This window comes from Ictalurus punctatus, chromosome 25 (genome assembly GCF_001660625.3).
Source record: "Ictalurus punctatus breed USDA103 chromosome 25, Coco_2.0, whole genome shotgun sequence".
NCBI lineage: Eukaryota > Metazoa > Chordata > Actinopteri > Siluriformes > Ictaluridae > Ictalurus > Ictalurus punctatus.
The window spans coordinates 1889915-1961478 of record NC_030440.2 but is presented as its reverse complement, the minus strand read 5'-3'; the positions used below and the strand labels follow the sequence as shown (position 1 = coordinate 1961478).

At 42.9% G+C, this 71564-nt stretch overlaps 3 protein-coding genes, 1 long non-coding RNA gene and 4 other non-coding genes across 10 annotated transcripts; 7 read left to right on the top strand and 1 right to left on the bottom strand.

Moving 5' to 3' along the window:
• Positions 1–19277: 19277 nt before the first annotated feature.
• rnaseh1 (ribonuclease H1) lies at positions 19278–24670 on the bottom strand. Of its 3 annotated transcripts, none has more exons than XM_017456638.3 (9): positions 24359–24664; positions 24159–24263; positions 23960–24069; positions 22866–23012; positions 22648–22747; positions 22425–22479; positions 21133–21217; positions 20863–20987; positions 19278–19525 (listed from the first exon to the last, which is right to left on the bottom strand). In XM_017456638.3, the coding sequence occupies exons 2-9, from the start codon at positions 24224–24226 to the stop codon at positions 19439–19441; spliced, it is 777 nt and encodes a 258-aa protein (XP_017312127.1). In that variant the 5' UTR covers positions 24227–24263; positions 24359–24664; the 3' UTR covers positions 19278–19438. The 3 variants fall into 3 exon arrangements, with proteins under 3 accessions (XP_017312127.1, XP_017312128.1, XP_017312126.1); XM_017456639.3 differs by having other exon boundaries at positions 24440–24664; XM_017456637.3 differs by having other exon boundaries at positions 24159–24670.
• LOC128629134 (uncharacterized) lies at positions 24288–27198 on the top strand. Its single transcript, XR_008393425.1, has 3 exons — positions 24288–24426; positions 26340–26468; positions 26840–27198. It is a non-coding gene; the product is annotated as an uncharacterized LOC128629134 (long non-coding RNA).
• A 677-nt stretch (positions 27199–27875) lies between these two features.
• rps7 (ribosomal protein S7) lies at positions 27876–33126 on the top strand. The gene is made up of 7 exons (NM_001200143.2): positions 27876–27888; positions 28527–28610; positions 28693–28764; positions 29946–30089; positions 30646–30710; positions 32398–32548; positions 33015–33126. Exons 2-7 carry the CDS (start codon positions 28536–28538, stop codon positions 33090–33092), a joined length of 585 nt encoding a protein of 194 aa, NP_001187072.1. The 5' UTR covers positions 27876–27888; positions 28527–28535; the 3' UTR covers positions 33093–33126.
• Positions 29628–29848, top strand: LOC124626331 (small nucleolar RNA SNORA73 family). The gene has a single exon (XR_006981090.1). It is a non-coding gene; the product is annotated as a small nucleolar RNA SNORA73 family (small nucleolar RNA).
• On the top strand, positions 30358–30578 carry LOC124626330 (small nucleolar RNA SNORA73 family). The gene has a single exon (XR_006981089.1). It is a non-coding gene; the product is annotated as a small nucleolar RNA SNORA73 family (small nucleolar RNA).
• LOC124626329 (small nucleolar RNA SNORA73 family) lies at positions 30820–31040 on the top strand. The gene has a single exon (XR_006981088.1). It is a non-coding gene; the product is annotated as a small nucleolar RNA SNORA73 family (small nucleolar RNA).
• LOC124626328 (small nucleolar RNA SNORA73 family) lies at positions 32577–32797 on the top strand. The gene has a single exon (XR_006981087.1). It is a non-coding gene; the product is annotated as a small nucleolar RNA SNORA73 family (small nucleolar RNA).
• Positions 33127–35401: 2275 nt separating the features above from the next.
• Positions 35402–41495, top strand: allc (allantoicase). The gene is made up of 11 exons (XM_017456208.3): positions 35402–36503; positions 36637–36687; positions 36811–36898; positions 37223–37342; positions 39353–39438; positions 39520–39652; positions 39834–39989; positions 40250–40323; positions 40687–40795; positions 40892–41019; positions 41197–41495. The coding sequence occupies exons 1-11, from the start codon at positions 36273–36275 to the stop codon at positions 41365–41367; spliced, it is 1347 nt and encodes a 448-aa protein (XP_017311697.1). The 5' UTR covers positions 35402–36272; the 3' UTR covers positions 41368–41495.
• Positions 41496–71564: the final 30069 nt, after the last annotated feature.

Genomic DNA, 71564 nt, shown 5'->3' with positions numbered 1-71564 from the left:
ACCCCGCTCTGCTACAGAGGATTTATGCGGTGGATGCTTTACATATGAGAAAATAACCAACAGCTCCCATACTGCAGAATCCTGCTGATTTTTCCCGCTCCTGTGGCTCCTGTGTTTGATCTGCTCCTGATAAAGCATCACCTGTGGCACTACTGTAATTTTTTTTTTCCCACTGATTCGCCTCGGGCTCTGTTATCGGCGGCTCAGACCGGGAGCTTTTAAGTGTCGCAGAGCTGATTGTCACCCGGGCTCGTTAAATTCGTTAATTTTATTGAAGGCTGTCACGTTTGCATAGGGGAAGAGGAGCAGTAAATTATTCATCATCCCTTGAAATGCAAACGACAGCTGAGGCAAGGGAGTCGTGCTATGTAGGTCACTTCCTTTCCTAACAACCCCCCCCACCACCACCCCATTCATCCCCCCACCAATCCCCCCCAAAAAAAACCACCAGTCAGAGACAGAGGGAGAGAGAGAGAGAGAGAGAGAGAGAGAGTTAACTGCTGCAGAACCAATTGCAGTTAAGCCTGCTGAAACCCCAAAGATTGCAACAAACTCTCACACACCGCAATCTACTGCAAATAGAGATCATCCTCAGGTCTAATTGTAGCTCCAGGAACAACTTCTCATTAGCTCTAACTACACTCTTACATTTTGTGGGCTGAAAGCTGCACTGGTTTCTATCACAAAGCTATTTCATGCTCAATTCTGATTGGTTAGAAGGTGTTGATGAATTTTCTTTAACAGCAGCTCTGACAAAATGGATATTAAACGCACTCCTTCTAATACATTATCATTTCTATGGTAACTACATGGGCGCACGGTGGCTTAGTGGTTAGCACGTTCGCCTCACACCTCCAGGGGTCGGGCCTCCACCGTGACCCTATGTGGGCGGAGTTTGCATGTTCTCCCCGTGCTGCGGGGGTTTCCTCCGGGTACTCCGGTTTCCTCCCCCGGTCCAAAGACACGCATGGTAGGTTGATTGGCGTGTCCAAAGTGTCCGTAGTGTATGAATGGGTGTGTGAGTGTGTATGTGATTGTGCCCTGCGATGGATAGGCACCCTGTCCAGGGTGTACCCCGCCTTGTGCCCCATGCTCCCTGGGATAGACTCCAGGTTCCCCGTGACCCTGAAAAGCATAAAGCGGTATAGAAGATGGATGGATGGATGGATGGTAACTACTTAGACAGAGACTTGTACCGTATAATAGCCATTCCACATTAATGAATTTAAAAGCTATGTGCGAGGATTTACCGTATATGGTGGATGAGGACATGTTTATTTAGTGTCAGCGCTTTGTAACACTCACAGGTACATTCCACACTCCTATCACTAACCACATTTCCTTTTTAATTTCACTGCAGTGACTGAATTCAAAAAGTTCCTACAACCTTACCATACGTTCATACATACAGCGACTGGAGACCATTCATTTTCAGTGAGAGCTAGCGACTTCTGGCGACCTGAGTGACAGCAACCATTGGTGACTAGACGTGGGCGTGTCCAGCGAAAGTTGAGAAAAGTTCAACTTTAGGCAAATTTGGTGAAGCGACTTGCTGCAGCGACTACCAATGGGAGCGAAGACAGTAGAGCTCATGTGAGTCGTGATCCGCCATGCTGTCTGCGAGTCCAAATTTTGTTTCATGGACCCAGAGAGTCTGGCACTCACGCTTTTCGCCGCTGATAGATGACCGCAAAGGCAAAGAGCTCACACTGCTTCTCCTTCATCTCGTAGGATATGATGCACACTGGTGAATTTTATATCCAAACGCTTTTTCCCTCCAGAATGTTTTATTTTAGCAGCAGGAAAATGCGAATGCTAGTTGCAACACACACTGGTAAATGTTACTATGGCAACCAGTAGTAGAAACGCTCACTGGTGACTTCATAAAACAATGACTGGCGACTGAACGTGTGAGCGTACCTTAAGTCATGAAAATAACTAAATGATTATGCTTTATGATGAATAACTAAATAAAAAACTCTTATGATATTATTATGACACTATAGTTAGTTGCTATATGACTGAAAGACTCCCCAAAAGGGTTTTTAGACTGGTGACCTTCAGACCCTGACCTCGTGAACTAGCATGAGCATGTTTCTGATCGGGACTACAAAGCACTTCTGTAAGTCACTCTGGATAAGCGCGTCTGCCAAATATCATAAATATAAACAGAAAACTGTAGAATGAGACATTCTCGTTCAGGTGAAGGAACAACCAAAGAATGGAAGAAGTCTTTTCCAAGACTGAAACGTAGCCACACATCCCGCGATAAATTACACAGATATTAATACTGCAGGATTTCCTTTCAAAGTTTGTGAGTTTCATATGTGTTCGCTAAAGGAATGACATAAAGGAAATCCATAACAGACCACAAAAACACATCAGTATCAATAAATTGATAAATAAACACAGTCTGAATTTCCAGACAGACAGACAGACAGACAGATAGATAGATCGATAGACAGATCAATAGATAGATAGACAGATAGTTGATAGATAGATAGGCAGATAGTTAGACCCAACAGACAGATAGACAGACAGATAGACAAATAGATAGACAGATAGATAGATAGATAGATAGATAGATAGTTCGATAGATAAGCAGATAGTTAGACAGACCGACAGATAGACAGATAGATAGTTAGACAAACAGACAGACAGACAGATAGATAGATAGATAGATAGATAGATAGGCAGACAGTTATACAAACAGACAGATAGACAGATAGATAGGTAGATAGATAGACAGAACGATAGATAGATAGGCAGATAGTTCGACAGATAGACAGACAGACAGATAGATAGATAGATAGATAGATAGATAGATAGATAGATAGATAGGCAGATAGTTAGACAAACAGACAGATAGACAGGTAGATAGATAGACAGATAGATAGATAGGCAGATAGTTAGACAGACAGACAGATAGATAGATAGATTGATAGATAGATAGTTAGACATACAGACAGATAGATAGATAGATAGACAGATAGATTGATCGATAGGCAGATAGAGAGATAGATAGACAGACAGATCGATAGATAGACAGATAGGCAGATAGTTATACACACAGACAGATAGATGGATAGATAGATAGATAGATAGATAGATAGATAGATAGATAGAAGAAGCCTATATTTGCCATTTATACATTACAGCACAGTGAAATTCTTTTCTTTGCTTACCCCAGCATGTCAGGAAGTTGGGGTCAGAGTGCAGACTCAGCTATGATACAGCGCCCCCTGGAGCAGAGAGGGTTAAGGGCCTTGCTCAAGGGCAAAACAGTGGCAGAGTGGCAGTGCTGGGGCCTCCGACCTTCTGATCAGTAACCCAGAGCCTTATCCGTTGAGCCACCACTACCCTTTAATAGATTGATAGATATATGGACAGACAGATAGACAGACAGACAGACAGATAGGTAGGTAGGTAGATTGACTGATTTCAGGAACAGGACTGGGGAAGCCTCCTACACCGTATTTACCCTTCTTTACCTTGTGGAATCCCTGAGCTTTATTAGATTTGAGGCTTTCATATTGTTGTCAAGTTATTAAAGGTCATCCAATGACCTAAAATCTCCATCCATCCCACCATCTCAGTCTCTCCATTTCCCTGTCTGAGTCTCTCAGTATGACTAAGTTTTGCTCTTATTTCCCTTTTCATTATGATTCAAAGTCAGTGCGCTTTTTAGTCTGCTGTGCTGGTGGGGGGCGTCTGTACTCTCTGTGGGAACAGGCAGCCATTTTGGCTGCATACAGCGAACCTGATGGCGTAAATACGGCTGCCATCAATCAATCCCTGGAGCCCTGCAGCGACACCATCCCTAATCTCTCCCTCACTCTTGCATTCACTCTCTGAGTACCATTTAAAGGCACATGGCTCTGAAACAAAGCACCAGTGACCTAAATGACAGTGATCAGAAAGTCTGTACACCTATAATAGAGCTAGCATGAATTATTCAGCAAAATATGAATAACTTCTTCACCGGTCAGGGTGAACCATTTATTCACAATGGACAGGTTCTGCAGTATAACCCGTACGGGTTATACGGGTCTCGGCATGCTTCTTTTTTTTTTTTTTTTTTTTAATTTCTACACTTAACCAGCGATGATTACGTAGATCATGATTTTGATATAACCGTGAGAGATGGGAAAATAATGGAAGGAGGAGATGGGGAACACATGGCTTGCAGTATGATCCAATGTTCTCTGGAATAAGTGAAACCGCCAGTTTAGATGAGGAAACAGCTGTGAGTCTGTAGGTAGCTTAATCAAAATGAGCATGCAAACCAAGTGTTCAGACAGTACCTGTCAGAGTAGTGCTGTTTCTCACATCGTGCACACTATCACTGTCACGACTCTCACGCTACACTGTCCTTAAACTTTGCCTATTTGGGATGTAAGTGCTTTACACGAATACTGATTTTAGGTGCAGTGACGGGGATTGTGAGGGTGTTTGTTAGAACTCTACTTTATAACAAAGACCTCGTAATTTGCTGCTTATGTGAGATTGAAACTTGTATTAAGAAGTCCTCACCACTGGGTTTGTGTACTAAAAAAAAGAGAGTACCAAATAGGCAAATATTTGTGATACGTTTCAATAAATACCTTAACCTAGTAGGTGCAAGGTCAGGTTTTACATCAATACTCTAAAGAATATTGGAGGGATTTATTTAAAGAACAGGGATCTATCAGAGTCTGATAGTTTGTGGAAGTGTATCATGGCACGAACAAAGGAGATTTCTCAGGAAAAGAGTTGTTGACGCTCATCAGGCTGGAAAAGGTCACAAAACCATCTCTAATGAGTTTGGACTCCACCGATCTACAGACAGACATATTGTGTACAAAAGGAGGAGATTCAAGATCATCGTTTTCCTCCACAGGAGTGAAGACCATCAAAGATCACTCCAAGAGCAAGACGTGTAATAGTCTGCGAGGTCATAAAGGAACCCAGGGTAACTTCTAAGCAACTAAAGGCCTCTCTCTAATTGGCTAATGGTAATGTTCATGAGTCCACCATCAGGAGAACACTGAACAACGATGGTGTGCATGGCAGGGCTGCAAGGAGAAAGCCACTGCACTTCAAAAAGAACACTGCTGCCCATCTAAAGTATACTAAAGGTCACGTGGAGAAGCCAGAAGGCTAATGGAAATAGGTTTTGTGGACGGATGAAAAGCTTTGGTTGTTGTCGTGTTCATGTGTTGCTCCTCATAGCCTGCATGTTTTTGCCTTGCTTCCATTGTTTCCATTTATGGTTCTTATTCTCACAGTTTTGGTTGTTTGTTTTGCGCTTCATACAATAAAAATCCGCACTTGCTTCTGCCACCTCTGCACATACCTGACAGTATAATCGAAACCCTTGCACTGTACTTAAATTTTGGAAGCTCTGGCTAGACAAACACATTCAAAAGATAAACCTCATCAGTAAATTTCACATTCCCTACCACCGGAATTCTTTTAAACCTGAATACTTAGCACAGACTGCACCAGGATCTGGAGAAAAATTAGTTCTGTGCTATTTTAAACAGGACAAGAATTACACTCAACATGTCTAACCGCACTCCAGATTTGAGGATGAGGTTTAACATGCAACAATGTTTAAATGGTACTGAGTTTGTCATGACAAGCATCATGACTGAAGAATTGTGGGTATACATCAGTAGGGAAAATTACATGTACTATCTGGAATTACAGCTCAACACAAAATGGGTTTTCCAAATGACAAAGGTCTTAATATTCCTGAAATGGCATGAGCGCTGATGTGACAAGCAGCTTAGCTGTAAATGGAAATGATTTATGCTAGGTCTTCATTAGTTTGGGTGGTGTGGTTAGAGATTAAGAATTGTCTCTTGATTTTTTACATTTAACTGAAGATTCATCTTCATTGATTCGCAGAAATGTCTGGCATATTTAATAATCAATAAAGTATGTTTAAAACAGCAAAAAACTTTTTTTATTTTTTTTTATTTATTTATTTATTTTAAACATGCTGTTCCAACTTGTCCAACAGTGAATACTGCAGGAATGTCTGGTCCACTTGGGGGTGCACGGTGGCTTAGTGGTTAGCACGTTCACCTCACACGTCCAGGGTCGGAGGTTTGATTCCCACCACGCATGTTCTCCCCGTGCTCCGGTTTCCTCCCCCAGTCCAAAGACATGCATGGGAGGTTGATTGGCGTGTCTAAAGTGTCCGTAGTGTATGAATGGGTGTGTGAGTGTGTATGTGATTGTGCACCCTGTCCAGGGTGTACCCTGCCTTGTGCCCCATGCTCCCTGGGATAGACTCCAGGTTCCCCGTGACCCTGAAAAGGATAAAGCGGTATAAAAGATGGATGGGTCCACTTGGGCTACTCATGGTCCTAGGGGTTCATTGTCACATTTCCACCCCAAACGCTGCTAGATATAATATTTTGAAACACACGCAGTGACACAGAAAGCCTGTGGATGGTTTATTGACCATTTTTGAACGGCGTGTGAGCGGAAAGGAGGCCAGCTGAAACTTAAGAAGTGAGGTGAGCAGACAGGAGCTGAATGCTAATTGAAATGAAAAAGGTCAGAGCTGAAAGGCATAACCCATCCCCACAGCACCTCCCTTTGCTGGCTGGAGCTGTGGAGGTTCTCATCATCTACTATTACGACTCCCTGACAGCGGTGAATTTCTCCATACTGGAAATCAATACAGGTGGAATGTAAAAAGAGGTCTTCAACGATCTTTAGCATTCCAGACTCGTCTGACTGAAAGATATTGTTACCTCTTACACGCAAGTTATCAATCTATAAACCCACAAATTTGATCATATGACCACATAAGGTGAGGGGTGTTATTACTTCTAGAGAGAGATAGAGAGAGAGAGAGATCTAAAAGGGAAATCTAAATTAGTGGCAATTATGTGCAGCGTTTAACTCCTCAACAAAAGTACTTTGTTTTTATTTTGCTCTCTACTGGTGTAGAGGCAAGTGACAGGGTACACAGCAATACTAGATGTGCATGTCGGGGAGTGTGCTCATGAAGATGAGATCGTGATTGAAGGTAAAGATGTATGCATATATAAGATGTAGGCATGTGCACTACTGTATACAATACCATTGTATTCCCTTTCCATTGGTGGGAAAATCATTCTAATGGCAGCACCCTATCCACTCCACACACCTCAGTGACACTCCAGCTGAAATGCCGCAGTGCCCTTAGCTGGCAGTGCCACTCAACTCCCTCTTGGCTTCCATGCTAGGCTGACTTCAGACTGGGAATGTTGCCAAGCCGCCACTGCTTGAGAGAGATGGAGAGAGAGAGAGAGAGAAAAAAAATGAGGTAAAGATTGCATTTGACCATAACATTTGGTTAAATCGGTCTTAACATAAAGAATACAGCTTCCCATACATGCATATATACACGCATTACTGGTAACATTAAGAGCTAGAGAAATGGGAGTAGGAATATGAAGACGGATAGAGACCACAGGAATAAAAAGGACAGAAGGGAAAGAATGAATGCAAAGAAGCTAGTGGGAGAGAGAGAGCGAGAGAGAGAGAGAGAGAGATGAAAATCAATAGCTAGGTTCCATGCAGGGCAGGCTGCTGTGGACTGTGTTGTCAAGGTGACAGAGGAGCTGTGGGGCTTGGTGGCATTGGCTGATAAATGGGCGGCAGGTGAATGACCTCATGCTACCAACACTGCTCCACACACTCCACACACTGCACTCAACCTCCAGTCATTCCCAATAATACAGGACTCTGAGCTTTGTTTACTCTATACACTATAGCTTTACTATGGCACTTCATGGTAACTATGGTTAACAAACTCTGAACTACAGAAGGGAAATAAATATTTGTTATTTAATACACTTCCCATGCATATATCCATTTCAAATTTCTTTTGACATTGGACTTACTACAAAAAAATATGTACAGTATGTGTAAGAGGGCAGACAGTGTTAGCCTTCACTCTTCCCAGTTCCTAGCTGTTGTGTGATAGCAGAGAGCTTCCTATTGGGTGCTAATTGGCAAATGACCTAATTGGGAAAAAATGGAGTAAAACTCTACCAAACTAAAAGTTTGGCCACGCTGTTCATAAAAGGGGTTTCTTTTGTTTTTCTACTATTCATGCTCTACTACTATTTCCATCTGTTACTATTTCGAATATTTACATTAACATTATGAAATAGCATGTTATAGAGTTATACAAAGAGCATATAAGGTGTTGACCAAAACTACAGATATTTAAAATTCTTAACCGTGTTCCTGTGACGATCTCCCCTCGAGCTAGCGCTGCGGTATTGCAGTGTGCTCGGAAAACCGAAGCGCAAGCTTCTTATGCGAGCCCGGTGCGCGAGCTCTTAGCGATCGCACGCTTTTGTGTCTTCAGTGACATTGACTTTGTTTACTTTGGACACGTGCTTTTGTTATTTTTTATGTCCTGTCTCCACCCCTGTTTTGTCATCGGTTGTTTCCCGAATGTGTGTAATCATTGTTTTCAGCTGTCCTGTGTTTCACTCCTGATTACGTTTGTCATTTAAACCCCTCCTGTCTCTTTGCACATCGCGTAGTATTGAGTGTATTCTTGTTACCTAGCGGTTGTTCCTTGTTTCTCGTTTTGATTCATGGTTGTTGACTTTGTTTCTCATTCTGGATTCTAGCCTTGCCCAGGGTATGCCTCGTTGTAGATCGCCTGACCCATCGCCTGTTTTGACCACGCTCTTGTATCATGATTTGGATTTGTCGCTCGCAAATAAACGTCTTTAACTGCACTTGCATCCGTCCCCACTGCCATTATGTAGAATACGTGACCATTCCTGAATTGCATGCTCTTGGTATGTCCTCAATCTGCTTCACAAAAACACCTAGGAGACAGGGCTCCTGGCTGTTGCCATTTCTACGCCTTCAAGGAGTTCTCAGGGACAACATTATAAAACAACATTTGAGGAAAAAGTTACAGGGCCACAGCAAAGACCTTCAACATCCCTGTCAGTACAACTGGTTAGATAATATGTAAGTACAGGGCATCTGCAGGTATCAGCAGTTCACATTTAATGCTTTTTAATTCCATATTCAAATATGGTGTATGGCATCTGTCACGATTTCCCCTCGAGCCAGCGCTGTAGCATGCAGCATGCTCGGAGACCTGAAGCGTGAGCTGATGTGCGAGCTCTCAGTGAACGCATGTTTTTAGGTCTTTAGTGACATTGACTTTGTTTACTTTCTACTTGTGCTTTTGTTATGGTCCTGTCCCCGCCTCTGTCTTGTCATTGGTTGTTTCCCATAGGTGTGCTATCATTGTTTTCAGCTGTCTTGTGTTTCACCCCTGATTACGTTTGTCATTTAAAACCCTCGTGTCTCTTTGTACCTTGCGTAGTATTGCGTGTGATCTCCTTACTAACCGGTGGTTTCTTGTTTCTCGTTTTTGATTCGTGTTTATTGACCTTGTTTCTAGCCTTGCCCGGTTTATGCCTGTTTGTAGATCGCCTGACCCATTGCCTGTTATTTCGAACACGTTACCGTCTCATGATTCGTATTTCTCTGCCTCAAATAAAAGTCTTTAACTCCACTTGCATCCGTCCTCGCCTTCAGAACGTTTAATACGTGACAGTATCAAATTTAAGACCCGGACGTCACTTCAATCAGCTACAGTGTTCGTGCATATACGTCCATTTCTGGGTTTAAGTAAACTATAGCAGGGTAAACTTCTATAGAGGGATATGGGAGCCTGTAGCAAACCATGCATTACCATTTACTCCAACAGTGAAAGGAAAAAAGCGCCAGCATTTCCTTTCCATGACTCCAAGAGCGGGGGGAAAATACAGCGAGAAGGATTACGGCAATCAGAACAGAAAAAGATGTCAAATTTACCATCACTCCTTCAGCAGCTGTATTAGAAACCGCCTCGCAGCAGTGTTTACAAGGTTTTTTGTTTTTTTTTGTAATTTAATGCCAGGGTAATATAACAAGTAGTCTTATAAATATACATACATTTTTGTAAAGAAGAAAATATAAAAAACCTTTGCTATTTTGTAATATTACTATTGCAGTGAATAATACTTAATAATAATAATAAGAAGAAGAAGAATGACTTTTTAATTGGGGTAGAAATAGTACTAACACAGTAGTAATATATTTCTGACTTAATTCACTTTCATGTGTTAGAGCTTGTGGCTTTTATTTTGGCGGAAAACGGCAGGAAGACGTCTGTGTAGTTGGGAACAGTTTTTTAAATTGACTTCTCATCACCAATCAGGTGAAATGCTGTAAACCTCTGCCCACAAAAATGTTTGAGATTACGCTAACGTAAAGCCAGAGAGAATCTGGTGCGTGTCGTGTCTAAATGCAGGTTAAAAGCGACTCAGACTAACAGCACAGACAGAGATGAAGTCGGTGTGGAGCGAACCGCTCTAAAACACTGATGAGCCACACACACACTCTTGAGAGAAACACGGTCACACGGGTTTACCGTCTCTAACGGCGACGAAATAAGATCTACATCTGCTTTACGGTGTCGGTTCTGTTGCATTATTAAGACCTTTGAAACGCAGATTTAAGACATTTTAATGCTAATTAAAGACTTATTTTTTTACATTAAGGACTTTAAGACGTTTAACGACTTTTTAAGGATCTGCGGACACCTTGAGGTAAGAAGGTTACGGTTATGGAACGACAGCTGATGGTGCTCCAGACAGGCACAACACAAAAGCTCTCACGACACACTCTCAGAATAATGATAAGGAAGGTGAGTGAGAAGCCTACAGTCACTCGAATCGAAAAGAGTTGCAGGAAGACCTGAAAGCTAAAAAAGAAACAGAGAGATAGACACAGAACGACACCACACCCACACCCACACCCACGTGAAGTATGGAGATGGGAGCATCACGATAGGGGGCTGCTTCTCTGCAAACAGGACTGGGGGAATACGCACCATCAACGCAGACGTGAATGGAACGGGGTACCAGGAATCTGGGGAGATGATGATTCGTTTCAGTACAGCCAAAATATCTCTAGAAGGCCTTGATGGTGTAGCCAATCTCCTGACTTGACTCTCAATGAGAATGAATGGAGGATTGTGAAATTGTGAGGCCATCAGATGGACCCTTGTAACCTTGGGGAATTGAAGATGATTTGCCAAGACGAAAGGGCCAAAAACTGAATCACAGTGCTGCAAGAAGCTAATTACTTCATCCTGTAGACGTCTCAAAGCTGTCTTTACCAACAGCAGCTTTGCAACAAAGCACTAATGTTTAAAATTTGGAGTAATTTCCACCCCCCACTTACTGTAGACTTCATGTAGACACTGTGCATGCAGCACTCTCATGGCAATAGGTGATAGAGAAAGAAATGCTGTGCTTCACCCATGGGCTCTGCAAGCTGCCAAGCTCAGCAGATGGCACAGGCTCAGTGTAGAGAGATGTGTCTCATGAATCCACCCTACTTTCTTCTCTCTCTCATGATTAAGCGGTGGTGGGCACCGTGGCTCCCGTGGCCATGCAGGCACCGTCGAGCAATCTCTCAGGTGGGTTGGGGATGGGGGGGATGGGTGAAGCAGGATTTTCAGTGTAACCAAAATCTGGAGTTTAGCCCTCACTAGGTCAGACTCTGCACACATGCACACACACACAGTGTGTATTCACAGAAGCATGATGTATGCTAGTGTGAATGGGGATGATGCACAAAGGCACAGTTCATTCTAATAGTCCCACTAGGTGTTCTTTAGGGGCTGCTGGTGAATTTGTCTCTGCCGTGCTCCTCGACTGCTCCATTTTGTATTTAGCCTTGCTGTTGTGCTTTGTGCTGTGTGTATATGTGTGTGTGTGTGTGTGTGTGTGAACATTCAGAGGGCATCTGCAGTTCCAGAAGGCCATGCTCCAACGAGACAGAAAATGTGGCACAACAAACCTTCGCCTGGTCTGACTCATCTCACAAAATGAGAGAGAGAGAGAGAGAGAGAGAGGGAGAGAGAGAGGGGGGAACGTCAGCACTATGATGCAGTCAGATGTGGGCTGAAAGCAGTCTCTCCCTTTCTCTCTGCCTGTCTCTTGTACTTTTCCTCCTTGTCTCACCCTCTGCATCCTTCTGAGACACCCAGTCAACAAAAAAAAAGGGACAATCCTTCATTCCTTATAAGCTTAAATCAACTGCGGACACCCATTTGATCTCCACTTCAAATATTCAATAATGTACACAACATGTACATGCATCCATTTGGGCTGATGCCGTCAGGCGAGGATCTCCTGGGAGGCTAATTAAATTGAAGGCAGCCCCTGCTGTTTGCTGATGAGATGCAGTGTTCTCCGGCTACTCTCTATGCCTGCATCCTCAAAGCCAGCTTGTGTTATGGAAGCAGAGCCTTCATAGATGTCTTGTCACTGTGACGCTTTATTGTTTTCTGGGGAGGAACAGAGGAGAGAAAGAAAAATAGAGAGAGGCATTTGATGGATGAGTCAGTACAAATACCGGGAAATTCCCCAGACAGAAGACAGGGGGCACCGTAGAGCTGTTCATATTGGCCTCTATGAGATTCGACGACTCGACCTACCCGTTAAGATCGTCTTCTGTCTTCTTTCTTTCCTCGGTCCATCTTTTCGACATTTCTCAGGAGATATTCCTCTTTTTCAATAGCGGCTTCCGATCGCGGCATCAATTGTAAGCATTCATAAAATCCAGTCCTTCATCCTTGTTGTACTTGGAGTGAAGGTCTTTTATCATTTTGCAGCCTCCTTCATCTTCATACACCTTGCTTTCCTTTTTCAGTTCTATTCTCTGCAGTCCTCTTCATCCTTTTTACACTGTCTCGATCGTTGGTTCATATCGGGGACCGCCGCCCTCCGGTAACACACGTTCACATGTGGATTAGATTGTAGCAATTAAGAGTTTCTTTTCGAAAGCCTGACAAGTGCCAGGGGATGAACATTAACACACTTTAACACTTTAACGCAACCCAGCAGTATTTTTGCTAACAAAATCGAATTGCTTCAAACCCAAGCGCCATGGAGAGACGAAATCTCACGCTGCCTTTTCTGCCTCGATCAGAGTCGAGGCAGTCGAGTGTTGGGTCTCTGCCAGCATGAACAATTGCAGCTATTTTTTGGTTCAAAGGTTTACACAGGCTGCCTCCTCTTCTCTCTTTATTATTATGATCAGCTTCATTGCACATCTTAGTGAAGACAATGAATAGGAGGATCTCACACACACACACACGAATGAGAGGCAGCGCTCCAGTCCATGTGCCCTGCCAGACAAACCAGCACATATATGTGTGCTGCTGATCCAGAGACAGAGGCCTCTCTCATCAGGTAATGATATCTCACGCCTGGTTAGAGCGCTGCCGCATAATTAGAAGTGTGGGAGCTGATGGATGGTTGAGTTGTACGGAGTGGTGGAGAGCAGAGCTGCCCAGCTGACCTTGTCATCATTACGGATAGAAGGGTCGGCCAGAGCAACCACAGCTCCAGTAAGCAGCTGCTTCCTTTAATGGCACCATTTGTTCTTCACCTTGTCCTGACTTGCTCTCCCTAGATTCACGGTCAAGGGCAACTGAGAGGCTGCCAAGCTGACTGGTGATCTCTGCACAGGATAACGACGTGTACTAGCCAGACTGTAGTCGAGCATGGTTTTTTATTATTTTTTTACTGACCTCACCTTTCTCTCTATTCACCTTCTTTCAGTCCCGCTCATAAAAACATGCCGTTATAAATGATTATTGAGCTGCCAGTGAAATCCCTTATGGGCAATTTCAATTGTCAATTTTTTTTACAATTTGTAATAATAAAAAAAAAGTGTTGCATCTATTTGAAATGCATTCATCCAGCTTCAGTAACCGGAGGAATGGTGGCTTTGTGGTTAGCACGTTTGGTTCAATTCCCGCCTCCGCCCCGCATGCGCAGAGTATGCATGTTCTCCCATTGCTTTGGTATTACTCCAGTTTCCTCCCCCAGTCCAAAGACATGCGTTGTAGGCTGATTGGCATTTCTAAATTGTCCGTAGTGTGTGAATGTGTGTGACTGTGCCCTGTGATGGGTTGGCACCCCGTCCAGGGTGTCCCCTACATTGTGCCCCGAGTCCCCTGGGATAGGCTGCAGGCTCCCCATGACCCTGTGTAGGATAAATGGTACAGAAAATGAATGGATGGATATGCAGTAACTACTTTATCCTGGTCAGGGTTAAGGTGGATGTTGCGCCTATCCATCCATCCATCTTCTATACCGCTTTATCCTTTTCAGGGTCACGGGGACCCTGGAGCCTATCCCAGGGAGCATCGGGGTATACCCCACAAGGTGGGGTACACCCTGGACAGGGTGCCAATCCATCGCAGGGTACAATCACATACACACTCACACACTATGGACACTTTAGACACGCCAATCAGCCTACCATACATGTCTTTGGACTGGGGGAGGAAACCGGAGTACCCGGAGGAAACCCCCGCAGCACGGGGAGAACATCCAAACTCCGCACACACAGGGGCACGGTGGGAATCGAACCCCCGACCCTGGACGTGTGAGGCGAACGTGCTCCCTTTCACTAAGGAAATATCAAATGGTAAACGCTTTAAACGCTGCAATAGATCACGGTTCGTGTCCATTCAGCGGCGGTCAATTAAATTCATGCTTTGCATGCATCTAGCATCAAATCTTTACTTACGATATCAGATTACATTACGTCCTAGCTAGCTAGCAAACGTGAGCACCAAACCAACAAGCTAGTTACATTAACACATGATCTGATCAAATGATTTGGTCACGATGGCGACGAAATAACTCGATCGCTAAACCGGGGCAATACGAATGAAATTTACATCGAATCGATTGCGACTTGACCTCAGTAAAGCTGGCTCAGGGTACGATACTGACCCTAAGTGAGGACGCAAAACTTGCACATGGAAGAAAGGGAGAAAAAGACGGATAGAAAATCGATACGACAGACAGGCTGACCCGTCTGACCGTTTACCAGAGCTCTAACATTATCAGCTGATCACGCCTGATGTGTTTTCACATCACCGACATTTGTCGTATACGGTACTGTTCGAATATGCGAAACATATCTCAACGTCTTCACCGGTGGCTCTGTTACGCTGCAGGAGGTTGTTTGTTGCCATGATTTAGGTCTAGACGTCCTCTTAGAGAGAAGGGTCACGCCAAATCTTCCCAAGGTTGTTCTGAATGATCACCTTTATTACGTGATAAAACATTTCCGTCCTGACGGCAGCGGGTCCCTTCCGGCATGACAATGTTCCCTTCCACAGGAATCGGGAGCTCGTCGCCTGGCGTTACGAGTATGAACGTGGCGTAAATCATACGGTATGGCTTTTACACTCACGAGACGTCGACCCAACTGAAGACCTTTGTGAGATTTTATAGTGATGTGTCAGACAGTGATCTCGAGCACCATTTCCAGTTCCAGAGACTTCCAGAGGTGCACTGAAGTTCGTCAACAGATTAATAGACAGTAAAACTGATTGACCCTTTACAATTTATTCCAGACCAGCAATGTGGTTCCTACAGGATGTCAGGATTAGTGCCACAATACAAAATACGGTATTTTATTTTGATCATTTGTGCCAGTTGCAGTATTTTATTTCAGTACACACACACCATCCATTTAATAGGAAGACCTGTACACTTCATGTGGCAGCAGGACAACGCATAAAATCACACGGATACAGGTCAAGAGCTTCAGGTAATGCTCACATCAAACGCTAGAATGGAAAAAAAAAGAAGAAAAAAAAAACGTCATCCCAGTGACTTTGACCAAGGCATGGTCGGTGGTGCCAGATGGACTTGTTTGAGTATTTCCGAAACTAATGATCCCCTGGGAATTTTTACGCACAACAGTCCACGTCTGAGTTTACACAGAACTTAGCGAGAAATCTTATGTTTCCAGAGTCCAAAGTACTTCAAAGAGAGTAAAATTTGAATAATTTTGAAGTGGATGCAGCAGGTTTCGACTGAGCGGTGGTTGATGAGCTAATCACAAAGCGCGTGAGGCGGCCTGGAAGCCACACGGCACTTCATATTCTTCCAAGCTCTCCCTCTTAAGCGGAAGAGCATCACCTGGCCATCTGCGCTATTCAGGTCAAGGACACCACGCTTCCATTGCACGCATACTCCAACTTCATACAGGCTCACATTTACAGAAATATCTTTCACAGCTGAGACAAGTCGAGATTTCTACTGTTTTGGGACCTGTATAGACATTATGCTGGCAAAACTGTGTGGACACTTGACCGTCACACCCGTATATATAGTCCTTCCCCAAATTATTGCCACAAAGTTGAGATCACCATCGCATAGGATGGATTTGTATGCCGTAGCGTTACGATTTCCCTTTAGTGGAACTCCAGCACGACGTGCGCTCCATGAACAAACTTGCCAAAGTTGGAATGGAGGAACTCGAGTGACCTGCGTAGAGCCATGACCTCAAATCCACTGAACACCTTTGGGATGAACCGCAACACCTCCGTGCCTCTGACCTCACTAATGTTATTGTAGCTAAATGGGCAAATCCACACAGTCGCGCTCCAAACTCTAACCTCATAAAACCTTCCTAGAAGGCAGAAAATGAGGAGCTCGACCTGGAATGGCATTTCAAAATGGACACACGGACGTGACGGTCAGGTGTCCACGATGTGTGGCGGTGTAGTGTACCAGAACAAATGAAACAGTCTGGGAAATAAGATACTGCAGTTTAATCTTTTTAAACAACACACTTTGTTGGGCTAGATATGGAAGCGTGGCTCGGGGAACGAAGGGCGATTGGGGAGCAGCAGAATGCTGCAGCGTTGCTGTTAACCTTGCTGTGTAACAGTACTATGTGCAAGTCAGGCAGGATGGAACCTGACCCCTGACGGAACAGGCCCAGAGTACAGACTGAGTGGACAGAGATGGATGACAGGAAGTCTTAGAATGAAATAGTAGCTCAACCTCTTTCATGTTTCACTCAGAGATGCTGAAGGGCCACGGAGATTGCTTCCTCCCAGATCTGTTCCCACCAAGCTCTCTGCCTGCTCTTCGGCACGACTTCAGAATCCTCCTAAGTGTCTGTATTACCGCTCTCTCCATTCAAGAAGCTTCTCCACAGCTCATCAGAGTTGGTTCACACACCACTCGGGTTATCGATTCCTCCAGCTTCACAGACTCCCCAAACTTCCATTTCTACATTAGCGCAACCAAAACAACAAACCAGCCAGCCTTCCTAACAGAACCTTCTCCTCTCTTTTTCACTAGAGATATCAAACAGTCAGGCTAAGTTCTGAGGCGGGAGTTACTTATGCTGATGTTGCTCCAGACAGCTGTCATGGAAACAGATGTCTGCTCGGTTATGATGTGCCAATGTGTTTGATTGTGACTCCCTGTGCCTGCACAGCACGGTGCCACCATTGATGTTACGGCGAAAAGAAGGCCTCGCACTGGATTCATTATCGGAAATTCCCCTACACTTTCTGCTCCCAGGTTGGAGGAGACGAGTCAGCTGTGAGGCGCTGTTTGAAGAGCGGCGAGACCAGATGCGCGCTAATGACAGTGTGTTTGCCGCCCCTCCTCCACTCCCTTCATCCTCGACGAATTAACACCGTGTCTGACTATCAAACAGAGAAAGGTGGAGGGATCTATGATTCAGAACATGCCCTCTTTGGAAGCTGTTTGCGTGCGTGCACGTGTCGTGCCAGAATGGGCCATGCACTAGTCTGTAAAAAAGGGAGTTGAGCTTGAAGTGCTCTGCTGCAGTTCTAACTGAAGTTCTTGGCTTTCAGCTCCATCAAACAGACTGCAGCACTGTATACTAATGTCATCTGGGTGTGTTCCACACAATGGAGCTCTGTGTAAAACGAAAAAGCTCGACTGACAACTACTAGCTGTGTGAGGTGATACACACTCAACACCCTGCTAGCGATATGAATCCACAGTCTCGCCCAGAGGTATCGCCTTCATATCCCAGCGTCAACGATACACGTCTCCACGGGCCTCCAGAGGAGCCGAGATGCTGCAGTGGAGATCAGAGCAGAGCATGCTGGGAGCTATGTTGGGATTCACACCTGCCTTCGTCTCATGAAGGAGAATATGTTCTCAATCCCAGTCTTTGCTGCGGGGCTTATCAGAATTTTAACATGTAGCATCGCTGTCTAGACACAGGCTTACTGCAGAGAGCTGCACTCATCCAGCCAGACTGGAAACAAATACCCGATGCTCAGAGGACACCATCGCACTGCTGAACGTGTACCCGAGAGGCCATGCTTCCCCGGGTAAATCAACCCGACCTTCACACTGCTTAGATCCCGCCCTATAGATTGTACGTCTTGGATTTAGTCATCAAACGTGTACAAGTCCAAATATGCATCGGTGTAACATTAATAAACTAAAATTCCTGTACTTAACATATGTTCCCTACAAAAAGCGTGCTATTGGTGAAAGCTAGTAATGCTCAGTGGAAGTTATTAAACAATGCAGATATCGTTTAAAACGTCTCTCGAGTATTTGCATGTCTTTTCACTATTCTATAAACAGATTATAGCTCCAGTCTTGGCGATCCACAGGAAGAAATAAAAAAAAAAAAAAAAAAACCCAAAAAAACAACTGCAGTGCCATCTGGTGTTACGTTACGGTATTACAATGGGTGGGTTATATGGAAGTATTTTGCGGACAATTTTCAAAAGCTTTCCTGTCTGTGGACGCATAACTTGTGAAAAATGAAAGCTGTTCATTACCGTTCGCATTTTCATTTACACGGACGTACGGCTTCTGCTAAATTTCGAACGGAAACAGTTCATTCACAATTGCATTTCCTACGTCTTACAAGTTCGTATCGAAATAGCAATAGCAAATCCCTTGGCGTTTGCATTTCCGACGTCACGCACAGAAACATGACGCGAGTGTGACGTCACTCGTAGTCGACCGCATTTTAGAGCGCCTTGGGGTCGACGCAGAGGAAGAGAAATAGCAAGCGGGGTAACTGCTATCGCTATTTCAATACGACGGGGTCACGGGTCGTAAGACACGGGAAACGCAATTGCAAATCGCCGTTTCCATTGGAAATCTGAACGCGACTGCGAATACGACTCGCGGTCGCTTTTGAAAATTGTCCGCAAAATACTTCCAAAGGGTATCACAATACGTTGAAACCAACAGATGATACAAATTAGACATACTGATATCAATAATTACATGATACGGTCTATTAACATTTAATTACTGGTTATTAACTAACTGGTTATGTATGGTTAAGCCCTCATGAAAACCCCATTCTTTTACCATGCCTGTGAACGTGTGTGTGTGTGTGTTCAGAAACAAAAATGCTAGCAAAGCATCCCAACTCAGATGTTATTTATTTACAACAACAACAACAAAAAAAGTCAATGAAAATTTGAACATAAAAGTGCAGAAGCTTGCATTGCACAATGAGAACACACAGTATTAATAACCTGAGCTCGTGCGTGAACACAGCAGCAGACTTTGTTAGCTAACACCAGTTACAACTGAGGCTTTGCTGCTCCCTCTCGAGAGAGCCTGTCTGCCTCCTCGTTTCCTAAATAGCCAGCATGGCCTGGGATGTGCATCTGAAAAATAAAGAATGGAGAAGGATTGAAGACGGATGAATCGTGTTAACATCGAACAATGCCATCTCTCACTATAAAACCACAACACTGCCGGTCCAAAAGTCTGGACACACTACATTCAATCTAGATTTTAAACTGGCAGGACATTTGGTAAAGGCTTATGGTTGACATTTGTTTTTACGACACATGTAGATGGCGAAGTCAATGCCCAAGTGTACAGTGCCGTCCACTGACATTGGCACCCTTAGTAAATATGAGCAAAGGCGGCTGTGAAATTGTCTAAATTATTGTTTTTAAAAAATTTACACAAAAATACTCTGCTCTCATGGATATGAAACAATAACAAACAGGTTTATCCAAAAAAAAAAAAAAGTATGTTAAATATAGGTGTGCAATGAATTTATATGAGAAAATATATCTGAAGTATATTCCCATTGACATTTTTTTAATGTTATTTATTTACGTTTAAAAATAAATCAATAATAAATAAATAAATAAATAAAAAGAATAGGGCAACAACCAGGAGCTTATTGAGAAGATTCCAAGAGCATGAAATTCAGGAATACGGTTAAGAATTTTTAATAATCGGTAGTTTTGGTCAACATTTTTCCATCGTATAATTCTACACATGCTACTTCATAGATTTAATGGAATTACTCTAATTAGTAGCAGATGGTAATTGTAGGAGAGCGTGAATAGTAGAACAAAGAAAACCCTTTTATGAACAGCGTGGCCAAACTTCTGTCTGATAAGAGTTTTACTCCATTTTCTCCCGATTTAACAATCACCACCCAATAGGAAGCTCTTTTGGACTCCTGGTCTTTTGTGGGTGTGGCATCGTCAGGCTTCAAAGCTGAATCTCATTGGGTGAAAAAAAATAAAATAAAAATAAACTCTTCTGCGTCACTCTGGAGTTTAATACATCTTAACAAAATATTTTAAACTAATAAACAACAAACCGGTCTAAATGTAGCACATAGAAATAAGCGTTTTATTGAGCTCAAATCATGTTTAATACGAATAAACATTATTAATTTATTATTCAAATGAAGTAAAAAAAAAAAAAAAAAAAAAAAAAACACACGATATATTCTTTGAGGAAAAGTACCTTCGTGAGACACAACGGAAAGTGCACATCAAGGCACGGCCTGCCAAATTCAACGAGTAACCACACGAGCGAAATTTACTGCACTCGAATACTGCATTTAATAACAACCGGACCAAATTAATAAGATACGTCATAAAACACACGGACGTTAAATTAGACAATCCAGTGTGTGTGTGTGTGTGTGTGTTCGTTCTAACTGAGACCACACCTACTGTATCAGGAAACATACCCATTTAACATCAAGTCCTTCGTTTAGCTCATCAAGCTTTTGGAAGTCTTCTTTATTGACCACCTTGCCACCTGTTTGGAGTCTCCAGCCATTGGTTTTCCATTTCTTTACCCAGCTGGTAATCCCTTCATGGAGCAAAAACATGCAGGGTTACACTAAAACATGAATATCATTTTTTTATCATGAACATATGGAAACCGGCATCAGAAGACTGATCGAGGACCTTCAAACGTGCTTTCATATGAACTCAGAAGGCAGGTGAAAATATACCGTTAATAGTGAACTTGCTGTCTGTGTAGACAACCAGCTTCTTGATCTCCATATGTATAGCTTGCTCCAGCGCCTTGCAGGCTGCCTGAACCGGAAATGGAAAATGAAGGGCATCAAACAGACAAGGCATAGAAGGAAAATCTGTACTACGCAGAAGATTTGATGATACAATCCCTTGTCAGTAAGTCTGTCTATGCTGTAACATTTGTTAATTGGGGCAGATTGTTTTGCTTATGTTTACTTCGATGGTACCGTTTTAATCGGACATTAGAGATCTTACTTGCGCTACACCGTTCGTCACACGATGAATCCGACGTTGTGAGCGAGGACCGACGCGGCCTCCTTACTTTGCTTGCGTTTCCTCACTTGTAAGTCGCTTTGGATAAAAGCGTCTGCTAAATGAATAAATGTAAGTGTACTAATAGATCGCTTACAGATCGCTCCCGTTACGATTTGACATCACGCGCCAACGACTGGGAAACGGCTTATACTCCCGGGAAGTAAAAAAAAATCGCTAGTGTTCAATTTGAGACGATATTACCCTTCTAAACGTCATACACTAGACAATTCGGTACACAGTGCATAGTGTAAGTGTACGGTACGTCATTAGGGATACAACTCTTTTGGGACTGTACTCTTCGATGCGTGTTTTCGGAGCACGACAGGCCCCGCGCCGTGTGCGGACCAGCTAATCGATAATGAGAATGATTTTCATAATCGATTAGTTATTGCATATCTAATACACACACACACACACACACACACACACAATTATTAGTATTTTTTAAATCATACACGTATTTGTTTAGGAGCACAACACATGTTCAATCCAAAGAAAGCATTCGCGTTTGGTTACGTCTCTAGTCCGTAATGATCATGACAAGTCATTTAGCTTATTAAAAATAAATAAATAATTTAAAAAAAAAGATATTTATGAAGGGCTTTAATTTTTTTAAAAACAAAAACAATAAACATTTTTTCCATCACCTTTTGTTTTTATCATTTGTTCACCAGGGGTGTCAATAGTTCTAGAGCTGAACGTCGGCTCTATGGACCAAATAATGAAGCATTTTTGACCCGCTTTATTGAAGTCAACGTATGTAACGTACCGAGCCCCCACTGAATCGAATCGAACGCTGGGTAAAAGGTCCTTCAATGCTTAATCACTACCGTCATCTCAACTTAGTCCTGGAGTAGACCAGATCTACATCAAGGAAAAGTAGCCCTTAGGTTTTCCGTTGATTTATGGCTGTAAATGGTCTTCTGATAATGAAAGCCTTGTAATAACTCACCTGCAGTTCAGCTCGTTGGTTGGTCTGTCTCCCTGGTAACCTCTCTGCAACGTTACTGTAGAAAGTAGAGCAAAAAACAAACCCGCTCAGAAAATCCTGGGCTGAACAGCTCATTTTATCCAACTCCAAACCTGTAACTAAAGACTGATTAGGTTGTGTTGGAGATTACGTTCTTTTATCAGAAAACACATTTGTTAGTACGTGATTGAAGAGCGTTACTCACAGAGGGTGACTGGGACCCCAGTACACTCCGATCCCTGCGCGAGCGCCATGTCTCCCATTTTGAGTACAACAGCCATCTGTGTACACCACCACCGCATCTCCTACGACCAAAACCAACACACCGTCTGTAAGCTGCAGTTCAGCCTTTTAACTCAATGCTCTGGTGTTTGAACGCTGAATAAAGAGAAACCTCCTACGCCATATTTTCAAAATTATTACCCATGTAAGTGAGTGCGCTAGTACTACTGTTGGCAGCAGAGGGGCCGAGTTTCGCTCGTTTTACACTCCCTCCATCGACCTCGTCCCCTTCAAAGGACCTTTTAGAGCCAACGGGAACACTTGGGGTACGCGGGGTGGCTTCAGAGTCTAGACACAGAAAAACCTCATTGAACATTGAACTACAGTGTACGGTAAAAAAGGACGGACATGACAGCTTTCACTTACTGACGGAAACAAGCAGGTTTATAATAAATAAAAAAGGTTGATCCGATTTAAACCGGACATCAAAAAGAAACACAGAGAGAGTCTTTTAAGATCTGCAATTAAATCCCCTTTAAAAATAAATAAAATTGAGAAGTAGTGTGCTAGTAGGATCCTAAAGGCAAAAAAACTGTGGAAAATAGCTACCAGATCTTGATCACTAATGCTCTCGTGCACCATTTTCATATCAGAATTCTCCTCCCCCTCGATTCATGCTCCACTACAGCCGAGTTACAATCGTGTATGAAGGTCAGTTGTGTTTGAAGGGGTCCTGTGATTAGTAATTCTGTTACAGGGGTTGAAATTACAACCCACAATCATCAAAGCTGATATTATATTGATTAGCGAGTCAGTCTGTTTGTTTGTAAATGAGACCTTTTAGCTGTACTCATGTTCGACACACATGAATCAAAGAGGGCTTCGGGTGAATACAACACACACAAAGCAGTAACGAGCAATACATAGAGTTCATTTCAGCGTACGAAAAAAGCGGCTTCGGCGTGTCGGATTTTTAACGTGCGGCTCAAGAAGCCGGCAGGGATGATCTATAATCTCCCAAAAATCTATACATTTCGTACAAATGGTCATCAGGATAAGCCAGGGGATGGTGTCCGTCCCTAAAAAGTTCTTTCCCTTCGAAGTGTCTTTATTATTTGCGCTCCGAGCTCCACAAACGGTGACGCCACCTGCACGACCACTACAGGATGAACACTGATGAAATATTCCTTTTTACAGTTAAAGGGACCCCTGGATATGTTCCATACTCTCTCTCTCAGCTGTTTAATAGCGGTCACCTCACGTGAAGATTTATCTTAAAGCTCTTTACTTCTTACTCTCTGTGGAGGTTGACTCGTTCCTTACAAAAGCCCAGGCTTCATCTTCACGACCAAACTTTTTATACCGTGCATCAGGAAATCTGTCCACTTGAAATTTGCACTCTTCCCTTTGGGATGAAGAACAGAAACAGGTAAGGATTAAAGCGAATACACATTGTGTGTTAAGCGTGAGAAGATGAAGAGTTGGAGTGCTCACCATGTTTGGTACACACCAGGCCTGTGTCCTTTCTTTACGGCGTAAAAGAAACTGCCCTTCTTACCCATTCCCTCAGTGCTGACACACAGAGCTCTGCGTACAAGCCTGGAAACACTGGATAATCTCAACATAACCTCTACTCAATCCATGCTAATAAAACAAGACCAACCGAGCGGCACGTTACGAACAACAGTGCTCACCGAGAAAGCGTAGCTAGGCCTGAAGCTAACTTTAACTGGAGATGCGACAGAATAAGTGAAGAATAAGGGTAGGTTTGGTACCTAGTTAGCAAAACATGGCGGCACTCATGTGTCTGCAATTTCCGTCGTTCAAAAACAGAGCTAAAACAAAGGGCAAAAATAAAACCGTATAAGTGTGTCTATTTATTCTAGCAATACGATATATATTTGTTTATTATTTAATTTTTTTTTTCAAAATTAACGACTTGTTTATTCGTGTGGAGTGTGGAGCATCTATAGAGTGGCGCAAGGATGACGTCATTTCGTAGCGCCAAAACCCGGAAACGAATTAGCATTTTATAGCATATTTTATTTTATTTTTTTCTTAACAACACGAACAATAAAAACGAGACATAGAATATCACGAAAACAATACAAATACAATAACCAAGAGCCAGAGGGGAATAATAATAATAATAATAATAATAATAATAATAATAATAAAAATACAAGGTTTATATACAACATTGAAAGCAGCCTTTTGAAAGATTGAAACATTTTTATTTTATTTTATATATATATACCCATCAAAGATAAAACATAGGAATTATGGTCTACCAGAAACATTGAAACAGCGGTATCTTACCCAAAAATTTGCATTTGTGAATTAAAAAAAAAAGCCAAGTATCATGAAGAGATTAATAGTGTACCGAAAATACATTTACGTTTATTCATTTAGCGGACGCTTTTATCCAAAGCGACTTACAAATGATAAAATACAAGCAAAGCGATATATCAAGCAAAGAACAATGCAAGTAGTGCTTTTATACTGATAAGCATTTTATAATGGCTTTTATTATATAATAAGAATTTGAGTTGTGATAAAGGAAAAAAAATATGAAAGGTATTAATTAGAGATGCACCGATGATCGGCCGATACATCTGTGCATCTCTAATTAATACCTTTAATATTTTTTTAAAGGCTATTTTTCCGTTATCGCTATCGGCCGATAGTTTAAAAACATCGGACGATCAGGACCGATTATATCCTGTCAATCAAAAGATGGCGGGGAAAACACATCGATTTCATGCTGAGTGTAAAGATGATGTTTCTTGTGTGGAATGATGACAAAACTGCAGTTTGGAAGCTCTGTAATCTCTGCACCGCTAAAATTTTAGCAACAGAAACGCAAGTTTCGGCGTCAAGTCTAATGTTAATTAGAGTAATGTGTTTTCTATTTACGAGACCAGTTACTGTGAAACAACTTGCTGAAATGGAGAGAATAAGAAGTTTTTATTTCCGTTTCTTTCAGAATTCTTTTGAATCAATTATTATTAATTTAAAAGAAGGTATAAAAGGCAGAACTCTCGGTATCGGTTATCGGTATCGGCCGATATGACTCTGAATAATCAGTTATCGGTATCGGTTGAGAAATTTAGTATCAGTGCATCTCTAGTATTAATGCATATTCTGACTTTTTTGAGAGAGAGAGAGAGAGAGAGAGAGAGAGAGAGAGAGAGAGAGGTACATACGAGTTAGCAGTTTAGCCCTTCCGGTTCCATTGTCTAAACTCAATGAGTTTTTTGAATGGGATTTAGATTAAAAACCTGAAATAAGGTCTATGGTGAACAAAGATTAAAATTTTTTCACATTTTATTCTACGACATAAAAATACACCAGTAATACCCCGTTCATGTTTTTTTAAAAAGCTTTTACGTGTACTGAAAAAGGCGGTTGCTAACATGTTGCTAAATGGCACTACAGAGGTTGTCGGGGAAAAAATTTATGTTTTTAAATCAAGTTTGAAAAAGTTTGTCGGAGGCTCGGTGATGGTGACGCTGGACTCGAGCGACCGTGGTGTAGTTCCTTTATAGCATACAGTTCGCTTTTTATTTCTGGCGATTGTATCCAGGCTTCAAACTTAATAAAAGTTGGGTTCGTTTGTGAAAAATATCTTCATGGACACAACATGTTATTATTGTAAACTTTTGTCGATTACAGGGCTTATTTTTTTCCCGATAATCCAAAAGCCTATGGGAAAATCCTATTGGGTTTTTGTTGAGGGAATCGGTGTGATGCTAACTAGCAATGCTACCTGTTGTTCCAGCACACCACTCCTAAAATAAACAGGTAATTTCTATCTTAACCCTCCTATTATGTTATGGGTTGATCCATTTCCACATTTGAGATGTCTGAAATACTGCTTCATCTCTCTTTTAATTTTTTTTGACTTTCCTCATTTAGGGTCATGAACTTATATGCAAATATTTAAAAAGGGTTACTAAAAAAAAAGTTTTTATGTTTTAAGCTGTTCTTTGCTGTTTTTGTGTGTATTTAAACTCTGGAAGTCATTTTGTCCTATAACATAATGGATGTAACTTTTTCCCCCAACATAGGGTTAAACCATATAGAAAATATTTCCCACTAAACTTTTCTGTAAACATCTTTGTCTTGAGAGGCCCATCCATCCATCCATCTTCTATATCACTTATCCCTTTCAGGATCGTGGGGACCCTGGAGACTATCCCAGGGAGCATCGGGCACAAGGCGGGGTACACCCTGGACATGGTGCCAATCCATCACAGGTCACAATCACATACACACTCACACACCCATTCATACACTACGGACACATTAGACACGCCAATCAGCCTACCATGCATGTCTTTGGACTGGGGGAGGAAACCGGAGTACCCGGAGGAAACCCCCGCAGCACGGGGAGAACATGCAAACTCCGCACACACAGGGCCACGGAGGGACTCGAACCCCGCGACCCTGGAGGTGTGAGGCGAACGTGCTAACCACTAAGTCTTGAGAGGCCTTCAAACTGAAATAAGTATTCTGATTCTAACAACATAAAAATACTAGTTTTTTTTTCTTTTTTTAATAAAGTATGCAAATTTTGCTAAATTGCGCTAGATAGAATTTCATCTGCAAAAATGCATTGATTGTCATCTATTGTTTTTATTCATTTATTTATCCTATGGACTTGGGGCGTCTTGCCTTAAAGTCGTGTTTTATTTATCGTTTTCCTGACAATCACAACCTGCTTCCCAGCTCCTATTTATTATTATTACCGCACACACGCACGCACGCGCGCGCTTCTGCTTCTTTTTCTTCTTCTTCTTCTTTTTGTGTTAATGGCGGTTGGCAAACCAACTAAAGGTGCATTACCGCCATCTACTGGACTGGAGTGTGCGCAGTAGATTGGCAGAAAAAATAAACTAAAATGGAAAATAATAATAATAATAATAATAATAATAATAATAATAATAATAATAATAATACAAAAACAATAATACATAAATAAAATAAAATAAAGAGATAAATAACTATATAGTAGATATTACTACTAGATTACTGAAGTCTCTCACTTATCCCAGTATTTTTCTCACACTTTCCCTTGTTGACAAAAAGTCAACGCGCGCCCCCTATAGACCGGAAGATCAAACGCACTTCCCGCGCACATTTCCCATGATCCTCCGGGGCGACGCGCTTTTACCGGCCTCTCGCGAGATTACGGCCTCTTTCCAGGCCGTCGTTGACTGAGGTAGGTTAGTTCAGTGTAACGTCTCGAGCTGATAACGTGCTAAAATGTCGAAAATAGACAGTTTATTAGTGTTTTATTTGGTGATATGGTGTAAATACCCCGGGATGCGTTAGATAAAGGCGTTAGTTGAGGCGGATGGCATTTTGGAGGGAGTAATTGTTAAGAGTTTAACATGGCTAGCTGAAGTGACTCGCTGTTCATGGAGAAGCGCGGTAGAAAGGGCTTGGGCCCGTCTCAGGCTCTGCTGTATTGGGAGTATATTTTAGGTAATTTGATCCATTTTGTTTCCATTTTTTTTTTGGATATAATGCTAAATGTAAATGTTTGCTAAGCTGACTACTTTTGTCTCCTTCCTAGTGAGGGAGTGTTAGCTCGCGCTGCTAATGAGAACCACGCCGAGATCACTTCAGTCCAAAATCCTCATTTTTCTGTTCCACTTTTCAGCAGCTGTGTCCTGAAACCACTCATTTACTGCTAGAATGTTTAGTTTATTAATGGCTGCTTCACTGGTTAGGTTGTTAATGCCTGTGTGATTAGCTTGGAGAGGTGTGTTAGCTAGCTAAAGCCTCAGAAATCTAGCTGAAGAAGAAACTTGTCAGAGGTCTAACTTGGTGTGTGTGTGTGTGTGTGTGTTTCAGTCATAGGCCATGTTCAGTAGCAGTGCGAAAATCGTGAAGGCGAACGGTGAAAAGCCAGATGAGTTCGAGTCTGGTATTTCCCAGGTAAGATGATCAAACCTATCCTTGACTTCTCACTCGTGTCCTGTCCGTGTGTTGACCGCGTCTCCTCGCTGCTCTGTGACAGGCTCTTCTTGAGCTGGAGATGAACTCTGACCTGAAGGCTCAGCTGAGGGAGCTCAACATCACTGCTGCTAAGGTCAGAAATGACTTTTTTTTTTAAAAAAATTTATTTAAATGTATTTTTTTCCCTCCCTTTTTAAATCAGGCCATGGGCAACACTTGACATGCGGTGCTTTGTCTGGTGTCTCTTGCTGGATGCTGGCAGTTAAGCTTGTAAATCCTAAAGCTGGACATGAGAGATGGCAGATGCCCTCAAGTTTGAAATCATTACCTACGTCATAACATTATACCTTTTTATACCTGGCCAGAATATAAGGTATGGTTTTGTGGCTAAACGCTTTGTAGTGATTGCAAGATTATCAGTAAAGAAGCTTATACAATTTGTGACAGAATGCTGGAGTGTTTTTATTATTATTATTTTTTAAACTGTGTAAAAGCTTTACATATCCAAATTGGCATTAATGCGTTCGCACTGTTCCGGGTATTAAAGTTGCACATGAATGAATTCGTGTAATAGCGAAGAATCTTGGATATGATTCATTTTAATGACTGAGTGTTTAATCACTGTAATGAAAAGGCAGTTTCAACCCCCCCCCCCCCTTAACACATCTTGAGTTTGATGGTCAGTTAGACCATAAACACTCGGATATATTTCAGCTGTTGGGTTCGTTGTATATGCTTTTACAGTTAGGGAAGATGTTGGGATACCAACTGATATGTCTTTTTATATATTAAATATCCCGCTGTTCTGAGTCGGACAGAAGGGAACGGGTTCCTACCCGAGTTTGGACCCTCTCTAGGTCACTTCCTCGGTTATATCAGTTTTTCCATTCTGCTGCGAGTGCTATACAAGTGCAGTTGAACTCAATCTCATGTTGGCGGTGCACTTGTGAAACACCTTGTCAGACACAAGTGGTGGTACTTTAAAATTTTTATTTACCAACGTGGATATCCTGTGAGTCGGCTCTCATGTGGCTCTGTCCGTGTGGCGTATGGGAGCGTAGCACTCTAGTGCCATGACGTACAGTCCCGTTCCACGACGTTGGATAGCAAGCGGGTCCCCGGCGTTTAGCCGGCGAGGGCGGCGTCCTGTATATTCCTAGGTCTTCCCAGAGCCTCATGGGCCGTTACTGGGGAGGTAAACCATGCAGTGCATAATCTCAGTCTTTGAGGATGTTTCATTCATTGTACTGTAATGTTGTCAAAGCTTTGAGGGATCTGAGGCTGAGGAACACGGTTTGCTTTTTGTTCTTTCAGGAAATCGAGGTTGGTGGTAGCAGAAAAGCCATCATCATCTTCGTGCCCGTGCCCCAGCTGAAGGCCTTTCAGAAGATTCAGGTGCGGCTCGTGCGGGAGCTGGAGAAGAAGTTCAGTGGCAAGCATGTGGTCTTCATTGCACAGGTAAGGATGTGTGCTACCTTTTCCTCCCAGGTGGCTGTTCTTTAGCGTCATACTCAATCAAATAAGTGTTTTGGCTGGTAGTATATCGGGAGTGGACAAACTATATGTTATCTAGTCCACTGGGCCAGTAAATGCCCAGCATGCATAACCAGTCACATGTTCTGGTTTCCTGGAAGTGGTAGCTAAGGTAATTTAGCCCATATGTATGACCAAGTCTGCTCACTTACGGTTAAAGGAGTTTGGTTGTGCTTAGTATGTTCGTACACACCCAACGTGGACATCCTGTGAGTCGGCTCTCATGTGGCTCTGTCCGTGTGGCGTATGGGAGCGTAGCACTCTAGTGCCATGACGTACAGTCCCGTTCCACGACGTTGGATAGCAAGCAGGTCCCCGGCGTTTAGCCGGTGAGGACGGCGTCCTGTATATTCCTAGGTCTTCCCAGAGCCTCATGGGCCGTTACTGGGGAGGTAAACCATGCAGTGCATAATCTCAAAACTGTTGCTAAGCCGAATGCTTACACGTTGCGAGTTTTTAATACAAAGCTGTTTATTTGCAGAGGAGAATCCTGCCCAAGCCCACGAGGAAAAGCCGCACAAAGAACAAGCAGAAGCGTCCAAGGAGGTAAGCCTGGCCGTTTGTTACTGACTTTAATTAGTATGATTGGATGCTTGATGTCCTTGTACTGGACAGATGAGGTTTATTTTTGCGAGGAAAAAAAATAAATACACACCCAACGTGGACATCCTGTGAGTCGGCTCTCATGTGGCTCTGTCCGTGTGGCGTATGGGAGCGTAGCACTCTAGTGCCATGACGTACAGTCCCGTTCCACGACGTTGGATAGCAAGCAGGTCCCCGGCGTTTAGCTGGCGAGGACGGCGTCCTGTATATTCCTAGGTCTTCCCAGAGCCTCATGGGCCGTTACTGGGGAGGTAAACCATGCAGTGCATAATCTCACTAATTTCTTTATTATTAATCATTGCATTAAATATGATTTAAAGAGTCCATGTGAATAGATAATTTTTTTTAATGCTCAAGAAATAACTTGCAAGGGATTAAGTGTCTCTGCACCTCAGATATTAAAAGGCTTGGATCTAAGTTTATGTGCAAGTAGGAGTGACTGATATGGCCAAATGTTTTCATGGTACGTGTTGATCACATTATCAGTAAATGCAACACTGTGATGTCTAACAATATTGAGTACAATATAATTTCTCCTTTAAATCGCATGACCAAACCGAATGATTAGTGAACATAAACAATTAGCATGCTACTTCCAAAGCCCGTGTTTGTACTCGACTAACTCCGGCGTAATTGAAGCAAGCTATGAGCATCTTTTCCAACCACGCTATTTATCAGCATGTTTATAAAAACAGTTTCTTGTATATATTCTGGATATAAACATTAGTGCATCCTAATAATAATAATAATAATAATAATAATAATAATAATAATAATAATAATGCAGGCCATAAGTGATTTTAAGTTAATGATTTTACACACAAGCCTTTTAAGAGTCCATGCATGCGCGTCAAACAGCGCCCGATAGACAAAGTGCAATAACTGACCAAAATATTCATTTTGATCATGTTTGATGCTAACATGTAACTGTGTATAAATGTCAGAAGTGTCGTACATTTACAGAATAAAGGAACGTTACTGTGTTCAGATGAGTGAATGTGTGTGGTACTGCAGAACATTCAACCTCTTACGGTTATCACTTAGTTTGTGCTTTTTCTTTTTTAATATAGTGATTTGACTTGTGCTTTAAAGCTTGTGGAAAATCAGTTATTTTCCAAATATAATGATTTAAAAATCCTTTGCAGAATGTATCGCATAACGCAGTGGTTTTCAAAGTGGGGGCCACCAGGGGGTGCCCGGGGGGCCTCAACAATTTGGTCTGAAAAATAAATACATGATTTTATATAATGTTTAACCACCTGCTACTATGCATGAAGTGCAATTTGGAAATTCAAAACGGCTCTTAATGTACCAAAACAATCCAAACTACTTTATTCATTGTCAACCTTTACTGAGAGAGCTAGCCAGCTAGTAGTTTCTCGTGTCCTCAACCTCTAATTTGTATACTGTCATGATGGCAAGTCTTAATCACCTAAAACCGAACTGACACATTTAATTAATTTTGGAGATCCTGAGATCTGTTTTCAAATGAAAAGGTTTGAAGTTGGCTATGCTTTTAAGGCCTTTCACCCTGTATGTTTTCAGCACAGGGATACTTTAGGATGGGTTACTGTGCAGTTTACTAGACGATCGAAGGGTCACGAGGTTTAATTGTCGTTCTGTCCCGCAGCCGAACCCTTACTGCCGTGCACGATGCCATCCTTGAAGATCTGGTGTACCCCAGTGAGATTGTTGGCAAGAGGATTCGCGTGAAACTGGACAGTAGTCGGCTCATCAAGGTCCACCTCGACAAGGCACAGCAAAACAATGTTGAACACAAAGTAAGTCCTACTTCTGTTCTCACCCTGACCAACGTGGGCATCCTGTGAGTCGGCTCTCATGTGGCTCTGTCCGTGTGGCGTATGGGAGCGTAGCACTCTAGTGCCATGACGTACAGTCCCGTTCCACGACGTTGGATAGCAAGCAGGTCCCCGGCGTTTAGCTGGTGAGGGCGGCGTCCTGTATATTCCTAGGTCTTCCCAGAGCCTCATGGGCCGTTACTGGGGAGGTAAACCATGCAGTGTACAGTATTTCTCTCGAACGTTACTTTTTAAGTGATTGGGGCTTAGTCCAACACCAGCCTTTAGAAGTCATAATCTAGACACCTAGGTGTCGTTTAAACAACCAGTTTGAAATACTTTCAGTAGTTTTGAAGGATTGTGACTTGTGTGCGTTCTAATCTCTACGTGTCTTAATTGGAGCTTTTTGTTTTATGCACAGTTTAATTCCCTGTAAACTCTTTTCTAGGTTGAGACCTTTGCTGGTGTCTACAAGAAGCTCACAGGCAAAGACGTTGTATTCGAGTTCCCAGAGTTCCAACTGTAAAGTGCAGATGGCAGAATAAATTTGTATACCATCATGTGCACCATTGTGTTCTTTCTTTAATGTGCAATGACTTGCACCTTACTGCAACAAATTCCATACCACTGTTGCACCAGGATGCTTACGGTACACCCTTCCTTTGAAAATGTGATTATTGATCCCTAGTAGGTTTTAGTAAGTGACACTTTGGTAAACTAACTGTACACAATTTTTCACCCTGAATGCTGATGGTCATAAATGTTTGATGTGTACTGATGCTACAGGCTTATGTTGCTGCTTAATAAGCTAAGCGTGTAGTTTAGCGTGCAGCTGGGCTAAATGGACTACATTTGCCCCAGACTACTGTGCACTTCTGATATTACCATAAAGTAGTGTGGGTCAGTACATCTTCAGCTTCTATACGTCAGGCCCGTGTTGCGAATAATTATAATAAATTAGCTCATGTAAATTTGTGCATATTTATGAAACACTGTAAACAGCTTGTGTCGCATCACACCACTCCTCATCTCACAGTTCCCAAGCTGTAGATAAAATGGCTTCATGCCAACTGAATACGATCCTTCCTGTATGTAGTGGCACGGTTCACCCGGTTGCTCTTACCGAAGGTGACTTTTTAAACCCATGTAGACTCTCTGGCTGGAGATGTTATGACCACAGTTATGGATTATATTTCTCAGTTGTTTGGTGGCGTGCAGCAGTTGGAACCTCAGCATTCAGTGGAGGACACTGGATGTTTTGAAGATGACACACATACTTCAAAACACCTTAACAAGCGTTCAAACCCTTGTGTGTGAGCACCTTGTTGCAACAGGAACATTTCCACTGCAGACGGTCGGTCCCGTTTCAACCCGCTTCAGGTGAGTGGACCATTTTTCACACGAGTCTCAATGAGACCACCAAAAGCTCCAGTAGCTCTTGAGGTCATGTTTCTTTCATAATCGGTGATTTAAAAAAAAAAAAAAAAAAACTTTGATAGGAAGAAGTTTACCATAGATAAACGAGGATATGGCGCAAAGTGTGTGTGATTTTATCAAACAGACCTCGTGTAGGATATTATCGTACTTCATTAATGAGGAAGGTCCTTCACAGCCTGATTTGACTTGAAGTTCTAAAGAGTCTCAATCAACAAGATACTAGGTACTTGTGACTGCTTGCCCCTGCTTAGTATTCTGGTACTTCACATTTCAAGCAAAGGCTCCAGCGGTAAGGGAAGTCCTTTAGACGTCTAGTACGGGCTCAGTACTGTATGGGTGCTTCTAGTGATCAACATTTGGCATCTTGTGCCTGTAAAATTGTAGAACATTTTGTTGCTGAAAATTGAAACACTTCACTGAGCACAGCAAACTAGGGCACTCGAGTTTGGGTCGTAGCTGTCAACATAGTAATGTCTACGAGAATAGACGAGCTGGTCAAAAAGAGCTGGCCAGTTGACCTTACATAGTGTGATTCCCTGCCAGCTTTGCAAAATAATAATAATAATAATAATAATGAAAAAATCTGCTTGTTTCTGGCAGCTTTGCTTAAAATCAGTGCGTTTACACGGACGACGATAATCCGATATGAACCCGATTAAGACGATACTCTGATTAAGAAACTAGCATGTGAACAGAGATTATCGATGACCTTAATCCGATTAAAGTCACACTCGAAGTAAACACAGATGGAATTAAGACGTGTGGAGTACTCCTGTTTTATTCGCGTTATCGACGTGCGTTACAGACGTGTACACGCTTTAATCACACTATTAACGTCGTGTGGGAGTTTTCACCGCAGTGTGCGACAGGACACGTACACACACGGCAGCGCTCAACCGTTTTACGGCAAACGAGAGCACGGCCGCGTCCCAAACCGCGTACATACCTGCTATACAGTAGACGAAATACATGTATCTCAGCTACCATATAGACGCGGTTTGAGACGCAGCCCACGGCTTCACGCAGTCGTCTGTTAGCGCGTACAGCACGACAGATAATTAACCGCACCTGAAGCGTTCGTAAAAATAAAAACACCCGAAACTGTACACGGTCCCATAACGAAGACGACTGTACGTCGATACGTGAAATTCCGGAGTGACGTCGGACGGCGTGGCGCGGTGACGTAATGACGTGTGGCGTTAATCGATTTATGTTCTATAACACGTAAAACCTGAACGTGAAAGGAGTATTCTAAAAGCGACTCATGTAAACACCTTCATCAGAATATTATCGTACTCACAATAAGGTCAATAATTAAGTTACACTGAACATTTACTGAACATTTAGTTCTGCTATACGCACCTGTAACCTCGGAATGATGCATTTTACTTCACGAACAGTAAATATTTTACAAGCAGAGTTTGGCTCTGATGAAGAGAACTTTGCACATTACTAATGACTAAGATGTTTCAGTGTTCTCCATGACTTAATGATCTGGAACAGTACCGTAAAGTGAAACCTCATTACTGAGCAAATCCAGACCCAGATAGTGAAATCCCACTCGTTTCTTCCTGTGGCAAATCTGAGCTAGTTTACTAGCTAGTTAGCTGACATATGACATGCTCATAGATTCATGCGTTTTTTGTTTGTTTGTACAATTCAATTAATGTAGTACATTTCTGGGCCGTAAATATTAAACAACGTATCAGTCGTCTACTTTTATTGTAATGGTTTGAAACGACGTGTTCGGGAGTACTCCGAGGAGTCTCGGACAGCTGTAAAATTGCGTCCAGTTCACCTGCAACGATCATTTAATATCAAATTTTAATCACGTTCACGTGTTAGTCCCATACCGGTGCTTGAAAACGTGTTTCCCGACTCCATTCAAGTGGATTGTTCCACTAAGCAGTGTATTCACGAGCGGGATGCGTCACGTATTCGGTACAAACGAACAACAAGGACAGTGTTTAGCAAATATGTGATCATTCGGTGTTATTGTTTCACAGCTAATGACTATATTCCAGGTAATGATGCTTCGTTGACGATAGCACCCACTGAACCCCGAGTATAGTAACACATTATTTCACATAAGCAGGCACTGTGCTTCGCCGAGCCAAAATATTACAGTTAAATGAAATGACTAATAGATAAACTTTAGGTAAACTGCTCTCTTGTCCATACCACACCAGGGGCACTTGATGTATCTTGTCGCTTATTAAAAAGAGAGAAAAACAACACCCCCAAAGCGAAACCAGTGAGGCTGCTCTGAATGTGTACTTTGCTCTGTTCGACCTGTTTAGTAAACACACAGTTTTTCCAAACCGAAGAACCCAGTAGGACGAGAAAGAAGCATTTATTTCAGGCAACCCTCGAGGGCTGGTTACAATTTTCGAAGCGTTTGACGTTGAGGATGGCAAACCGATCGGCTGTGAAATTGAACTCCGGTCAACCAGATTTTGTGCAGTTTAACAATCTCGCGTGCGAGACAGCAGGAGGAAAGGTGAAAACTGACCGCAAATACGGCACATGTCGTGCACTGAGCTTCTCTCAATAACTGTGAATAACGTCGTTCAACTGCATGGATTTGGCGAGGTTGCTCATGGTTCCTTTTGCTACTCTGTTTGTTACTCTAGGTGATTTTTGCTACGGATGAGTGGTTTGCTCCTGCTGGAAACCTCTTGAAGGTACAGTGTCTGGTCCGTTCTTACAAAGAACGTGTGCAAAGAAGCGTGTTTAAATCTGATTTTTTTCCCTTCCCCCTTCCAAACTGATGTTCCTCTTATGACTGTTGAAACTGTACTCTGAAGAAAGGGCCTGCAGTGTTCCTTGCCTCAGCTTTCACCGAGTTTGGGAAATGGATGGACGGTTGGGAAACAAGAAGGAAAAGAATACCAGGTATCAGAAAAATCTCAGCTGGCCAACTTCCAATCTCTTCTAATTTGCAACCTTGGCATTGATCCACTTCATGGCTTTGACGAGTGTGTATGTAGTGTAGTGTAACGCAGTGTGGGCCACCTTCACTACGAACCCTCATCTATCTGCTCCACGCGATCAATAAAATGACAGGAAGGAAAAGAGCTCTTTGAAATATTACAACCGGACAAGGCTATCTGACCTGGCTATGAGGGATCGTCTTATAATCCTCAAAACTCCCGTCTGCTTAAAAGTCACGTATTGATCTCGTGAAAGATGCACAGTTTCTTTTGTCTTGTGCTAAAGGTCATGACTGGTGCATTGTGCAGTTGGGAGTTCCTGGAGTCATTCACGGCATCGATGTGGACACGTCGTTCTTCACAGGGAACTACGCACCTTCCGTTTCTATCCAGGCCGCCTGTCTTGGTATGTATGGGCAACGAGAAGCTGTGCATAGAGTAGTTAAGTAATAGTGTTACATTTATTCACGTGTGAACGTCATTAAAGTACGACTTAATGCACGCGTCTTAACGAAAATGACTGTCTGACTAAACCCATTCTTGAGATGCATCACTTAGTAGGGATAAAAGCAATATCCAGAGAACAGATCACATGTGGCGCACTCAGTTTTTCCCTGTGCCACGTTGGCATTGGCACCCCTCAAAGAGCCAAATCCATGCATTTTCTGTACCGCTTATCTTACACAGGGTCACGGTGAGCCTGGAGCCTATCCGAGGGGATAAGCTGGGGGACACCCTGGACAGGGTGCCAACCCATAAAGGGCACAATCGCACACCCATTCACTATCGACGGTCAATATAGTGCAACATTTTTTTCTGAGGTCCTCACAAATCTCCTTTGATACAGTTCCACAAACATGTGTTGTGAAGATCAGACTCTGATACATCCCTGCTCTTTAAACAACCAAAAAAATAAAGGCCGCTCACTCGCACCTGATCGTCATCCCATTGATTGAAAACACCTGACTCTGATTTCACTTTCAACTTAAACCGCTAATCCTAGACCTTCACATACTTTTGCATCTCACGGATATCCGATTTTGCATCATTCTCGATAAATGAATGGCCGAGGATAACATTTTCGGTGTTCACGTGTTTAACTGGGTCGTCTTTATCATCTGTCAGGACTTGAAAACCCCATGGTGTTTTAGGTCATATTCATGCAGCTGTATAGGAAAGGGTTCACAAACTTTCAAGCACCACTGTAACCACTTAACAATAGAAAATTAGTGAACCATACCTCGATGTGCTTTACCAAATTCATGCCGTTTAGGGAGGCAAAGAAGAAGACAGCTCTCTTTATATTGACATTTCGCTGAGGTGGAGCCAGGGGCTCTCGTCGTCCCGTTCAGCACTGCGGTCTGGTGGCTTATCCATCATCAGACAAACACGGATAGCTACGGCGTTCACTTATAGCACGGAAATGTCACGGCAGATGATGAATTGGCATGATTATTAGTAGTTTTATTCTACACGGACGAACTGGTCCGATTGGCTAGATGAGAGAAGATTTGTAACACGCATGCTGAAGGTATCAATAAAAATGTCATAAAGTAAAGAGTGTTCAATTTCAAAAATACTCATACAAAATATAAATACAGCAAAATAATACTTGAGTGTATTGACGAAATACTTCCATCCATCCATCTTCTATACCGCTTTATCCTTTTCAGGGTCACGGGGAATCCTGGAGCCTATCCCAGGGAGCATGGGGTACAAGGCGGGGTACACCCTGGACAGGGTGCCAATCCATCGCAGGGCACACTCACACACCCATTCATACACTACGGACACTTCGGACATTGACGAAATACTTCGTATTTAGTAATTACTCAAGTATTTGGCCACGAGTCAGTTTAGTCAATTCTTTTTCTAAGCAAATATTTTTTTGCCCTCCATCTCTCAGCACTCATGCTTTCTCTCCATCAACTTCTCCATCGACACAGGGCATTTCAGAGGTATCATACAATACTAATATTTACGGGCACATGGAATAAACGCGAATATATAATGTGTGTTCAGCTTTCATTTCAATAATTACGCGTGCCGTCACGCCTGTGGCGTATATAGATCGTATGGGATGTGGATCGGTTTTGATGGGCGCTGTACGGGCATATGTGACTTGTACAGGGGGATTTATTACACGTCCTTGAGTTTGAGACCTGTGCACTAGATGGTGGTATACAGCTAAAATGGAAGCGAAATTGGGTGGGGTGTAGCTATGCATTTTTTTCCCCCCACCCACATTATACTGACACGGTGTGATGTTTGAAAAGAATTTGGCCAATGAAATACTGAAATAAGCGTAAAAAAAACAAAACAAAACGGTGCAGATTATTCCGGTAGTATTCCACTATTTCAGTTTTCACAAGAGAAGACTAATCGAGTTCGTTTATGCCCCATGTGTGTGATTCAGAAGGACGGTCTGTGCCGTGTTTAGTTCTTGAGGGAGATCGTACAGGCATGGCTGCTTCACAGAGCCAGTTCGAAGCCGTGGCACAGGTAATCCGTTGTTTGTACTAATATCCAAACTGTCTCAGTGCTGACAAAATGGAGTCGAAATCAAACGTGTGTGATTGACAGCTCCGCTCCGAGAGCTGGGAGGAGATCGTACCAGTGACGACGCTGAAGCCTGGATACTCTGATTCCTGCCACAACTTCTTCAGTGTTACCATCCCCCATCGAGTCACCCACATCCGCCTGAACGTGTATCCGGGTAACATACGCGCTCAATTTCGAATCGCTTCGTATTTAAGGATGATCCTACGCTAATTACACGGAGCACACACTGTACCCTAATTATTACTTATTACTATATTTAAAAAGCAGCGTTATTCAAAGGCGACATTTTATGTATGTTGTTTGTTGACTACATGAAATTTACCAACTGTTGACAGATGGCGGTATTGCGAGATTGCGCGTGTATGGGATTGGACAAAGAGACTGGTCCAGTGTACTCAGTCAGGAGGAAGTAGATCTTGTCGCACTGGTCAATGGCGGAGTGTGTGTGGGCTACAGCGATGCACATTTTGGTCACCCACGCAACATGATCGGTACTGGATTCATTAGACTTTTCGTGTTTAAAGAGAACACCTTGACATGCTTCTTCTTGTTGTTCTTCTTATTATTATTATTGATCCACTTGTTAACTAAAGTCAAGAAGAAGCTCTATAAAACAAGAAGACAATTTTGCTCGTTAGTGTGATGTGAACACACTTCTTTATGAACACATTAAGAGCTTGATAATGGATAATATAGTGTAGCAACGTACAAACGCTGTGAAGCAAACGTACAAGTTTTTGCACTTTTGCAGGTTTGGGAAGGGCTGACAACATGGCTGATGGGTGGGAGACAGCACGACGCCTGGATCGTCCCAAAGTGTTGAAAGTATAATAATACTCTTTTAATAATAATAATAATAATAATAATAATAATAATTGTTATCGGGTACTCCGGTTTCCTCCCCCAGTCCAAAGACATGCACGGTAGGCTGATTGGCGCGTCCAAAGTGTCCGTCCACTCTGAAGTCCTTCGTTGTGTTTTGGGTCATTGTCTTGCTGCATGATGAAGTTCCTCTCAATTAGACTGGATGCATTCCTCTGTATCGCACGGACGGACAGTTTCTGTACACTTCTGGATTCATTCTGCTCCTACCGTCGTGACTTACATCACCAATAAACATTAGCCAGGCCACTCCGGAAGCAGCTTTTCAGAGTGATTTCACTGACCTTATGCTATATTCTCACTCAGATGGACAAGAAGGGCATCTTGCAGGTCCCTGGATTTGAGTGGGCCGTCTTCAGACTTGGACATCCTGGTGTGATCAGCAGAATTGAGATAGACACCAATCATTTTAAAGGTACACCAAGTGAGCAGATGGATGTTACTATTACATCAGCGTTACATAAATCATAGTAGCAGATATTGCATTTTCATATTCTCTTACATCATTTAGGTAACTTTCCTGACTGGTGTCAAATTGAGGCGTGTCGTTTAACCCCAGAGGAGGAACAAACCTATATAAAGCACAAGTGGATTAGTGACAAAGGTCCCACGTGGAAAATCCTCCTTCGTCCTCGGAAAGTACGCCACGTGTCTTGACAGTGTGCACGTCTCATATCGCTTTATAAACTATATAACTTGATACCCTTTAGATGCAGTGTGGAAGCTTCGATATTGGAATTGGTGTGAAATATCCATCCACTTTCTCCTTGTGAGTATGATTTCTCTCTTCTTTTTTTTTTTCTCTCCTTTGTTCAGCTGAAGCCTCACTACAGGCACTTGTGCTCTGGAGAGTGCGTGCTGCAGTGTGGGCGTGTAAGTCATGTGAGGCTCGTGATTGCTCCTGATGGAGGGGTCAGCCGGCTCAGACTCTGGGGTCACATCACCTCCAACGCTCCAACTAATCCTCATCGAATCTCAAAACTCTGACCCTTAAAACTACACCAGAGCGGTCTGATCGCACAGAACCATTTAGGTGACATGGTAGTGTGATTAAAAAAAAAACAAAACAACAACAACAACGAATAAGCCTATTAAAGTCACGTGACGTTTCTCGAGATCTGTTTTTTTTGCCTCATAGCAATTCTTGTCTATTAAAACGAACGTGACATTGAGAAATCAGACCATTTTGACCGTCGGAACCTGAGCATGGAGATAACATAGTATTACACTTGTTCCTGCCTTAATCGGACGTAATCGAGTATTTGTTTCCTGCAGCATATTAAGACACGGGCTGCATCATTAATCGATAAGTGAGGATCGAATTGGCTGAAATAAAGACGACATGCCATTAAAGAAAAATAAATACTGCCTGCCTGATTTATTAGCACTTTGTTAGCACTTGGAATCTTGTCACGCGTTAACGAATCGAATGCATATAAAGCGCGTGTATAAAGTTTCTCGATAAAGTTTCCGACACAGACATCGACGTAAGACTTTAGCCTGTTTTAAATCCTATCCCTTACGCCTTATTCCAGCACCGCAATGTGAAGGAGATTTAAAGTAGGCTTCGCTATATTTACCGAGCCGCTTTATATACTGACGGTTTACTTGCAGAGTTTTTCCTAGAGTTTCTTTGTTATCACATCTGTCCTGTCTTGGTGCAGATTAAGCCAGTGGTCCATAACAGGATAATAGCATCAGGACGATGGAGAAGGATTTTACCCAAGTCATGCACTATCAAGTCAATACAGAGTGCCTGCTTTTGCTGGAGTTTACAATTCAGATTTGATTCTTTCCATATGGGCTGGCTGAGAGAGAGCGAGCGAGAGAGCGAGAGAGAGAGAGGATATAGCTGTCTTATTTCACTTCGGGGAAATGCACACTGAAATTTAGAACAAGTTAGGGTCGTGTAACACTATTTCTGCAACTTAAAGAATGCGGTAAACTGTTGCTTATATGAGATATGAGATTGTGGTAAGACTTTCTGTGGTGGCCATATGTATAATGACTTATATACATTCATAACCACGTTGCACTGCTGTCACAAGGCTTTATATTTCCTCATATCGCACTAGGCAAAGTGGCGCTTCGTGGTATAACGTGCTACGAATACGTTTTATCGTCGTCGTCGTCGTCACATTCACGATTCTATGCTTTAGCTACGAAGCGTCATGCGTTTTCATGAACAATTAAGACGCTGTGTATAATGCCTTATGGATGCATTATGACATGATAGGAACGTATCATGATGAAAAAGTATGATTTCTTCTAGTTTTTGTGTATCTCAAAAAAAAAAAAAAAAGTTCTCCAACACCTATCGCATATGTGAAAAACTAAATGCCCCCTTATAATTCAAATCTGGTTGTGCCGTCTTTAGCGGGAATGGCTGTAACGGGACGCTTCCGATAACGAGATCAGTCTTTCACGTTCTTCTAGGACTAGGATTTACTCCTACGCTTTGGATCGCCGTCTCGCTGCGCTCGAGTTTCAATTTAGGGAGTGAAGAGCGGACTTTAGTTTCCACGGGCATCCACAGCCCCTGCTCCTACACCTCCCACATTGGGTGAGAAGGCAGAGACATCCACAGTCCCAACTCCTACACCTTTAACGTGGGCTGATGTTGTAAAATAATAATAATAATAAAAAAAAGGTTGAGAATCTGACTGCGGAGGTTAAACAGAAGAAGAAGAAGAAGAAAACAAGAAGGTATGTGGTTCTTCCCTAAGCTGTTGGCACAAAGTCGGAAGCACACAATTGTATAGAATGTCTTTGTATGCTGTAGCTTACTATACCCCTGTGCACAAAGCGAGCTCCACAAAGACATTTTGCCAAGGTTGGAGTGGAAGAACCCGAGTGCACTGATCCGAGCCCTGACCTCAACCCCACTGAACACCTTTGGGATGACGTTGAGCACCGACTCCCACCCCAGGAGAATAACTCTGGGACGGGATGTTCAAGAAGCGCACACGAGTGTTCTAGTCAGGTGTCCCCACACCTTTGGCCATATAGTTGATATCTTTAGTATTCCTTGTTTGTCAGTTTTGGAGTCATAACACCCGATTATTTCCTGGCACAGCAGTTGCTTTGACCGAAGGGAAACATTTTACAATTTTGAAATGAAAGCATTTCTCTTCCTCACTCTTAAATGCCTTATAAATGTCTTTTCCTTCTCTGGGACTAAACGACATCATTTCTCATCAAAACAGTGTACTACATCGTTATTGTTGTCACCGTTTTCCCAAGCCATGAATGATCTATCCATACAATTTTTGCGCTCCCCGTCTTAACCCCTTGCCTTATATTTCTATCATTTATTGTTTCCACATAGACCCTTGTGTGTTCTAGGAGTAAATGTGTGTGTGTGTGTTTTGGGGGAAAGGGCAGAGTGTTTAGTTGGTGCTCTCTCTTCCTGCTTTTCTGCTATCAACTCTCAAGCACTTGTAACAGGAGGAAAGTTACATTTTTTTGTGTTTAGTACCTTTAGACTGGACAGCACAGTGGGCGGTATCCCCACCTCACGGCTCCAGGGACGACATCGAGCTCGGGTTACCGTGCGGAGTTTCACATGTTCTCCTTGTGTCCATTGGGTTTCCTCTGGGTTCCTTTCCTTCCAAAAACATACTGGATGGTGGACTGGGTAGTCTAATCTGGGGCGGCTGTGGATCGGGTGGTAGCGCGGGTCGTCCACTGATCGTAGGGTCGGCGGTTCGATTCCCGGCCCGCGTGACTCCACATACCGAAGTGTCCTTGGGCGAGACACTGAACCCCAAGTTACTCCCGATGGCAAGTTAGCGCCTAGCATATTAGCTCTGCTACCATTGGTGTGTGAACGGGTGAATGACACACAGTGTAAAGCGCTTTGGATACAAGTGCAGACCATTTACCATTATAATTTCCTTCTCGTTGAGTGTGCGAATGTGTGTCCCGCGATGGAATACGGTCCCACTTCAATATATTCCTCTTTAGCATGTTTGGAACCACTGCAGGATAAAGCAGTTACGAAAGATCAGTGAATTAACGAATGAATAAATATCTGTACAAATGTACCTGTCCATTCTTAATGATGTCATATCTCACGATGATGAAACTGACGAGATGCTTTTCCTTTTAAATGCCTGCGTAATTAGACTAAACGTCTGCATACGGGACCTTTACTGGAACTCCTGGAACAGGACGCGTAAAGGTATAGGTTTCCATCTGCTTCATCCATCAAGTCGGGGCTTATCTTTATGACTTGCACGATATCCCACTACACACAGCGTTGTATTTTTAAGACGGTATTTGCATCCCAAGTAGGAATACATTTCAGTTCTATTCATTCCCAGTATGTGGAATAATAACGATGTAAACAGCAGGTGAGAAGGCATTTCAGATAGACAGGTGAATAAATAAATAAAGGCTTGAAATGATAAAGCTCTGAGTAATTCATATCAGGTTGAGAATGTAATAATTATATACAGATATATAATTTGTAAGACTGTTAGTGGTTAGTAGGATCAGTAGGCAGGCTGTTATAATACAACCCATTTAGCTCATTAATTGAAAACCTCCAAGGTGATAAGCTGGGTTGTTGAATGCCTCCTGATGTAATAATAGTTTCTTTTATGGCCAGCCGCTGGATCGGAATGATCTCAAGCTGGCAGACAAGCTTGGCAGGGTGCTGCATACACTCTCATTGTGTGCTTTATGGTTTATTCATATTTCTCACTCAGTGCCTGGTGGGAGGATAAGCTGTGAATCTGATTAAGATTTTGGCTCTTTACAGTCGTCTTCATTAAGCTGAGAATCCCTGCAGTGTAAAGATTTTTTTTTTAATTTTTATGAAACCGTCACAACGTAGTTCAATTGAAGTAACGAGGTGCAATGTGCGAACGCGGCTTAAACGATTCTCCACGTGTAACGAAGAAGACGCGCGTGTTCCTGTATAGTCGGAGAGCGATACATTCGTCCGTGCGCTCGAAGTTAAGACGGCGTTAACGTACGTACCGGCAGGATACGATAATACGTCGTTTTTAATCGTATGCGTGTCTTCGGATGTCCTTGAACAGATCGACCGTGTGGTGATTGAGACAGCGCCGTACATCCCTCATTTCTCTGCAGCTAAATAAGCTGTATTGTGATTAATTACAGGGAATGATGCTCACTCATGCACCCCCCCCCCCCCACACACACACACACATACACATACACATGTTCTCTCTAGTGCCGAGCTTCATAAAGTGGTTGATAAGTGTTCCTTGGGCTGAGCTGAAACGACTGAGGAGGAGTGAATCGCAGACTCAGCTTGTTTAGCCTGAGAAAAGGTCAATGGAAACGATCTGATATATTATTAGCATGAAATATTACAGCTGAGGTATCAACAACATTACCCAGACTAGAAAATAGACTTTTCCCCAACTGCTATCGCTTGCTATGATCTAAACGAGCCTAGCATGCTTTGTTAACCCATTCCAGGGTGTTATTTGGGATGTAAATACAGATGGAGGGCCTATACAGGCACTGTTTGTCAGATCATAATTGGTCTTTCAGGATCATATGGTGCTCTGTATGTTTCACTCTGTAGTGATGAGTTGTCTCGAGATGATATTGAAGGGGATGTTTGTTGCTGTTTCATTATACGTATGTCTTACGATTAAAATAATTCATGATTTGTTAAGCTCGGTATTATTACTGGTTTCAATTAGTTTTTTTTTTTTTTTTTTTTTTTTTTTGAAGCCATGCAGTATAAGTTTATTAGTTCAGTGAGGTGTGTGAACTATTAGAGTTTCCCAGTAACCACTAATGCATGCCTGGAATATTTACCTGCCTTGAACTGTTAGATTTGTTGCTCTGTGCTGAGCATGTGAGCTGTCTCGCCAGTGATGTCCAGCAGGGGGCAACAGAGAACCAACAAACTCTGCTACATCACTTCAGGATAAGTGTGATCACCATATATGAGACTGGTTTGTATGTGTGTGTGTGTGTGTGTGTGTGTGTGTGTGTGTGTCCCCTCTGCATGACCTCCTCTTTATCTCGCCGTGAAGCCCCTCTCTTTCTATCTCTCTCTCTGTAATTGTGATGTATAGTGTAAGTCATGCTGGCTGGTTATGCCAGTGCCTCTGTATCCTGTAACGGGCAAGAGTTCTTCAAGACTCTACAGTTCAGTGTCTCCCAGATGTGTTGCTACTGCAAGTGTGTCAACATTTTCGCACGACACTGTTCCTCCATATCTCATTTGACTCCTGACAGTGGCAGACAAAATGAGAACACAATCCATGTGGGTTGAAAGTCACGGGAAACTCTGCTCTAAAGGAATATCCAAGGAATAATGTAGGTATACTCGAATTGATAAATGTTCAGGACGTATTATATACATATGGATCTAACTGGAAAATGCATAGATCTTGATCACATTAATTAGGACTTTGCAGCTCACAGCTTACGGTGGATACCAGCTACGAACCTGTTGTGTAAAGGCTTAATTGATTTTCCCTCTAGCTGCAAACGCTGTTTGTAAAGCACTAATTTAGAGTCTCATTAGGCATAAGTGCAAAGGCCTAGTTCTTCCTTCGAACACGTATTTGATATCCGTGGTTATTTAATTTTCATATAGATTATGTGTTTCCAGACCTACTATAATCCTAACGTTCCTTACACTGGTGACTGCTTCCTGTTAGTTTCATTGTATAATTGACCGTAGTTACTGACTAACACGGTGCAAACAAGGCTGTGAAAAATTGTCCCGATCAAAAAAAAAAAAAAAAAAATTCACAAGAATACTCCGCCCTCGTGGATTTCCAACAGTTGCAAACAAAACACAGGTTTATCCAAAATAAATAAATAAATAAAATAAAGGTTTTAAATGTTGCAAATCAGCACGTGTGTCTTGCGTGAATCTATTGAAAAAGTCTTTATTTAACCAATCATTTTTAAATCTGCTTGACCGACACCTCTCCTTGAGAAGCCCATGCTTGACCCCACCGATGTCGCTAACTACAAACCTGTCCCTCTCCTACCATTCTTACTGCAACATGCAGTTCTAGCACTGCTGTCTTTATATCGTTATAAATAAATGACCCCTTGGATGCGAAAGAGTATGTATACAAGTCCATGTATTCTACCGAGACTGCCCTGCTTGCAGTCACTGAAGTTTCACACAAAGCCAGAGAGAATTCGGTGTCCTGTCATCCTTCTTGACCTGTCTATATCCTCAGCTCCAGTCTTATGACCCGACCATGTAGCTTGAAGAGATTCAGTTGTAGAATTTCACAGCCTTATTACAGGAGTCCCTCAGGGGTCAGTACTTGCGCCACTCTTGTTCTAATTTCATCCTAAATTACAGGGCGTGGTGATCAGGTCTCGTGGCTTCTCTTATCACCTATGATCACACGACTTGTCTTTTCCTCCATCCACCTCCCAAGTTGCCCAGAATATATCTGACATTGCTTCCTGGATGAGAACTCATCAAATTTGAGAAAAATGAACTGATATACTTACTGATGAAGAACTGCCCTTTGCCACTGCTGTCCACCCCAGCACATACAGCGAAGAATCTCGGCGTACGCCCCGTACAAGCCCTGTTTATTTCTAGACTGCGACTCAATTCTCGCTGGTTCCCTTCATATGAGATATCACCTCTAAAGAGCATTCTGAATTCTGCTGCTGCTGTGGTCCGTAACCTCATGAATTAACCCCCCGACCGAGGTCGCTCCACTGGTTTCCCGGTGCAGCAGATATCAAATTCAAAGCCCTTGCCGTAGCATCTTTATCTCTACTCGTCTTTATAAGTTTGTATCTTGTGTCTTTAGGCCCCCTCGAAAAATGAGATCTCAAGACCATACCCTTTCAATAAAATCGACAAGTTCAAATTTCAATACGATCTTCTTGTGTCAAAGGCGTTCTTAAAGTCTACCTGGGGGGGGGTAAAAACAACAACAACACGGAAGACATTTCGCTAAAACTCGTTTATCGTCCCTATGTACGGAGACTTTTTGGACACCCTGTAGTCCTCTCACAAACTCACAACACACTTTTCACCCCTCACCTTGCCCTTGTCTTTCACTTGATAACCTTCCTCATCGATACGTGTCAGCTGGCTGTCAGAAAGAATGATATTCCCAAGAATGATACTGTGTTTTTCCCCCCTCATCCTTTCTTCTAGCTTGTTTGGATTTCCTCTCTGATCTGCACTGTTAAATAAGACGAATGCCATTAGAAATTCATGGCTGCTCCGTGCCATCAATAAATGATTAGTTTGCAGTGTTTGCTCGTGATTGATTGGCTGAGCACGAGACGTATTGGAACCAGACTCGGTGTGTGCTACGAAAAACACAAGCTGGCGATGAATGTCATTAATTTACATTAAACTGATGCCTGCTATATGTCACTGCTTTCTCATGCAGTATCGTAGCTATCCTGCTCAGTTAGAGGCAATTTCCGACTGTCCATTATCCTGTAATGCTGTTATATGCAGGTTGGGTTACTTTTGAGTGTCTGATACATTACGTTTGATTACTTCGAGTAAGTTCTAAAGGACATGTCCACAGTTTAGCTCTTTCCAGGAAACCTGTGTGAGATAGATGCGGTGTCTGTAGGTGGTGTTTATAGGGAGAGTGTTTTCTGCAGGGACAGATCAGATGTAATGTGTATATCGAATATGGCGGGGAGGGATCGTGACCTAAGACCAGAGCTTATATTGATATCTGAATTAGCAGAAACGTTGAGAACCGGGGTAAGGCACTTAGCAGTGTGAGTCTAAAGCGCCATTTTTTTCCCCTAGGGTCACATGGGTCATATGGACATCTGTGCGATTATGGGCTCAACACCGCACCCGGCGTTCTTATATAATATTCTGTATGTGTCACGTGTAATGTAATACAGGACAAACGTATTGTGAGTTCCACTTAATCTTCAGTGATTATGGACAGATTTTTAAGGCTTAGTGTGTATATTGGTGAGGTCTATATGCTTGGCCTTAGCGAAAATACGCCTCCGGTGTTTTTGATTTGTTCTGAGAGATGAATCTTTGCTCGTATACTATTATTACCGTACAGTGTTTACAGTGAGCCTAGGTAGCGTCAGATGGCTCAAAATGTAGGTCTGATGCCTCTCCAGCATGTTTAATCTTTGTAAAATGACATACAGTCACATCAGGAACTTTTATACGTTCTTCAGCTGATCCCTTCGGGGAAACCCCAAAACGTCCTTCGTAGGGCTATATAACTGGGTGTTCCCTCAAAGAAAAGGGATTAAATCTAAGAATCGAGAAGCTAAGAAAGCAAAAAAATCTTACCAGTCCCAAGATCCCTTGCGGGTCTCAGCATTTGTAGCGCTCATTTCGTATATCCTCTAAAACTCGAGTTAAAATCAGTTTGAATAACAAGACTAGACAAGACTAGCTTTGCCGGACCGCCATCGGCTACATAGAATTTGTCACACAAGTGTGAACGGATATTTCAACAATAGCAAGGCGGTAATTCGTGTAGGGTTTAAAAGATGTATCCTTCTTATTTTAGAGTTTTGGGTAATGCCCTGTAGAGGAAATGTGGCACCCCTTTGATAGCTAGCTAGCTAGTTATCTAGCTAAGCATAGAACATGTACTCATGTAAGTAAACAACATAACGGTCTAGATAAATACCACCATAATGTAGCTACAAATGCATTCATGCGGATTCATATCTTCAGATCTTCCAGTCATAAGGAGGTAAGTGTGTGCGCAATCAAAGACTACATCACAGGCTAGCAGTCCAGACCGCAGGTAGAAGCTAGCATGAATTCTGCAGCGAAGTGAACATTTATACCCGACTGAACCTCAAATATGATCGTAAATGAATCCACCACTTGCGGAGCACGGTCGAAACCTTATCAGGGAAGTCGGTGTCTGTTTCCCTGTCTTCCAGTGTCATTACGCCAAGTCTGGTGACTGACATCAATCGTTCGTCTCATCATAACTACATCAAACCGGAGATTGCTCAGGTCACATGATGAATTTTTATAATTCACCTTCCACGCCGCTCCAGTATGCTTCAATTCATAACGACCGTGCAAAATCAGTAGTACTGCTGATGGATGTCCAGCCATTTACATTACTTTGAATGTTAACAAGGCAATTTCTCTGTGAGCCTGAATCTCTGAAGGTGCGTGATCGTGTCAGTGCAGTTCAATTTATGTTCCCATAAACCCTCTGCCCCATTCACATCGCCGTTTCTGAGTGACATGCTGCTGTTGCTGATCTGGAGATTCCTATTAAACCCATTCAGCCATTCACATATACCGTCACCCATCAACATCAGTGTCAATCCTGCTTCTCTGTGACTGTAGCCAGAGGCAATATAGAACAGATCACACACCTTCTCACGTGTTTTCTCACATCACCTCACAAGGCGCCGTTGTTGCCGTAGATGCATTGAAAAGAATTGTTTCTGTATTGAACAATAGTAGACAGCGAAGTAACAGCTTTTCAGGGCGCATGGAGCAGAAAGATTAGTAAGAGTCAGTCTACTGGGACTTGGATGTCAGTCAATAACAGTGAGTGGATGTAAAGCTGGAACGACAGGCTCATAGATTCCTTTCATTGGTGAAGAAAGGTGAAATAGTGTGTGTGTGAGAGAGCAGAGTGGCCCATAAGAGGATCACTCACTGCCTGACCCAGTAAATGGAGTGGCAGCAGGCAGCAGTAATGGTGATTAATGGCCTTGCCTCTAAGGGCAGTGTGTTCAGAGCCAGGCAAGCACAAAAAGGAGACTGCAGGAGCTAGCAGAAGATCACCCATTCAAGGTGGACATGCCCATCCATCAGGTACTTCTCAAACATGCGCTTTGGAGACAAACAAGCTGTGTAAACAGGCCTCCAAAATCCAAAGCTGTTGAGTTTAAGAGATGTTTGAGGATTGCTGGCAGTGCTGGCGCTTTCATAGGTTGTGCTTCTAGTTTGGGACCAAAGTAGCGGAGAAGGAACAGTGCAGCTCCGGTGCTTCAACCGACCGAGTCTCTCCACAGTCTATATCTCTCGACACGGCCGACTCAAACGATGTCAACCGGAACTTGCTCACAGGGATTCTTCTTCACAGTCGGCAACTTAAATTCCAACGATATAGCCAATACATTCAGGGATATTATTTCCATGTCGAGATCCGCGCTATGCAGGTTCTTTACAGATTATTGAAATGACCAACGTGCAGTTCACGCCTCTGAGGTCTGCCTGGTTTTCTTGAGTAGAGCTACAATGGCAGGAGTTTTCCAATCTAGGCAAAAGATCACAGATCTCGTTTAAATAATAATAATAATACAACAGACAAGAAAAACACGTTAGATGAGGATAATATAGACAGGAGAAGTAGTCAAGATTCAAACAAACATTTGGTTATTTTTTTTTAATGTGGTCAATATATTGAGAATATACAGTATATGAATAGTTCAAACAAGTCATCAACAGAGTGTAGGACGAAAGTACATGGGAGGAAACCAGAGAACCTAGAGGGAACCCACATGGACACGTAAAGCTCCACACGTGCAGCAACCCAAGTTTAGGATTGCGCCAGGGACCCTGGAGCTGTGAAGCAGCAACATCGGCTTGTATACAAGTTACCAAACAAGGTCATCCATACCCTTGTGAATTGTTATTCACTTTGAGTAGGGATGAACAAATCTCACTAGTTCTCTTTGCCATACGAAGATCAAAACTCCTGTCCCCCATCCACCACTGACCTGAGTTTACATGTACGTGAGGTAGATCGGTGCGCAAGGTTAGCGGTTCAGCTAATTTCCTGTCTGTATCCGCGTTTAATGATACTGACTGATCTACCAGTCCGACGAGCATTTCCCGTCCGTTAATGACTCCCAGTCTGTCAATACCGCACAGGGAAGCCTGATCGGTCGCTCATGCCATCCCTTTTCAATAGGAATCAGTGATGAAAAAAAAAATGAAATCTCCATTTGTTGACCTCCATCGATTTACTTTAGTGTTTTCCACCGCTGTTTTCTGGCACAGATCAGAGCGCGTCTCTCTCTCTCACTCTCTCACTTCACACTCAAGGTCAACTTTAATCACGCTCAGGCCCTGTTGAGGGCTGCAGCCGCTGCTATTCCTCTGGGTGACGGCGTGACGGCTTACAGAATTACCCCGCTGTTCATCAAAGAGCCAATCACTCATTACTCACAGCGCTCCTCCCGGAGTCATTAGGAGCTGCAGAGCCAACACAGTCTCAACAGCGCAGTGCCAGCCGGTTCCCTCACACCCACCTTGGATAATGGAGATGAATTTGTGTAGGTTGAAGGAGTGCCAGTGTAATTTATTTAGCACATGATATTCATGTCACCAATGTAATTCATGCTTGCGTTTGTTTTTTTTTTCTTCTCCCCCTGTGTTCAAACCTGTTCTTCCTCGTCATGACCAGTTCTGGACAAGTGTAACGGGTCGTTATTTAAAATGAAGCTGATACCCACAGTATGACTGTAAACACCTGCATCACATTTTGCATGGAACACTACTAAATCGCACTCGTGTGTTCGTTCTCTATTACTGCTATAACGCTTTTAATAGCGAATCTTGTAAACTCACAGCGTTACCACGGTTCACTTTTCCATGGCCGCCGTCGTGAAATGCTACGCTTTGCATCTGGGAGGTTTTCCCTTGGACAGAAGTCAAGTACTTCTCAGCACGTAGCAAACATGTCGTAGTTACTTTCTTTATTCTATGCGTAGAAATTCCTACGATGTCCTTTAAGGGTTTCCTGCTACAGATGTTCCAGCACAGAGATCCTTTTTGATGTGACATATTGGCACATATCGCGTGTTAGGTCCACAAACAGACAAGGTAAGAGACTTCAAAGGACTGCACCTTTAACCCGGGTCTGCCAGCAGTCTGAGCTCTGTTTATGGCTTGAGGACTGACAGACTTTACGCTGGTGACTGGGAACTAAGCGCACAACTGTGACAGTATACGGATAGAACTGTTGAGCTTTCTGGACCCAGTTCTTTCCACCTGCGATTGCATGCTCTCGGACAAAGTTCTCACTGATCGATTACTAGAACGAGTGTGTAACATTTAGAACTCTTTGCTGACAATTATATTCCAATTATTATATTGATATAAATTACAATGATATCAAACATATACACACGCCTCCCCATTCTCCCACCTGACCTCACGCCCTCTGTTAAAACGATGTAAGTTGCTCTTAAAGAAACATAGTAGAGCTGAGCAGCTTTATTCTGGAAGGATCCGAACTCATTTCCAGGCGTGGAAAATCTCGACGAAAGCCCGATACAATTACAGCGTCTCAGAGACGCTACATAGCAACATTCCGAACCACAAGTGTTCTGAGGTGTGTCTGTAAAATGATATGATTATTGCAGATTTAGAGACGCTTTTGAAAAATGACACACCGCACCTTTAACAAACCTGGGCTCGGCGATGACACGACGAAATCCTACATTCTGAGGAAGAAATGTTCTCGATTCAAGTCGATTTGATTTGTATATCACTTTTAACAATAGTTCAACACTGTCACATTCGTCACAACCAGCTTTACAAAACTCTGACTGTAGATTTAGATTTCTAATGAACAAGCCCGAGGCCACGGTGGAGAGGAAGAGCGTCCTGAGATGGCATGAGAAGAAAAAAAAAAAAGTTCTTTACATCCTGAAGAAACTGTATCTTCTGTTAAAGCTTTAAGAGTTCTCCCAGAGGAACAAACTGAAGAACCTTTCAGGATACCAGAGACCTTTTTTGATGTTCCAAATGGCACAGGCCTTGGGGATCTCCCGTTGAAAATATATAAAGATTTGTCGAGGGTTATGTTCATTTGTGCTTGGGACTCTGCTTTGCAAGATTTATCGCATTTCTGTAAGTTAAACCACAGCCAGTAATCCATTCCTGCAGAAAAACGCGGTGGAGTCAGATGAAGTCACATCTCGCCTTGCCCACTCTTCTCTGAAAAAGAGACATTACTGTCGACCGGTCTCTATCCTTGCTCAATGAAAACGTCTGTGGTCATCCAGCTCGAGCACGTTCATTTATTTGCTCATAACAAACTGAATTTACGGCTGCCCTGCTGCCTTCTGGTTGCCACTGACAGCGCACGCTGAGTTACTACGTTCCACCTGAGCAAACTCTCGCCTCGTTTTTATAATATTAGGGTCTTTTGTGTGTGAGCCTCGGGACTAGGGCCTGCTCCAGCTCTACCACGTCTCTCCTTCAAAAGCCATCAAGCCCGTGAGCACTGACCCGGCAATTTACTGTGACAGTGTCGGTCTGGTGATATCTTTCATAAAACAGTCTGATTGACGATGGGCCAAAAAAGTGTGTTCAGTCATCATGGCAAGTCATATATTCACTCACACACTCACGGGCACACAGCCCGAGTCCCATGTGTCACGCTTAAGATGCTCCACATGGCTCGTCTCTCGCACAGTATATCACCCACACAGCCCGGTGTGACTACCTTATGATGGTGCCCTTACCTCTCATTGGGATTTTAATCATCGTGTAAATCACAGGTGCGTCTCAGAGAGCGTGCGCGAGAGAGATAGAGAGAGGCAATGACAGTAGTGAATACCAAATACAAAACCAGGTGTAGTTGTGATTCATATCGGATTCCCCAACGTAAAATATTATGCCCTTACGTTATGTGAAATATCAACGTGTTTACAGCAGCTCTGGAAATCCTTCACATTCATACACGTGTACCTTCCATACGGCGCACGATCGGTTCGACAAACGATTGACTAGACCTGTGTGCGTATGTGTTTATGTGAGCTAGCCCGGCTGATCAGCGTCCCTCTTACCGGGTGTGTTAGTACAATCCTTCACCTTTGGCTGTGTTCATTAGGTGTTGTTGCGGACTTGTGAAGTAGAGCTCGGAGAGCTAGAAAACGCATCAGGCTTGTCCACCGATGCCACACTGTGCTTATTTTCCCCCAGGCAACCATCGAGGCCTATGAGACATGCTGAGATTAACTTAATATATAATTCATCATCCTGTGCGCTCTCTGCAACAGACCGCTCCCTATCTAACGTGGTTTGGCGTTAAAACCCCTCCGCGTGTTCTCCCCCTCCTCAACTCATTTCCAGCGTAACACAATCTGCACTCCCTCTCCGAGTACGGCGTCTGAGCGGGGCGCATTTCAAAACAACTCCCATAACTAAAGCATGTCTATTCTTTCTTTTATTTATTCCCCCCACCCACCCCATAGAATAGAAAGAAATCACAATCCTTAGTATTTGAGCAAGACTGGCCCAGCAGGCAACAGAGACTCATTTAAATAACTACACATGCACTACACCCAATAAATCAAGTACATTTCAAACCAGTATACGTGTTCGTTTGTTGTAGGTCTCCCGGGGAAAGTGTATACGCGTTGCAGTTTAGAACATACAGCCTTCACTTTGTCCTAAAATGGCCTCGTAGTGGACGTGCATGATTTCCAATCAAGTGGTACAAATGGCTCAGCTAACCAGGGTATGGAAAATAAACATGGGGGACACTTAAAAGTGAGCTGAATCGACTAATAACGTTATTGCCGGTTAACGGGAGAAAATACAGTATGCATATTAAATCCTATCAGGTTTAATGAAGCGGAAAACGAAGGTTACTAATGCTTTTAGTTCCACGCTGAATCAGCGCCTCTGTGCCGAAGAGCAGCTTTAACGTAGAGCACGTAGAGCGTCAAATCCAACCTGCTGAAAATATATTCCCTAATCGTTAAAGCAGCAGAGAATTGCGTTTTCCGTATTCAGTCACGTCTTGAAACGCGCACTCGGACGGAGTATAATTCCGTCATTTCAGCACGGACTTCCGAACGAGCTAGGCGTTTATCGTTTTAGCGGCCCCGTCGATGTATGCAGTTATCTTTATTCCTGCACACACGTATAACGGTATTATATATCGTCAACGTTTTAGCGTCAAGCGCATGTGTACAGAGGAAATCCTGGAAACGATGGCGAACGGTCGATGTTTATAGCGGGTAATTAACACAACGGGCTGTCTCGTATGCCCGTCTTTGTAACCAGCTATAATCTAATCCTTTGAACATTCACCCATTATTTTATGACACTGTGAAATTTGAAGGCCATTCTCTTAACGTGCGAATTAGCTGCTGACAGGTAAAGTAACTCCTCTCAGAGTTTGTATAGCCTAGCACGCATCTGCTGTCTGCATCGCTGCTTAGAAACCACCGCACACATTTCCACGTCCTGCTCGTGGATGCACATCCTGGTTACAGCTCGGTGTCGTGCAACCATTAGACGGGTTCACTTTCCATTTGGTAACTTAATCACCGGGAAAAAAGAGCTAATAGTGATCACGTTATATTCTGTCCAGATGCTGAGACCCTCGAGGGAGGATCGGATCTGAATGACTCATAAAAGGTTTGACTTGTATTTTGTTTTCAAGGTTTGAGGAAATGGCTGCGAAAACCACACTCTCTGCAACGATATCGCTTAAAAACCCCAAAACCAGAACCTCAAATTCAGTTCACCAAAATGCAGCTCTCTCTGGCAAACTGTTGACTTGACTCGCAGACGTAACACAGTCGCAAAATGCATAAGCACTACTATCGACTAGTGAAATGAAATGAAATCAAATATGCTAATAAATTGACAAAAGGGATATATATGTTGGTTAGGGGTGTGACGGTACACACGATTCAAGTTATGTATACGATACACGTTTTTTGATACAGCAAGCATAAGCACTGCTTCAGTATGTACCTTAGGTTTCCATTTTCAGTTGATTAAAGCGTTTAACATTATAAAAGCACAATAAGTGAAACTCTTAGTGGTTAGGACGTTCGCCTCACGCCTGCAGGGTCGGGGGTTCGAGTCCCACCGTGGCCCTGTGTGTGCGGAGTTTGCGTGTTCTCCCCGTGCTGCGGGGGTTTCCTCCGGGTACTCCGGTTTCCTCCTCCAGTCCAAACACATGCACGGTAGGATGATTGGCGTGTCCGAAGTGTCCGTAGTGTATGAACGTGTGTGTGAGTGTGCCCTGCGATGGATCGGCACCCTGTCCAGGGTGTACCCCGCCTTGTGCCCCATGCTCCCTGGGATAGACTCCAGGTTCCCCGTGACCCTGAGAAGGATAAAGCGTTATAGAAGATGGATGGATGGATGGATGAAATAACTGAAACTTAAGTCTTTTTGGCCAGGATTGAAGGCTGTCTGAATGCAGCAGAGAGTTTACTGTGAATGTGAGTGCCGGACATGTTTGTGATATTAGCGCAACTGTATCGTGTATCGATTCGGCACACCGTAATGTTTCAGTCCACCACTCGCTGGCCTTCAGCGTTGTAACTTAGCAGAAAGCCAACGTGCTATAAATACTCCAATTATTACAATATATTTAACAATTATTCAGGTATTTTCCATCCCAGTAATACGCACATTTTTTCGACTGCAAATGAACCGCATCTGAAGACGAGCGTGAAGTACATCAGGCCTTATGGGTTAAAATTTCAGTGAAATATAAAAAGCCAGCTAGTTGACATATGTAATTGAACAGTATGCTCGTGTACAACCAGTGACACCAGCCTTCACGCCTTCAAGCGGCATCTCTAAAACACGTTCTGCAATCAAGGCCCTGCCTCAGGCTACTGCCTCAGCAATTCAGAGGTCTCAGTGAAGTTAAGGACACCGTCGACAGTGCTGAGATAGGAGGCTCTCCTGTGATGCTGAAGTAACTAAAGCTGCTGAAGTCGCCCTCTGATGCAGAATGATAAGATGACTGAGAACACAGGCTGAAGTTAAGAGATTGATAAAGGCAGGAAGACTCTCGCTTATCAGACGCCGGCAGAGTCGACTCAAAGATCAGATACAGATTTAATTCCGCTGCTTTAGAGTGGATCAATGGTTGAGTTAATTTTTTTTGTGTGTGTGGTTGATATCGAGTTGGGTCTCATGCAATATGAGATTGATTGGATATATGATGTTAAAGAAGAAGAAGAAGAATGGCAGTCCCAGGTCTGAGGATATTTATTTCATTCAACTGCTTCGACTCGCGGATATGAACCGGACCCAGTCGTAAAAATGAACTATAGGCGTTTGTGTTTGTCGCCCCCCCTCCCCTCCCCCTCCCCCACAGATCAGTGGTAGAGACGTTTAATCAGAGATGACTGGCATAGAGACAGCAATGACATCAGAGTGTGTTTGACAGCATGGCAGAACCGACTAATCCAGTTAAACGTTCCATACATCTGTAGGACTGAATGGTCTAAACAAAGCAATAACTAACAAAGCAGGTTAGTGAAGGATTTTCGACATTAAGAAAGAGATGTCCCAGGGGGGTATGTTTGAATTTGTGGACTTTTCTCTCAGACACGCTCACGATGTGTTCGGTTATTCTTTCCGAGAAGACGAGCGTCGCTCCAGTGTTTAATCCAAAGGAGTTTTCGTAACGGTGCTAATTCATCAACGTAGTGCACGGTCAAATCTGCTCGTGAGATGAGTGTAGGCAAATTCCACTGACGGTTTCATTATTCACCGGTTTCATTTTTGGTATATCTTTGGTATCTAACTCACATCTCGTTGAAGTATTTGTATCTTGTAACTGCAAAATATTTCAATGGCCGCGACAAAAAATCCTCGACGTGTTTGATGAATTAAAATTGATATCTTCAATCATTAATACTTAATTATTAATCATTAACGCAGTTCACTGCAGCAAAAGTAAACAAGCAAAAGGTCTCAAGAGTGCATTTGTTTAACTCTTGCTAATTTTCTGACCAATGATTAGATGTTAAGACCATTAAAAGCTTAATATTTTGATGTTTTGTGCTTGGCCTATTTTTTATTTATATGGTGAGTAGCAAATATAGTGAGTAGAGTAGTATAAGCAATAATAATTTAAAATGATAATAATTCCTATTTTCTAGACACTCAAAGCGCTTTACGTAGTATGAGGGGTGGGCAGGAATCTCCTCAACCATCACTAGTGTGTAGAATCCACCTGGACGATGCGACGGCAGCCATAGTGCGCCAGAACGCCCGCCACACACCCGCTATCCGTGGAGAGGAGAGAGTGATGTAGCCAGTTCAGAGATGGAGATTATTATGGGGCCATGATAGAGAATGGTAGAATTTCTCTAGGACACCGGGGTTATACCCCTAGTCTTCTTTACGATAAGTGTCCGGGGATTTTTAATTCCCACAGAGAGTCAGGACCTCGGTTTAACGTCTCATCCGAAAGACTGTGCTGTTTTTACAGTATAGTGTCCCCGTCACAGGGTGAGCGCCCCCTGCTGGCCTCACTAATACCACTTCCAGCAGTAAGTTTAGTTAGTTTTCTCCAGGAGGTCTCCCATCCAGGTGCTGACCAGACTCAACCCTGCTTAGCTTCAATGGGAAACCTGGCGAGAGCTGCATGGTGATATGGCTCTCTCAAAGGTATGAGATTTTGACCTTTAAAAAACAAAAACAAATGCACACCCCATAACCTACCGTATATGCCTACATGTTAGCATGAAGTTCAGTAAAAACAAGGATTGCAGAATATAGTCTTTGACCATCATATCCTCTATTGAATCAGTTTTTTTTGTGCCATTTTTGAGGAGTTTGATAAAATATTCCTTTTTAATTTTCAGCAAATAAAGCTTCACTGCATGCAGTGTATTTTCCCCCTGTTTATTTACTTACTTCCTTGGATCCTGCCTAATCCTTTCCTTTTTTATGGCTCACTACCTCAATACCTGCATTGATTAGGTGTGTTTTATGTAAAATACATGTACAGTATCTCCCAAAAGTGAGTGCACCCCTCACATTTGTGTAAATATTTGATGATATCTTTTCATGTGACAGCACTGAAGAAATGACACTTTGCTACAATGAGTGTACAGCTTGTGTAACAGTGTAAATTTGCCGTCCCCTCAAAATAACTCAACACACAGACATTAATGTCTAAACCGCTGGCAACAAAAGTGAGTACACCCCTAAGTGAAAATGTACAAATTCGGCCCAAATTGTCAATATTTTGTGTGGCCACCATTATTTTCCAGCACTGCCTTAACCCCCTTGGGCATGGAGTTCACCAGAGCTTCACAGGTTGCCACTGGAGTCCTCTTCCACTCCTTCATGATGACATCACGGAGCTGGTGGATGTTAGAGACCTTGTGCTCCTCCACCTTCCGTTTGAGGATGCCCCACAGATGCTCAATAGGGTTTAGGTCTGGAGACATGCTTGGCCAGTCCATCACCTTCACCCTTAGCTTCTTTAGCAAGGCAGTGGTCGTCTTGGAGGTGTGTTTGGGGTCGTTATCATGCTGGAATACTGTATACTGATCATGCTCTGGTTCAGTATATCGCAGTACATGTTGGCATTCATGGTTCCCTCAGTGAACTGTAGCTCCCCAGTGCCGGCAGCACTCATGCAGCCCCAGACTATGTTCTCTCACCACCATGTTTGACTATAGGCAAGACACACTTGTCTTTGTACTCCTCACCTGGTTGCCCCACACACGCTTAACACCGTCTGAACCAAATAAGTTTATCTTGGTCTCATCAGACCACAGGACATGGTTCCAGTAATCCATGTCCTTAGTCTGCTTGTCTTCAGCACACTGTTTGCGGGCTTACTTGTGCATCATCTTTAGAAGAGGCTTCCTTCTGGGACGACAGACATGCACACCAATTTGATGCAGTGTGCGGCGTATGGTCTGAGCACTGACAGGCTGACCCCCAACCCCTTCAACCTCTGCAGCAATGCTGGCAGCACTCATACGAATATTTCCCAAACACAACCTCTGGATATGACGCTGAGCACGTACACTCAACTTCTTTGGTCGACCGTGGCGAGGCCTGTTCTGAGTGGAACCTGTCCTGTTAAACCGCTGTATGGTCTTGGCCACCGTGCTGCAGCTCAGTGTCAGGGTCTTGGCAATCTTCTTATAGCCTAGGCCATCTTTATGTAGAAACAATTCTTTTTTTCAGATCCTCAGAGACTTCTTTACCATGAGGTGCCATGTTGAACTTCCAGTGACCAGTATGAGGGAGTGTGAGAGCGATGACACCAAATTTACCTGCTCACACACCTGCTCCCCATTCACACCTGAGACCTTGTAACACTAACAAGTCACATGACACCGGGGAAATTGGGCATAATTTGTACATTTTCACTTAGGGGTGTACTCTCTTTTGTTGCCAGCGGTTTAGACATTAACGGCTGTGTGTTGAGTTATTTTGAGTGGACGGCAAATTTACACTGTTACACAAGCTGTACACTCACTACTTTACACTGTAGCAAAAAGTGTCATTTCTTCAGTGTTGTCAGATGAAAAGATATCATCAAATATTTACACAAATGTGAGGGGTGTACTCACTTTTGTGAGATACTGTGTGTGAGGGTAAGTAGGGGGAGAGTTGTAGACAGTACGTACGACATGTAAATAATGCAGCAGTGGTTGTGAGCTTGTGTCCATGAGGCTGAAGCTGATTCAACAATTGCACTCAAATCACCACTGGCTTTGAATTAGACACAGATTTGTTCATACGTCATTCCGTGTGCTTCAATCTAAATGGGATTCTGTGTAACTTTGATGAATAAGCTCCATTATGACATCTTGATTTTGTTACATTTAACACACAAAGGTAATTACCATGTCTCGGTGTCAGTGTGCAGTGTGCTCACACACACACAGGGGGTGCTCTCGCGGCCCATTTTCGGTGGCTGTGTGGGTGGTCAGATAGAACAGGCCCAGCTCTTTGAGTGGGGAAATCCAAATGCAAGCAGGTGTCCAAACACAGCAGAGACCTTGAGAGACCTCGACTTCACAGTGCAGCTACTTTTACCAGTGTATTGGAGAGGATCTGTTCCTGAGTGGTTCTCAAAAGAGAGAGAGAGAGAGAGAGAGAGAGAGAGAGAGAGAGAGAGAGAAATTAGTTACCCTTATTATTTTATTATTATATGTGCTTGGCCTTTGCATAGGTGATAAGACAAATTATACTCTATATTTATTCTCATTCTAGATATGATTTTAGGATTTGTGTGTGTGTGTGTGTGTGTGTGTGTGTGTGTGTGTGTGTGTGTGTGTGTGTGTTGTGAATCACATCCTTTAAAAAACCATGCACTGCTCAGAAACTCTGAGTAAATGCATTTCAACATCTAATGCCCTGAATTCGCGATTCATAATGATTCATAATGACATGACACCCAAGAGCATCCTTTAGAGTTCCTTCACATCAAATCAAGCAGGATTTAAGAAACCCAATACACTGTAAGCATATTAATCTTTGATTTTTTTTTGATTAAAAAAAAAAAAAAGAAGCATTTCCCATGAGGGCAGTGGTACCTCTAGATTGCCCTTATTATAACTTTCTCAAATAACCTTTTGCTCACCAACCCTAACCCTAACCCTATTTTTTTTTTCATTTAACATAAAGTATTCTGCGTAATTATACTGGTTATAGTGGCATTACATATTAAGCTATCAGATTCCCTTAGATCATAATTAGTTTTCTACCAGGACCGTCACATTTGTTAAGCAAACCCAAACACTTTTCCTTATCAAGCGATTAGGTCATGAGGTTGGCTAAGACCTCCATAAAACATACCACTGTTCAAGTGTCCCTGTGGACAAAGACCAAAGCCATAATAAAAATGCAGTGCTGAAGAGCCCGGTCAGCCAAGCACTCCCAGACTCTGGCCTTGGACATGGCCCCTGACCGTGCCGTGTGAGATTGCTGCACAATCTCAGGGTTGTAAGCTGTCCTAGTGGGACACCAATTACACAAATTACACCTTCTCGCAGTTTCAACATGTGTCTACATGCAGAGGCTGCAGCTGGATTTACAAAAGTCTTTACAAAAATGTAAGGCTTGTTCAAACCGTATACCCTTAGCATCGATGAGTGGATTTGAAATAATTAAATCACACCACTGGTAATTTGATTTTGACCTCAGAATGTGAAGAAAGCGTATTGAGATTTCAGGAATCATCTTCTAGCCTTAGGAACAGCTGCTTCGCCGTCAGCGATTCACAACGAGTGTCATTTTTCCTCTCGTTGAAGCTATAGCTGAGGTAATGCATATTTATGAAGACTTTATGGAGGCTTTATGGTTGTGCTTCATCAGCGAAGGGAGAGCTAGGAGATGACAGGCGTCCCGTGGGAGTACTGTCCTCTCGCCCAAAATCATTTCGAAAACTCGGTCTTCTTCTTCGGTTTCACTTCGATTCGCAGAGACGCTGTCAGAATACCTCTTTGCTGATCTCTTTATTTTACTCTATGAGGTGTCGTAATTGAACACGAGTAAAGGTAGACGTCTGGCACAGCAACTTGCGATGCCGTTGCAAAGAAAGGAATTTTTCAAGTTGTTCAAATGCACTGCGGATTTTACAGAACATAAATCACCCGCGTTGAGACTTCTGAAGAAGATTGGGCTTCGGAGTTGGGTTCGGTGCCTGACAGGTGAATATCCATATGGATGCTTTTATGGGTCCACTTTTGAAAATGCAATGCCTTGGAAATGACGTTGTTCCAGTGACTGCCGCTCACTTCCCAACATCCAAATTTCCATTGTTGTCTGGAACATTTGCTGATGATTTGTGGCCTGTATTATTAAATATGCTGAATTCAAGCGTTACATCTTCTCACACCTGCAGGAATAAAACTGCCTAGCCATCAACTTAGATCACAAGTGCCGTAAAGCATGGAGATTTAACAGCCAGTCTACATCTCGATGAGACAGTCTCTGTGTTCCAGCAGAACAGGTGCTCCTCAGCATACGCTATTTACATCGGGTAGCAGATAGGCAGGACATCTCAAGGTTCTTCCAGGTCTGTCAGGTCCAACACAATGCATTTTAAGCCACAGTCATCTTTCATGGGATGAATCATGGCTGTCTAGACAGTAGATGGAATCTGGATATGGTAGATGGTAGTTGACCACAAGACATTTAAGGCTTCTTTAGTTTACTCACTGGAGGAATCTGTAAAGGTCACCGCTTCTTCTCAGGGCACCATGCACACACAGACTCATTCATACCTCGAGGCAATGTGGAGTAGTCAATGCACCTACTGGCATGTTTTTGGGAGAAACCAGAGAACCTGAAGGAAACTCACATATCCATGGAGAGAACATGTAAAACTCCACACGGACGGGTCTGGATAGTCTGGGGAAAGACTTCATTACGGTAGAAGTCTTGAGCTGTGAGGTGGCAATCCGTAAAGATCTCTAATGAATTTATAGCTAATCATAACTCCTCTATCACTTCTGGGAAACTTTCTAGCCTATCGCATACCCCTGGTTGTGCCGGTGGAAGCCCCAGTTGATTATTCGAGGTCTACGTCTAAATCTGCAGTGACTCGACCCATAAACACCAACTAAAAAAAAAATAAAAATCACACCAGTGATATATTACAGTACTAGCATGCCTTCCCTTTTGATATTCAGTAAGTAGGCAATAAAACAGGTGACACATCTGAGTCCTGAGTGATTTCAAGTGCATAAATAACACGGCCATGCATCTCGGCATAACTGCTCCGATAATCAGGTCCAGCTGTTAGGAAGATAAACCCCATATGAGCACCTAAAACCAAAAGAAATATACCGTAAGACATCTCTTAGTGCGCTGTATCTCAACGTATTCACGCAATGACACAAGGTAGAATTCCGCACACAACCACATGGTCTGTACATTTACCAACTACAGAGCACAAATCCGCCGCATATCGTTATGCAAACGCTTAATGGTAAGAATGAGCTATAATGGGCTTGGAAGAGATAAGAGGGTATGGAAGTTGGTAAAAGTATTTGTATATGCATTTTGTATATCCGAATTACAGTATACACACGTCATATTAAATAGAGATTCTTACTTATAGATTATTTAAACTGAAGGGCTTTGAGATGTTAACAAATCTGAACCTAAAACACAATTTAAAAAAAATAAAAAGATCGTAGGTAAATTAGGCCAAAGGTCAAGCAGCTGGGATTCCCAAAGAAAAGTAGACGATTTAAGAGTGGCGAAACAACAAAAATAAAGCTTTTATGTTCTACTCGAATAGCTTGTTTTCAGTGACGTTAAACACCCGATCCATAGCATATGCCTCGTGTGACTGTTAAGCGAACGTTCTAGCTAGTCATGTTATGCTAACACACTTGACGGAGATTATTAGCAGCCAAAAACCAGAATTTTCTCAACAGGAATATAATTTAAAAAATAATAAAAATATGTATTTCAGTAGAACCTAAAAACTTTAGATACACTTACCTCATTGTGATTCGCATCCTCCGTTTTGACTTCGTTCCATGTCCCTTCACTTCACTTCATGCATGTGAGCATGACGGAAGAACGTGACTGGCTAAATGGTGAGTTCAATCACGCTTAAATTTTTCAAATGAAATCATTTCGAATGATGATAGTCTTACCCATAGCAAGTTCAAAACAAAGAAGACTTTTATTTATTTATTTATTTATTTATTTATTTATACACCACACAGAAGGATTTCATTTCACGCGGAGTTCGCGTGTTCTCCCCGTGCTGCGGGGGTTTCCTCCGGGTACTCCGGTTTCCTCCCCCAGTCCAAAGACATGCACACGTCTGATCGACGTGTCCGAAGCGTCCGTAGTGTATGAACGGGTGTCTGAGTGTGTGTGTGATTGTACCCTGCGATGGATTGGCACCCTGTCCAGGGTGTACCCCACCTCGTGCCCCATGCTCCCCGTGATAGACTCCAGGTTTCCCCGTGACCCTAAAAGGATAAAGCGGTATAGAAGATGGCTGGATGGATGGGGTATATAATGCAAATATATTTATATTCAATTACTTTTGTCAGCTTCCAAGCTCTGTAGGAGGGGAGTCAGAGCCGCCTGAGAAAAAAAAACAAAAAAAAAACCCTGATACATTACTCTTCAGGTGTAACATGATTGTGCTGCCCCTTTAAATTTGCAAAAATTGACCAAATACGCATGCAAATGTAATATTACAGGATGGGTGTGCTGACACTTTTGACACTCATTACATAGGCTATAGAGCTCATAGGTAAGCTCACGGACAGTGTGATAAATGAAGTTCTAGTCAATGCCGAAATACATTCGGTACAATTGATCATCTCTGAAGTGCTGTTTTAGCTGCTTACTTAATTGACATGTAAAGATGTGCTTTTTTTTTTGCACTGTCCTGAAACAACAACCGTAACATGTATTGCATGGGAATGCAAAGTTTTTTGGAGAAATGTCAAACTGTCCCAACAATGTAATCAAAAACAAAAACATGGCCCATATGGTCCAACTATGTGCCTTACATGAGTTTTACATCACTTTCCCAGATACACAAGACGGGTCCCCTTGAGAGTACCAACTCTCTTAGTGTCTATACACTAAGAAATAGCATTCAGTACCTTTTATTCTGAGCGTGTAACGAAGTTATAACGACCAGCCCGGGGAAGACGGATACCGTAGGTCAATTCCCTGCTCTAGTTTAGATCTGTGATGTATTTTACATATCATGTAATTTGCCTATATAATGGTCACAATGATCGCTTGCAGAACAATGCCCTTACTCGATGTTTGTCATTACAGTGTGAGTCGAAGCCCCAATGCAACCGTCGACGTGCTGCTCCTAATATTAATAAAGGTGGAACCCGTTCAGGAAATTAAAGCCGCACACGCCCATTCTAATGAGATCGTGTCCATCGCACTTTACTCTTCAACACTTAGCACTATCACGATACTTCAACGGGGGCTAAATCAGTCCCCTCGTCTATCTGATCTGTCTTTTCTGTTCTCTCTCGTCTTCTCTAGTAACTGATTCTCTCTTTCTAGATCACAAGTCTTCCATTTTTTTTTTGTCCTCTCACAATCCCACTTCTTTTTCCCACTCTCTACCTGCCCCGTTCATTCCTTATATCCTCTTCCCGTCGTTGGGTTTCGCAGTAGTGGAGGCTGTCCAAGACCAGGGCTTTTTCAAGGACGACTAAACTGTGCCTTGTGTTATACTGACTTTTTCCGTTGACTGGTATACATTATTTATGAACGTTTTGCTCATGTCCGCCTGAATAGCTAGTCTAACTTTTTTTCTTTTCTTTTTTCTTCTTAATCCTCGGAGGTAGAGTGAACTCATAGACCAGGGGTTAAAACGAAGCTGCTTTTCAGAAAGAATGACGCCGTCTAGCTTACTCACCGGTTCGGTTGACCATCAGAGTAGTTGATGACGGTAGTTGTTATTGATGACCGACAGCATCCACAAGAGGGCACTAGTTATGTAGTGCTAAAGAAGGCGAAATCTAGTCGGTAGGATACAGGGTTAAAAACAGGACCAAAAAGTACATTATAAAGATTAACATCATGGATGTAAGATGAAATTCTTCTCTCCTCTTGTGAGAAGGTCATTGTAAACAGATGGAGAAGTGGCAGATGTGTGCGGATGGGATGAGAGGGATACGCGAGTCTGATGAGGACAGCTTTCATCAACACTGAGGATCTGGATCAAAAGAATCCATTAGTGACATCCAGACTGTCTCTGACTCGCACTGTCCCTGGTGAACCTTTGTTTGCCCGACTGAATTCGTGAGCAGAATTCATGAGTAAAGGCTGACCAGTGTGACAGTCCAGGTTCATACTAACCTCATCTCACCTTCCTGAGCTCTTAACACATTGCTGATAATAGAGTAAGAGATACAGAGAGAGAGAGACAGTGAGGACGATACAGAGACAGAGAGTGGTCTAGGCTGCCTTTCCTAAGCCCAGGTGGTTTGACAGACACAAGCATTTCATGGTGTGCAGTGAGGAGGAGTGAAATACTGTGGGAGAGGAGGGTGCAATCACAAATTACCCCAGTTCCAGATCCACTGCCATGCCTTGCTGCTGTAAATCCTGTTCTGCCCATGTTCTGTGTGATTACATGAATAATAATTAACACACCCACAAAGTCACCGTTTTTATCACCGTCATCAATCTCTTCCAATGCTACCCGCAGAATGAGCCCAGGAGATTAAATGCTGAAAGAAAGAAGGGGACGTTGGTCTCTGAAGATATTACCGATGAGGGAAAATGCAGGTAACAGACTGCCACTAAATTCAGTGCACGCTTGGATCGTTAGCGTTCAGTTTGAGACTAACGATAACCTGTACTGTATACCGATGTATAGCTTCTGTTAAGTTGCACAGGAGCATTATTATAACTTGTCTGGCATCCTGGTAAAACCCTGCACATGATCAAATTTGGACTTTTTATATATATATATATATAGTTCTAACAACTACAGGTTTTCTTACTACAGTAATCTTTTGCATTTTATAGTCTGGTTAACCAACAAAAATGAAAAAAGGAGAACATTTCATTTCACGCCTCCAGGGTCGGGGGTTCGATTCCCACCGTGGCCCTGTGTGTGTGGAGTTCGCGTGTTCTCCCCGTGCTGCGGGGGTTTCCTCCGGGTACTCCGGTTTCCTCCCCCAGTCCAAACACATGCACGGTAGTCTGATTGGCGTGTCTAAAGTGTCCGTAGTGTATGAATGGGTGTGTGAGTGTGTGCCCTGCGATGGATTGACACCCTGTCCAGGGTGTACCCCGCCTTGTTCCCCGATGCTCCCTGGGATAGTCTCCAGGTTTCCCCGTGACCCTGAAAAGGATAAAGCGGTATAGAAGATGGCTGGTTGTATTTTCATCCAGATTCCAAGACACCATGTCCACCTTTATAACCTACTTATACTGGTTTTACTTTTGGTAAAAACGGCATCACTGACTGGATTTAAAGAAGAATAAGAAGACATGATAGAATGTCTTGTTATTCGTGTCTCGTGATGTGACGGTGCAGAAGCAACACGGACATTTTAACAGCTGCTGTCTGAGTACAAACCAAACGATTTGCTAATTATTATTACACGCCATGGCATGTAACTATCCAAAAACCTCATCGGAATATGGCAGTTATTCATGGCGTAAAGGAAATGACATGTAGCTGGAAAGTTTTTTCACATCTTTAGGCAGATTAACTTTTTCTACCGCTGCATCGGTGAAAACTGGTCGCTTACTTACTGCCATCTTTGCCGACAGATGCCGAAGCGGCGTTCAAAAATAGCGTAAATGAAAAGATTCCCGTGTCATTATTGGACGAATATATTTACGGTTTCTCAAAGTAGAGATTTAAACATCGAACATTTTATACAAAAGTATAACCGTGCATATTATTGACATATAGACTTTTAGTTTTCTCATTTGATATAAATACCCCATCTTGGCTGATGCTTATCCTTCGCAGTGGCTCTCTTATTCACACATACAGAAGCATTACTAAGAGGTACATTGATGACCAGCTGGTGATATTTAGTGATTGCTCAAAACAAAGCAGACGTTCGGTGCAAAAGTGGCGAGGTTACTGCTTAGTCTAAAAGAGTGGGAGGATATTGCTTTGCCCAATGGGTCGCAAACACACCTACCTCCCTCAGCGCAAGTGTGGCAGTAACATGGGCTGGGCCAGCCTCTCTGTAGCTCTTTCGTTTCCCCCGGGGAAGTCTGAATCAAATTTCCAATGACCCTCACAGGAGAAATTTGCTCAAACAGGCCAGCCGAGGCCCCTGTGGGCAGCCGGCTCTCGTCAGCATAACATCAAGTGCATAAAGACAGAAATGTGAGTTCAGAGCAAGCCTGTGTGTGTGCGTGCGTGTGTTCTATTTGGAAAAACTCCCCGCAGTTACTGTGGTTCAAGTAAATCTTGGCTGTTGATTTTGACCCTGCTGCACGAGGAAGACGGCAATCTACGTTTAACACGTCGGTCTTTCTTCCTTCACCTGTAATCCAGACTCGTACCTGTATTCTCCACGTGAGATATACACTACCCGGAGGGCAAATTCCGCCCAGCGCTGTGTAGAATTCCGCGCGTAAGTTCTACCGAATATAATTGTACTGAATTACACTAGTGGGAGCTTTCAAATGGATTCTGCTTTATTCAACCGACCTGACACTTCAATTATTCAGACGTTGTCCTGTGCAGAGACAACCTGCTGTTTAATTCATCGCTTCTGATCTCTCAGATGGAAGAAGAGAGCTACAAACATAAAAAAAAAAAAAAAAAAAATCACACACACACACACATCAAGAAGGAAGTGCAAAGACAAGCAAGGGCACCAAAACTTTCTTCAGTCTTTCACCAAAACGTCTTTTTTTTGTGTGTGTGTGTGTCAAATATAGGCGTACGTTTTGTGACATCACTGCTGATTTGAATTTAAATTGCATTACCGGATGGGAATCATTCCTTTCATCTTCGCACAATGAAACCAGGCGCTGGAGAAATGTGAATGTCGTGTTCTGTAACAAGTGGAACGATTGAGCAGGCTTTGCTTAGCATTTCCATCATATCACCTTTCCAGGTGATACGAGTGCCGTGCGGATTAAGCCGGCGAGCGTGTGAACGAGCATCTCTGAGGCTTTGTGACTGTAAGGATGATAATCACACGTAGATGCCGCCGGGTTCCTGTGTCATCTGGCTTGGGGTGTTCTCCGCAACACTCAGGCTCGGTGGTCATTTAATTGGCCGTGTGAAATATTCATGAGTGCAGGCTGTAGTACTGGGGGCAGATAGGACCTCAGGACGATCCCAATAAACCACTTTGAAATTTACAATAGGTCAAGATGTCAGTGACGACACCCAGGGAACGATTTAGTAAGGCACTGGAAAGGAAATGGACGCGCAATTAACGTGTTAAGTGCAAAAGCCGTGCCTTGTGCAGTGGCTTGCAAGCACGGGGACAGCTAATGCAGCTAACATTAGCATAAACGGCAGTATCTTCTCTCTATTGTCACTATACACAGGCTTACTAAATCGCTAAATGTTCAGCGTAAATTCTTCCGTACAGAGCAGGTCAGGAGGCAGATTGGAGTCTGAATGTATCACCTGCTAAATGTTAAAGCTACACCTTTCTGTACAAACTGCAGAACTCGGTCCAGCGTCACCTACAGTTTCTCCAGAATATCATCCTGATTCTGTTCATTAGCTATATATATATATATTGTAAGAAAGTGATAAATACAGATGGAGCAGTGCATTTGTTGGTGCATACATTTCAGATGGTGTGTAATTTTGTGACTGTGTGTGTGTGTGTATATATTTTATAACATGCACACACACACACACATATGCCCACATAGAGGTTTGTAATTTATTAGGGCCCGGGTGGTTCGTTATTAAAGGCAGGCATTTAGACTATGTCACATTTCCTAGCCCGTAAAAATGTAGCTTTGAGTTATCGTCTCCCGTTCTATTAGTAAATTGCATGTTGATTAC

Bases quoted from the DNA above. Each gene is read 5' to 3' on its own strand.
- allc (XM_017456208.3), top strand. From the start codon at position 36,273: ATGTGTACTTTGCTCTGTTCGACCTGTTTAGTAAACACACAGTTTTTC. The intron at 36,504-36,636 runs GTGAAAACTGAC...TTGTTACTCTAG, and splicing joins GCGAGACAGCAGGAGGAAAG to GTGATTTTTGCTACGGATGA. The intron at 39,990-40,249 runs GTACTGGATTCA...GCACTTTTGCAG, and splicing joins TCACCCACGCAACATGATCG to GTTTGGGAAGGGCTGACAAC.
- rps7 (NM_001200143.2), top strand. From the start codon at position 28,536: ATGTTCAGTAGCAGTGCGAAAATCGTGAAGGCGAACGGTGAAAAGCCA. The intron at 28,611-28,692 runs GTAAGATGATCA...GCTCTGTGACAG, and splicing joins TCGAGTCTGGTATTTCCCAG to GCTCTTCTTGAGCTGGAGAT. The intron at 32,549-33,014 runs GTAAGTCCTACT...ACTCTTTTCTAG, and splicing joins AAAACAATGTTGAACACAAA to GTTGAGACCTTTGCTGGTGT.
- rnaseh1 (XM_017456637.3), bottom strand. From the start codon at position 24,289: ATGTTGAGATTATCCAGTGTTTCCAGGCTTGTACGCAGAGCTCTGTGT. The intron at 23,013-23,959 runs GTAAGAAGTAAA...TTCTGTGTCTAG, and splicing joins CGAGTCAACCTCCACAGAGA to ACTCTGAAGCCACCCCGCGT. The intron at 19,526-20,862 runs GTATGTTTCCTG...TTTATTTTTCAG, and splicing joins AAGGACTTGATGTTAAATGG to ATGCACATCCCAGGCCATGC.